Source organism: Zea mays, chromosome 1, assembly GCF_902167145.1.
Source record: "Zea mays cultivar B73 chromosome 1, Zm-B73-REFERENCE-NAM-5.0, whole genome shotgun sequence".
NCBI classification, from domain to species: Eukaryota; Viridiplantae; Streptophyta; class Magnoliopsida; order Poales; family Poaceae; genus Zea; species Zea mays.
In genome coordinates this window covers 145168288-145240376 of record NC_050096.1, presented here as the reverse complement: position 1 = coordinate 145240376, position 72089 = coordinate 145168288, and positions in this window count along the sequence as shown.

Sequence of the window (72089 nt, the reverse complement as noted above, 5' to 3'; positions counted from 1 at the left end):
CAAAATAACTACAAACTAGACACAAAACATGTCATAGACGGAGTGATAGTGGAGGATACACGCGAGGGTCAGGTCGAAGGGCGGGTGGGTGGGTTGAGGCCCCCTAATAAAAATATTTTTTTTACTATTTTAAAAATCTGTTTTATGTTTCCTGGAAACGATTTGCACTGGCGGTTTTATTACGCCGACCGCCAGTGAAAATCGATTTTCACTGGCGGTGTTCAGTTACCCGCCTGTAAAAATGATGATTTTTATTGCCCCTTAGCACTGGCGGTTACTATAAACGCCACTAAAAATAAATTTACGACCACCACTATAGAGCTTCTCTGTACTAGTGTATTGTATAAATTTATTAATTATCTAAACTGAATTTTAATTTGAAACAAAGCGAGTAGCTTATATGCTCCTTCACTTTTTAGCCTTTGATTCGACATCAGCGGTAGCTAGATATGGCACTACACCTTAACTGTATATATTCTTCGATACTTTTGCTTCTCTCGAACTATGCAGTGCATAGAGACTTGTGGTGGTAACCCTTTTCGGTATCCTATCACGTGACGGTAGCAAGGATGTTCGACTTGAAACCAAGGGCTCTACACGTCACAGATGGGCACTTGGTCAATTAGATGCTGGAACTGGAAGGAACATGGTACCTTGTTCTTCTTGGAAAACAAGTTGAACGGCGAACCCCGAAGCCTCAAGATGTATATTGAGTTTGTAGCTCATAAAGGTCAACGTCTTTAGGATTACGCTAGTAGAAAAGAACTTTAAACTTATAGTAGGATATAATTTTTACAGTCAGTTTTAGTTATCAAGCGCTAATGATATTAGAACATCTCCAAGAGACTCTTTATTTTTGACTCTCTATTTAATTTTTTATTTGTCTCTCCATGAATATTAAACTCTATATATAACATCTCATTCCAAAAGACTCTAAAATGCAATTTAGCTTGGCTAGCGAGAGTTGCTAGTCAAATTTAGCTAGTGAGTGAGTTAATTTAAAGAGCCAGATAGCTTAGCAAGTTAAATAGCTACTCTGTTAGAGAGCTATTATGTTATTAAGTAGCTAAAATTTAGCTAGACAAGCTATTTAGCTAGTCTCTTGGAGATGCTCTTAGTGTCTTATGTATATTACTAGCTAGTTGCACGTGCTTTGCTACGATTGTTATATACTTAAATATAACTATTGTTTATTTGAATTAAGGTACATATGGTCTGCTGGTTAACTCCAAATTTCTGAAGTAAGGTGGCGTGAGTTCGAATGGTTGCTCTGTACTATTTTGTGTGGTATGGTGGGTAGACCCAGAGTGTCAGCGCGAAAGTCAGATGCCCACATTAGGTTTTTAATAGATTAGTAAGTATATAGATATAGATAATCCGATCAGTTTCAACCAAGGAAATGATATAATTTTATTTGGCCTTTCTTTTACAGCAAAATTTTTATTTTTTATGTGATACAGAATTTAGGAGCTTTGATTTTTACACCCTCCCATCTTAAACAAGTGACATTTAAATTAGGGTTGTTTGAATCAGCAGTTTTAAACTTGAGTATAAATTAGCCTTTACATGTTGATTGAGAATGTTTAATTTCGAGCGATACAACAAGTAGATTTGTTTTTAAAAGCAATGAAATATATGTATTCTAAAAAATAGTTCAAAAGTGCTGACTTTAGACTGCCATAAAATGTTGGTTTATTTTTTTCTATAACCAGACGATGTTGGTTGTTAGATGAGGATCAAATCCTACATATTAGACCAAAAAGCCCCCGAGCAAACGGGAGATGGAACTACGCGTACAAGCTTAAAAAGAGGGCAAGAAGCCACCGGCCCGAGCCTTAATACGTAGATTGTGGTTTTTTTTTGTTGTTGTTGTTGAATGATGCAGGTTGGAACTAGACCAACGGTAGCTCACAAAGGTCAACATCCTTAGGATAGGATCGGTGACTTGTGCATATTGTGATCCAAGGAAAAAGGTACAATTTTATTTGGCCTTCTTTTACAAAGAAAAATTCTTTTTTATGTGATGCAAAATTTCAGCTATTTGATTTTTACACACACATCATAGATAATTGTGGTTTAGGGTTGTCCGAAGTCAGCGGTTCCAAACTTGAGTGTAAGTCAGTTTTTACGTATTGATAAGTAATGTCTCAAGCGATGCAACAAATTGAATTTTAATTTCGTACTATTAGAGAGGGATTTGTTTTTTTCGTTTCTCCATATATAATTTGAACTTCAAGTTTATTTTTTCTTAGGTGATAAAAACATCATAAATTATGATCAGTATAAATATGACATACGTTACCCAGCAGATAATGACGTCAGATATTAAGGGTATGAACTACTGCTGCCAATTTCAAATCATGAGTCACGTAATGCTCCTCATATGGCGTAACTGTCTTGAGGCATAAGCTATAACTCGGCCTTCTTGCATCAGGACACAACCAATGCCAATGCCTAAAGCATCACAATACACGTCAAACGACTTTTCAATGTCTGATTGAGTCAATACTGGTGCAGTGGTTAATAGCTCTTTCAACTGCTCAAAAGCCTCGTTACACTTGGAAGTCCAATTAAACTTAGCATCGTTCTTTAGCAGCTCCGTGATAGGCTTTACTATCTTGGAGAAATATGGAATAAACTTGCGGTAGTAACCAGCTAGTCCGAGAAAACTTCTAATTTGATGGACAATAGTAGGAGATTTCCATTCCAGAATATCCTTGACTTTGCTGGGGTCAACCATAATTCGTTTAGCTGATAAGACATGCCCTAAGAATTGGATTTCCTCCAACCAAAACGTGTATTTGCTAAACATAGCATAAAGTTGATGTTCCGTTAAGTGTGTTGACACAATCCGTAGATGCTCTGCATGCTCCTCTTTGTTCTTAGAGTAGATCAAGATATCATCAATAAAGACCACCAGGAACTTGTCGAGCTCTGACACAAACACCGAATTCATGAGATATGTGAAATGGGTTGGACCATTTGTTAATCCAAAGGACATAACGAGATACTAGAACAGTCTGTACCGAGTAGTACAAGTGGTCTTAGTGATGTCTTCCGGGTGAATTCTTATTTGATAATAGCTCGATCTAAGGTCAATTTTAGAAAATACCTAGGCTCCAGTAAGCTGATCAAACAGAATATCGATCCGGGGAAGGGGGTACTTGATCTTGATGGTGACTTTATTAAGGGGCCGATAGTTCACACACATTCGTAGAGTTTGGTCATTCTTTATGAAAATGGTTGGACAACCCCATGGTGAAGAACTTGGCTTGATAAACTGAAGCGTCCCGATCCTTTGGGACTCAAATGTGATACAATTACTAGTCCCAGGAGGCTAGTAACCATATTTCTTACTTCAAATAGTACAGAGTTCAAATAAAGGTTATTAAAAAACCGGGTACAAGCTCTGAGAGAGCCAGAATATAAAGCGCAGTAGAAGGTACACTAGCCCAAACCACAGGCAGAACTGGGTGCAGACACGACCCTCTCAATCAAGCATAGCAGAAAAGAAGTCTTCGGTTGCTGAAAAACATAAATAAATCTGGGTGAATACGCTAGGTATTCCGCAAGCCCATCCCGCTCCCGTAAAGAGAAAGAAACCTATAACATACATGCTTTATATGGTGGAGTTGAAGTCACTCTTCTTTTTCTCAGAGAAAGGCAGTTTATGTAGGGTTTTTCCCAAGGAAATAAAAATAACACAATACTCAACCACCACTGAGCTTCCCGCTCCCGTGGCCTCGTTTTATTTTTTTTAATACGTACTTACACACACATTTCCCTGTTCACGGAAGTTGTAAAAATTCTAATTGTCATATCACACCAGACTCGTCCATACCAGTGGACACGGACTATTCGAATAGGTTTCAACTCTGCGCAGAGGGGTACACTTTACCCACTAGTCCGGTTTCTGCGATCTCACCGTCGTGAGACCCGAATGCCGAATATCTTTCCTTCCTCACACGTCCTAACCTTAACGATTATACAGGAAGGAGTCAGGCCACCGCCATGTCCAAACCAGACAAAACATTCCCCCTCCTTATCCTCCCGTGCTCCCCAGCCTTCATAACCCTGGGGTTGGACCGTACGAGTTCGGATTGAGTGACTGCCCACACAGTCTCGAGTGGTTGTACTATTTATGAGTACAGGTAGTGAAAGATGACAAACCGGTCCTTATATGAGGGGACAATCCTTCTGCTCACGCCTAAACCATCTGAGCCAACACCTTAGGCCCTCCCCTAAACCAGGGAGTCCCTGATCATCCCACTCATAAGGTGACGAGGGTGAATACCCTTCATCGCACATTCTTTTTTTAAAAAAATCTAGATTGAAGAAACACACTACCTTTTCTCCCATCCCACATTTTGTATCCGAAAAATATATGTTAATGCGGGCTATCTCTCTACTCACAATGCATTTATTCCACCCTGAAATCCCGGCCTAGGTAGTGGTAGAAAGAATAGGTAATTTATGCATCAAGGGAAGGATGGACTTGCCTTCGTCGAAGCTTTCCTGGCACAAAAGGTCTACCTCCGGGAGATCGGGCTCCGGCCCTTTTTCCGGGGCTACGGGTTCCGGATCGACGGTCCCTGCTTCTTCTAGTAAAACAGGCAAATGAACAATACATCAATAGTGGTTTACTAAGTGGAGTGTGTCATTTTCTAATATTATCATTACATGTGACTTTAGAAAGTGTTTTGATAATTTTTGGTGCATAAAATATTGAGATGTAATAACTAAGGGAGAAAAAGGCTGAAAAAGGGAAAAGAAAAAGGATTTAGGTTCTGGTGGGTCGGGGGGGATCTGGCCCAGCCGGGCGCAGGGCGCGCGCGCGGGCACGATCGCGCCGGCCCGCTACGGCCCATGGCGGAAAACGGCGCGGGCGCACGAGGGGCGACGCCGTTTCCGCGGGGCCCACGCATCAGAGAGAGCGGGACGGGGAGACGGCGCCAACGGTTGACGGGGCGGGGCGAACCGGTCGTCCGTGGGGGAGAAAACCGGCTGCTGGTGGGCTCGACGGCGATTCGCCGTCGGTGACCCGGTTCTTGGGCAACGGGCAGGCGCCCTAGCATGAAGACGGGCGACGATTCGCCGCGGGGCCGTTGTAATTGTACCGAGTGGGGCGAGAGTCTTGCGAAACCGTGACAACCGCGTTTGTGTCACGACCGCCACCGTGTACCAGAGGGAACGAGGCCCGCGCCGTTTCGGTCAGAAGCTCGATAGTGGAGACGGCGGGGAGCGTCCGAGAGGAGCCAGAAGCGGAGCACCACTTGCGTGTGGAGAAGGCCCGCGGCTCTCTACGGAGTTACTCGACCGAGGTGCTTGGCCCTCGTATGGGCTTCCCTTTCCGTAGGGGCACCAAAGAGGATTAGTCGGGACCTTTGCATGGTTTCGGATACCTCGGTAAAAATACCAACGTCATCCACGAGAGTTTGCATCTCTACCTTGCTCTTTAGCTTCCGCATTTATCTTAAGCATTTAAGTCTCAATCTTGTGTTTATATTTATATTGTTGTAGATTGAAACTTAGGCATTGCTGTAGAGATAGCAACACTTAGACAAAAGCTAGTTTGCACATTCTAGTTTGATTAATTGCATAGGTTTTGCTCTAGGGATTTATTTGTGGCCTAGTTTATTGAAAGTTTTAGAAGTCCTAATTCACCCCCTCTTAGGCGTCACCTGTTTCTTTTAATTGGTATCAGAGCCCTGGTTTGGCTCATTAGAAATGCTTTAGCTTCACCACTAAAAGAGCCGACACTTTTTAGAGGAAGGGATGGATACCCATAGGCCACCACACTTTGATGGCACTAACTTCCCATATTATAGTGCTAGAGTGGCTTGTTACCTAGAAGCCGTTGATCTTGGTGTTTGGAGAGTCACTCGTAACGGGATGAAACCACCCAAAAATCCCGAGAAACCCACCACGAGTGAGGAAAAAGAAATTCATTTAAATGCTAGAGCCAAAAATTGCTTGTATGAATCTCTTAGCATGAATATTTTTAATCAAGTTTTTACATTGAAAACTGTTAATCAGATTTGGCTAAAATTACATGAGCTCCATGACGGTACATCTAATGTCCGTGAGCAAAAACATTGCCTAGTCTTAAATGAGTATATTCTTTTGCTATGAGAGATAATGAGCTTGTTAGAGATATGTATTCTCGTCTAAATCTAATCATCAATGAGCTCAATTCTATTGGCATTAATAAGTTAGGTGATGCAGACATTGTGAGGAAGATTATCTCCCTGCTACCATAACAAAGATATGGGGGCATCATCACTATTCTTCACAATATGGAGGACTTGAGTACAATGGCCTCGACCATTGTGATTGGGAAAATCGCGACCTTTGAGATGTTGCGAAAATGTGTCGGGGAGAGGAGCCAACTTCCTCAAGGCCACATGCTTTTGCATGTGATGAAAGGAAGGGTAAAAAGAAGGCTTCCACTCCAAGTTCCTAAAGTGAAGAAGAGGAAGAAGAAGAAAGTGATGATGAAGAAGATAATCAACCATCAACATCATCCTCCGAGGATGAAGAAACAATCTGACGCGTCGGAAAGATAATGGGGATGATCCACAAGATTAATCTAATGGGTGTGCCCCTGCAGGTAGAGGATCTTCTCTTTAACATTGACATGAAAAAGAAAAGAAAGAGAGAATGCTTCGCATGCGGGGAGAAGAGCCACTTCAGGGATAGCTGTCCAACTATTGTCGAACCCAAAAAGGAGAGGAGCAAAGTCAAGGCGTAACAAGTGTTAAAACTTGGGACGATTCTTCAAGCGAAGATGAACCTCCAAGGCCGCGTAGCCACCGATCCTTATCACGCTCATCACGGTCATCACGCAAGTGCCTTATGTCAAGTGGTAAAATGAGTATTCCATCCTCTTGTGATGAAAGTATTAGTGATGATGAAGGTGAGGGAAATCCCTCCATAAATGAGCTTGCGGAAGCCGTTAAATTTTTTTAGGATGTCTGCACTAAATAAAAAGCTCAACTCAAAACTTTGAAAAATAAGTTGATTAGCTCTCAAAATGATTATAAAGGTTTGCTAGAAAAATTTGAAGCATTTGCAAATTTGAATTGTGAGTTATCAACTAAAATTGAGCAATTAGAGTCTAGTGCTACATCCACATCTACCAATGATGGCCTCATTAAAAAGAATGAAAAACTTAAGGCTAAGTTAGCTAGCTCCCAAGAAACTATTGAAAATTTGCTTGGGAAAATGGAAATTCTTAGCATACACAATAATGAGCTAACTACTAAGCTAGAAAATATTAGTAACACCCCAAAAGTATCTTTGGTTGAAATACCTAAAATTATTAAGAAAGATGCTTCTACTTCCTACTTTGATTTAATTGATGATTCTAACCCCTGCAATCAAGTTCTTGTTAAGAATGTTATTATAGAAACTTGTTCGGACGAGATTGCAATAGAAAATGAGCAATTAAAGCAAGAAGTGACTTGCCTTGGAAAAGCCTTGTATGACAAGAAAGGCAAAGCCAAACAAATCCAACCTCCACAGGATAACACCACTGCGGGAGTGAACAAGCCCATGGAGGGCGAAACTGTGATTTGTAGGCTATGTCACAAAGAAGGCCATAAGTCTTTCCAATGCAAGGCGAAGACTGGGGATAAACAAAAGGAAAAGCTCAAGCAATAGCAAACAAGCAGAATCTGCAACACCTACATCAAAAAGGTGGATAAAAAGGCTGCTACACCATATTTGATCAAGAAAAAAAAGAATGGAAATGTGATAGCAATCAAGGCCAACAAGCAAGCCAATAATGGGAAAGGGGCCAAATGCATTTGGGTGCCAAAGGAAATAATTTCAACCATGAAAAGCACCAAGAAGGTTTGGATCCCGAAAGGGAAGTGAGGAGTCCGAAGAAAGACAGGGAATTTGGAGACTTGGCAAAGTTGGGGATACATCATATTGGATCAAGTTTATTGCTAAGTGGGTTAGTGAACATTTTGGACCCAAATTTCCCCACCCATGACTAAGGTAACTAGATTTATTGTATTCCTTATTTTTAGATATGTGTATCTATTTTCTTGTATCTAGTTTTACCTTTTGTTGGGGGTCTGCTTCGTCGCCGAAGGTCCCATAAGAAGAAAACACCTTCGGAAGATTGACACAGAAGCAAAGCCGAAAGCTATCAATCAGAGAACTTCGTAGCGTAGTTCCAAATGCACCGACTTAAAGATGAAATGACCAATCGGCCCATGATAACTTGTACTATAATTGTAATCATTTGTAAAGGACATGAATGTAATTTCTCACAGGCTGCGCCCTGTGCCTATAAATAGATGAACAGTACCCCTGTACAGTTCACGCTATTTTGTATTCGCTCGTGCGCCACGTTTGGATTTTTGCCTTCTGTCAAGCCGAAGGTACACATGTAATTGAATAATGTTTTTATCTATTCAAGATTATATAATGAAACTATGTGAATAATGTTATATGATTATTCATGTTATCTTTCATGTTCCATATGCTTCGTCTTTCATTAACATATACCATGATTATGAAGGTACGTCCTTCATGACCTTCGTCCAAAGATCGTTATATCCTATAGGAAATAATGCTTCGAAGGACGACGGGCATTAACATTTAATATTTTGTGTTACCTTGTTCTTAACTCATAGCATTTGAGAACAAGTCCCCAACATTGGCGCCCACCTCCGGTGAACTCACTTCCACTATTGAGTTGATGGCTTCGTTCAGCAATCAAGCTAAAGTTGCTTCGGCTACGAAGCTGGTGCTCCCGATAATAGGCGGTTCATGCTCTGAACCAGCTAACAAGAAGCAGAAGAAGGAAGCAGAGAGAAGGGTGCAGCATGTTGGGGTACAGGGACCCTTCATCAAGTCAAAATGGTCCCACATCCCAATCACCTTCTCCCAGGAGGACCTTCAGCTCAAGGATTACCCTCACAATGATGCTATGGTCATATCTTGTGTCATCAAGGGTTTTCTGGTCCACAATGTTCTGGTTGATACAGGTAGTGCAACAGATATCATATTTGCTAAGGCCTTCAGACAGATGCAAGAGCCAGAAGATAAGATTCATGATGCTACACACCCTCTTTATGGCTTCGGAGGAAGGCAAATTGCAGCACTCGGCAAAATCACGATGCCAGTGACCTTCGGCTTCGTCCACAATACAAGGAATGAACATGTTGTGTTTGACATTGTTGACATGGAATACCACTACAATGCAATCATTGGTCGTGGGACACTTAATGCTTTCAAAGCAATACTTCGTCCATCATATCTATGCATGAAGATACCTTCGGAACAAGGGCCCATTGCTGTTCATGGGAGTCAGGAAGCCGCTAGGAAAGCCGAAGGAAATTGGACAGATTCAAAGGCAATTCATAACATAGATGGAGTCGAAGCCTATGAACAGTACAAATATAAAAGAGAGAAGTCTGCTTCGGCAGATCAGCCGAAGCCTATGCTTCTATGTGAAGACATAGTAGAGCAAAAGGTACTGCTGGGGTCTCATCTATCTGAAGACCAAGAGAAAACTTTGATAAGATTTTTATTCAACAACAAAGATGTCTTTGCTTGGTCAGCCAATGATCTTTGTGGCGTCAACAGAGATGTCATTGAACATTCACTCAATGTGGACCCATCTTTCAGGCCAAGAAAGCAAAGGCTTCGGAAAATGTCTGATGATAAAGCCGAAGGTGCTCAGAATGAAGTGAAAAGGCTTCTCAGTGCTGGTGTTATCAGAGAGGTAAAATACCCAGAGTGGTTAGCCAATACTGTCATGGTAAAGAAAGCCAATGGTATATGGAGAATGTGCATTGACTTCACAGATCTTAGTAAGGCATGCCTAAAAGACGAATTTCCGCTACCAAGAATAGACTCTCTTGTAGATGCAACAACTTCTTCAGATCTCATGAGTCTATTGGATTGTTATTCAGGCTACCATCAAATCTGGATAAAGAAGGAAGATGAGCCGAAGACTAGCTTCATAACTCCTAGTGGCACCTATTGCTTTCTTCGGATGCCTAGGGGGCTCAAGAATGCTGGAGGAAGTTTTAGCATAATGACAGCCAAGGTCCTTCATTCTCAGATAGGCAGAAATGTGCTGACTTATGTTAATGATATCATAGTGAAAAGCACGAAGCAAGAAAATCACATTACTGATTTGCAAGAAACATTTGCCAATTTCAGGCAAGCTGGCCTGAAATTAAATCCAGAAAAATGTATTTTTAGAGTGAAGAAAGGAAAGTTCCTTGGCTGTCTAGTATCAACGAAAGAAATTGAAGCTAACCCAAGTAAAATCGAAGCTATCCTTCGAATGGAGCCACCAAGCACGAAGAAAGGGGCTCAACGGCTGGCAGGAAGGCTAGCATCATTAAACAGATTCATATCCAAATCAGCGGAAATTTTTTTGCCATTTTTTGAAATACTGAAGTCAGCTAAAGTCATTCAATGGGGCCCAGTGCAACAAATAGCTTTTGAAGAGTTAAAACAATATTTGATTGACTTAACAACATTAACTCCACCCGTGCTAGAGGCTCCGTTGCTCTTATATGTGGCAGCTTCGCATTCTGCAGTAAGCGCGACACTAGTACATGAGAAGCTAGATGGTCAGGCTAAAAAGCAAGCCCCAGTGTACTTTGTCTCTGAAGTTATAAGTCCATCAAAGAAAAATTACACAGAATTGGAGAAGGTATTATATGCTGTGTTAATGGCTTCCAGAAAGCTTCGACATTATTTTCAAGCATACCACATAATTGTTCCTTCGTCACAACCTCTAAAGGACATCATGAGGAACAGAGAGGCCACTGGAAGAATTGGAAAATGGGCTGCAGAGCTTAATGAATTCACCATTGATTATGTGCATAGATCTTCGATTTAGTCCCAGATGTTAGCAGACTTCATCGCTGATTGGACGCCAAGGGCCCAGGAAGAAGAGACAAATAAAAATGCCGAAGCTTGGACAGTGTTCTGCGATGGTTCTTGGGGAACCTTTGGCGCAGGAGCAGCTGCTATTCTAGTAGCACCTTCGAAAGTCAGAACATGTTATGCAGCCAAACTAAACTTCAGTTGTACAAATAATATTGCCGAATACGAAGCACTCTTGTTGGGGCTTCAGAAATTAAGGGCAATGGGAATAAGAAGGGCTATTCTGAAAACTGATTCTCAAGTCATTTCTGGCCATGTATATAAAAGTAGCAAGGCAAGAGATCCGAAACTTGAAAAATATCTGGATACAGTTCGAAGGTTGGAGGCTTCTTTCGAAGGTTTTTCTGTCAAGAACATTCCAAGAGGCGAAAATGAGCATGCAGATTTGCTAGCCAAATCAGTGGCTCAGGGGCTCCCTTTACCTTTGGAAGTATTTTTTGAAACAATAAAGGCACCTTCGGTTGAACTCATGGAGAGATCAGTGCTCGCCATTTCTCCAGTACATAGTGAAGATTGGAGGACTGAAATCATATCTTTTCTCTAGGGTAACTGTCTTTCGGATGACGAAGTTTATAATAAAAGAATGGAAGCAAGAACAAGACCATATATCATAATAGAAGGGGAACTGTACAAGCATGGAGTTTGCTCCCTCCTTCTCAAGTGTTTATCCAGAACCGAAGGTATAGAACTAATGAAGGAGATACATGCAGGATTGTGTGGATCTCATATTGGGTCCAGGCCTTTGCTGGGAAAGGTTTTCAGATAGGAATTTTATTGGCCGAAGGCAGCTTCGGATGCAACAGAAATGGTCCAAAAGTGCAAAAATTGTCAAAAATGTGCAAGGGACCAAAAACAACCTTCGTCATTAACTCAGTTAATACAACCAACCTGGCCATTGCAAAGATGGGGCCTGGATTTGTTAGGCCCACTTCCACCAGCACAAGGTAATTTGAAATATGTCGTGGTGGCGGTGGAATATTTTTCTAAGTGGATTGAAGCAAAGCCTTTGGCTACAATAACTTCGGTTACAGTCCAGAAATTCTTCTAGCAAAGTATTGTTTGTTGCTTCGGCATGCCGAAGGCTATAACTGTGGACAATGGAACACAGTTTGATGCCGAAGCTTTCAAAAATTTCTGCGACCAGATTGGTACGAAGATTCATTTTGCATCAGTCAGGCACCCGGAGTCAAACAGGCTAGTCGTAAGAGCAAATGGTATTATAATGACGGAAATAATGAAGTTAATCTTCAATCAACCCAGAGGAAAGTGGCCAGAAGAGTTGATCAAAGTGGTGTGGAGCCACAACACAACTACATCAAGGTCAACAGGTTTCACACCATTCAAGTTATTGTTTGGTGACGAAGCTATAACCCCAGAAGAAGCTAAGGCAGGGTCAATTAGAACAGTATCTTTGGCAGAGGACGAAGCTGATTATTCTGTGGAAAAAGACGCTATAGAAGGGACCAGACTTCAGGCTATGGAAAATATCAACAAATATCAAGCTAAAACAATAAAATGGTGTGATAGAAAAGTTTGGCTGAAAGACATTATGCCTGGACATTTGGTACTTCGGAGAGTAGCCAACCCTGACACAGTAGGCAAGCTTCAGCTGAAGTGGGAAGGACCCTTTCTGGTAGTATCTTCGTCAAGACCCGGTTCTTATAGATTGATATGGACGACAACGACATTCCTAGATCTTGGAATGCGAATGAGCTTCGACGGTATTATGTATAAATTGATGTAATATTTTTCATTTTTTATGGCACCATTTTCCTTTCCTAAGGGGGAGAAAGATTTTTAATGGGGCCATAGTTTGTAATTTTTCCTTTCCTATTTAGCTCTACGAGAGCAAAATCCCCCAAAATATGTAAATGTAAAATCTGGGTATGCACCATCGAGTGCAGAGAAAAGGAAAAAACAAGGAGAAGCTCAAAAGTTGTCCCTAAGGGGATGCAGAGCATGACGAAGCTACAAAGAAGTCGTTCCTAAGGGAGCGCAGCGTAAGTTTTTTGCTCAAAAGTCGTTCCTAAGGGAATGCAGAGCTAAATACCGCCGAAATATAAGGCGAAGCGCGAAAAGTCAACGCGAATACCGCCGGAATAGAAGGCGAAGAAGTTCAAAAGACATTCCTAAGGGGATGTAGAACTTACACCGAAAAATAAGCGGTGCAGCCAAAAAATAAACGGCAAAGAGACTTCAGTCATTCCTAAGGGAATGAAGGTCATGGATGAAGCTTCGTATGTGTGTGTTTGGGCATTCATTGGCACGATACATTACATCATACATTGCATTCATAAACATTCATTTAGACATACATAGGATTATCATCATCATCATACAGATACAGACAGTTGCTTCGGCTCTAAGGATACGGCTTCGGAAGCAGATTTATGCTTCGTTGCGAATGAAAAGAAGGGAAGGTGTTTTTCGCCTTCGGCTCAAAAAATACAAGTTTCGTCCACATCAAAGTAGTTTATACATTGACAGAAAGGTAAAAATATATTACAAGGTATGGACAAATTTACAGAGTAGTATCTGATTCTCAAATTACAATATTCTTTACAAAGGATAATACAAATGTTCTTCCAGAGTCTTTTCACAGCAAGGTTATCGGCTTTATCATCATCTGCTAAGCTTCGGATCGTCTGCTAAGCTTCGGCTTCATCATCCTATACATATCAAAGTGTAAATCCAAGTTTCAAGGAAAAGGTAAACACAAGGTATGAGTTTATTACCGGTTTAATGTGACTTCGAGCTTCGTCACCAGCCAAGTTTCGCCCGCCCTTTGCCCAGATTTGAGTAACGAATCTGTTTCCGATGCTTCGGGCTAGGCCGGGGATGTCATCCAAGTCTGCTGGTGATAGGCTGAAGTTTGGTCTGTTTACAATATTTCCATGTGTACAATCAGCCTTCATGAAAGCGACAGCTGTGCCTCGAGAAGCTAGCAGAGCACAAAAGTCACCATGCCCATCTATAACTTCATCGAGAGCATCAACTTCACCTTCAATATGGTCAAATGTGCCTGGTAGGTCTTCGACCGAAGGTTTAAATTTTTCAGAGCTGACTCCAACTGAGTTAAAGACCTGCTTTAGCCGTTGAATGCACCAGGTGCCGAAGCCTAAGCATTTTTCCTGAAGATCCTTGAGTGATTTCTGTAAATTTGAACTTTTTTCAGCTTCAGCTTCGAGTTTTGTTTTGAAATCTTTCTTCTCTTGCTCAAAGTTTTTTGACTGTAGGGAAAGTTCACTGTTCAATCTGGCGATCTCGGCTTGAGTTTCTACCAGTGAACCTTCCATCGTTTGAAGCACAAAATCTTTCTTTTCTAGGGCAGCTTTATGATCTTTAATCTTCTTTTCTAAGGCCTCAATTATAACTTCATTCTTCTTGTCCTCAAGGTCTTGTTGCATCCTCAAGGCTTTGCTTAGTAGTAGGCTCTGGAAAAATAACCTTCATCAGAAAACATCTTCATATAAAAAACAATAAAAAGTTAAGGGAAGAATTTTACCTTAAAGTTAGAATAAAACAGACTGCCGGTGATATGTTGTCGTCGGTATCTGCTAAGATCGGCTTCGAGCTTCGGAAAACCAACACTTTTCGATGAAGTGCTGACAACCTTCGCCCCAACTCAGTCCCGAAGGCATCCTAAACTCTCTTCGGCAACACCATCGAAGAGTAGTGCCCCTCGTTGGTACCCGCAAGATATGGCATACTCCCTCAGCTCTTCTTTTTCAGCCTTTGACAATTCCTGCCCAATTATGTTTTGAAAGTTGAAATTTTCTTCCTCCGAAGTATCTTCGACAGACCCCTTCTCCTTTTCAGGCATCTCCCCCCTTTCTTCAGGCACTGCGGCCGAGGTTTCCTCAGCAGCTGCAGCAGCTTCTTCCTCAGCCATATTCAAAATCATTTCATCAATATCAATAAGTGTGTTTTCCAAATCTGTGGCTTCGGCTGCTGCAGCTTCGGAAGTAGAAGCTTTGGCAGGGGCAGCTTCGGCTGCTGCTATTTTCGGCGCTGAGGCCGATGGCGGTGTTTCTTCAATGACTTCAATCACAGTAATAATCCTCCGCCTTTTTGGCCCAGCAGACTTCTTGGCTGCCCCAGACTCCTCCTTCTTCTATAAAAGCTTCGTCAGATGTGGCCCCAGTGGACTTAGCTTGATAGGCAAGGATTCAGTCATTACCTTTAAAATTTCTTCCACGACGGCAGCAGAAGGTGTTGAAGGAGTCTCTTCCTCTATTTCAGTTGTTTTTGGCTTCGGAGCCACAACTTTCCTCTTCTTCGGAGCAGCTACCTTCGGCTCAAGGCTTGATTTTCTCCTCTTCAGAATTTCTTCACCTTCTTTCACCATTCTAGCAGCTTGTCTGCTCAAAACACTGACAACTCTTTTTCTTTTTGGCCCTTCGACACCTTTGTTTAACCTTTCGTAGTCTAGGTATTCAAAATTCAAAGCGTCCATTACTCGGTTTAACCTTCATTTCGGCCGGGTGCCGAAGGCTGCTGTCATCAATTGATCTTCTTTTTTCGTATAATTGCCCAAGATCTCATTGCACATAACCTCAATTGTATCTAACCATTCTTGACAGGGTTCTTTGAAGTGTTTCTTGAACTTAAAATGGTAGGGCAGCCGAATGAGTTCATTCTTTTTCTTCTCTCCTTTAAGCTTCGGCATACCCCATTCCTTTAATGTTGGGATTACCCTATTGGCTAAGTACTCCTGAACCAAATCCCTAGTACCAATATGTTCAGACACAATTCTGATTTCGCCCACAGCATCTGGGCATGATGTCCCCGTTGTCATGTTGCACTGAGGCCTAGTCAACCCAAAGGTTAGCTCCAGCGGGCTCTGAACTAGCTTCTCCTTTTTCTCCTCAATCTTAATATAAAACCATTCAATTTTCCAACCGGTCGGCCATTTGGTGCGGTAGCTAACCACCGGTGTCTTCATGTCTTTGCGGTAAGCAAAATTATAGCAGCCAAAGTTCTCGTGCAGTCTATCTTCTCTAGCCTTCGTCTGATAGTGAAGCTCGTGTACCCGATAGAAGGCTTCGGCACGCGGCTCCACTCCTCGGCTTCGGAGAGCCCAGATAAAGACGCTGAGCCTAACGATAGCATTAGGAGTCAGCTGATGAAGATAAATTTCGAAATTTTCCAAAACATCTGCAATCATTCCATGTAGAGGAAACCTCAACCCTGCTTTGAAGAAGCTCTTAAAAACTACTACCTCATCATTTTCTGGCTTGGGGATGGTCTCCTCCCCGCCAAAGCGAATCAGCTTCTTCTCAGCTTCCCCGAAGTAGCCTAGTTTTGTCATCATCGGCATATCAGCTTCGGAGACAGTCGACTTCCCAAAATCCAAGTGGTTGGGTTTGGATGGTATAGTGGTATTATAATCAATCTCTTCTTCACCACCATCACCTTCTTCAATATCTGCCTGCTCGGCTTCAGTAGCAGGTGCACCTTCGTCAGCAGCACCCTCTGGCACAACCAATCCCGACTACCTCATAACTTCGGAGATTGGGGCAGTCTCAATAGCTTCGATCTCCTCTCCGTCGCGTGTAATCCTAGCTATCGAGCGTACCCTGGCCATTTGATGCTGAATTTCTTGTGTTTTGACGAAGATGATTACTTTTTATCTTTGCCAAAGCTCCCTCTTGTGACAAAGCTAAAGCAAAATGATGCTTTGATTGAGAATACGGTGAATAAGCTTCGGCTGTGCTCAATTTTTTCGGCAGCACAACAGTGCAATAGCAGTAAATGCTGTGGTAACTTCACACCTACCCGTCTGTTTATATAGTGCTGCAGGTGGGAAGGTGAATAGTCAAGCCGCTTGCACCCGCTGAACAGTCGCCCGCACCCACTGAACGGTGGACCGTAATGCCCAAGAAGGCGAATCACCAGATCGCGCGTACCCGTTGTATGGTGGGACCACCTTTCACTCGGAATATTTAAATCGTTTCTCAACAACGAGCTCAGGGAAGGTGTTTTTCGGACCTTCGGCATTCCGAAGCCTAAGAGAATTTTTCACGGGTCGAGCTCGTTACGAAAAATGATCTGGCACCGTGAAGGGGGTCTGCTTCGTCGCCGAAGGTCCCATAAGAAGAAAACACCTTCGGAAGATTGACACAGAAGCAAAGTCGAAAGCTATCAATCAGAGAACTTCGTAGCGTACTTCCAAATGCACCGACTTAAAGATGAAATGACCAATCGGCCCATGATAACTTGTACTATAATTGTAATCATTTGTAAAGGACATAAATGTAATTTCTCACAGGCTGTGCCCTGTGCCTATAAATAGATGAACAGTACCCCTATACTATTCACGCTATTTTGTATTCGCTCGTGCGACACGTTTGGATTTTTGCCTTCTTTCAAGCCGAAGGTACACATGTAATTGAATAATGTTTTTATCTATTCAAGATTATATAATGAAACTATGTGAATAATGTTATATGATTATTCATGTTATCTTTCATGTTCCATATGCTTCGTATTTCATTAACATATACCATGATTATGAAGGTACGTCCTTCATGACCTTCGTCCAAAGATCGCTATATCCTAAGGGAAAATAATGCTTCGAAGGACGAAGGACATTAACATTTAATATTTTATGTTGCCTTGTTCTTAACTCATAGCATTTGAGAACAAGTCCCCAACACCTTTCATGCCTAGTATTTCATTTGGTACTTACTTTAGATTAACAGTGCATGCATACTAGGTAAATCGCATGGTAGGATAACTCGTTCTCAATTCATATTCTTGAGCAAACCTACATGGTTTAAAATATTTAATTAAGCACGACACATAGCTTATTTAATATCCCTAAGTAAATGACTCTAATGCTTCAAAAGCTTATATCCTACAATTGGTATCATTTAACTTATATGTGCCAAAGCTCGGATTATGGATAATCTGCCCCTCTTGATATCAAATCGAAGTGCATGTCTCCTACAAGTTATCAAAACTTGTATGCACACTTTCAGGGGGAGATTACTATATAATCTAAGACTTTGAGACTAAACCTCTTTTCAAGTCTATTTCATGTAGTAGTCTCATTGTAAGGAAAATGAAGTCCCCGGAGAAAGACAACAAGCTTCCACTGCAAATCTACAAGAATTCTTTTGTCTCACAAGCCTACCATTGTCTTCAATTGGTCCGCAATTGACTTTCAATTGGTATCTTTGAGACTACATTTAGTATCATTTACATGTCTTCTCCAATATTTGATTAGACTATATTTCATATCTTATACTTCCCATTTTGCTATAAATGCATATATTGTTAACTCATATTTTATTACCTATGCACAAGGGAAGTTAGCCTATTCAAATCATGTCTTGCACCTCCATTTCTCACATGCTTTTTCCTAAGTAGAAGATCTCTGTTAGGGGGAGTATTTCTTTGTCTCTAAAGGGGGTGAAGTTTCTTCCAAAAAGGGAACACTCATTTAGGAGGAGTAAAAATTTTGCTGCTTCAATCGGTTTCATTGATAAATCTTTTATGAGGGCAAGTCTTATTTGCTTCCTATATTTTTTTAATGTCTTCCTTTTCGGTGGTTGATGCCAAAGGGAGAGCAGTTGTAGGGACCAAAGCAATGAAATGTTATCAAAAACCAAACACCACCAATTTAAAATTTTGATCCTTCATGTGGTTTTGGCTCTTTGGTCTAAAATAGGAAGTAAGTGAATTATGGAGTTAGGGGAGGCTTAAGTCCATAATTTCACTTTGTGGGGACAAACATGCATCCTAGCAAGTAGATTGCATATTTTCATTCAAATGTTTGTTATATTTTCTTGCTTTGGTTGTGGTGTCATCAATCACCAAAAAGGGGGAGATTGTAAGGAAAATGGACCCCGGGCCATTTGGCTCAATAGGTTTTGGTGTTTGATGATCAACATAACATGTTGACTAATGTGTTTGCTAGTGTTTATGTTTATAGTTCACAGGATGCGAAAAGCATTGGACTAAGACACTGAGGATGCAACACCTCAAATGAAGACATAAAAAGAGCTTAAAAGTCCAAGACTCAAGACCAAAGGAGCCCAAGAACAAAATACAGAAGACCTAGAAGATGGGCTGTCAGCTGGCACACCGGTGGCACACAATTGGCGCACAGTACAACCAACAGAGTTTCCATTTGCTCATGCCTGAGAGGAGGCAACGGACTGTCCGATGTGCACCGGACAATCACTGTTCATTGTCCGGTGCACGTAACGGCTAGCTGTCAGAACTAGTCGTTGGCTGCACACCGTTGGCACACAGTTGGCTCACCGGTGGCACATAGTTTGCTCACCGGTGGTACACAGTTGGCGCACAGGACAACCAACAAAGTTTCCATTCTGTGAGGAGGCACCGGACTGTCCAGTGTGCACCGGACAATCACTGTTCACTGTCCGGTGCACCTAACGGCACACCGTTGGCACACAGTTGGCTCACCGGTGGCGCACAGTTGGCTCACCATTGGCACACTGTTGGCGCACCGGACTGTCCGGTGTGTCTGAAGTAGCCGTTGGCTGCACACCGGTGGCACACAGTTGGCACACCGTTGGCTGACAGGACTGTCCGGTGTGCCACCCTTACAACAGTCTGCTTTTCAACGGCTAGTTGAGTTGGGGCCTATATATACTTCACCCAACCAGCCATTTGAAGGTGTGGGAGCCCAAGCAACATACCAAGGCATATTGTAGACATTTCCAAGTGCTCAAACACCCAAGTGCTTAATAGAATCACTCGGTGATTAGCGTAGGTGCTTTGCGAAGTGCGTAGGTTAGTTAGACCTCATTAGCGCTTGCTCTAGGTGAATCCTAGTTAGTTGAGTGAGTTTAGACAAACCACATAACCCCTCGGCTCTTGCGCGAGCCGTTGTAATTGTACCGAGTGGGGCGGGAGTCTTGTGAGACCGTGACAACCGCGTTTGTGTCACGGCCGCCATCGTGTACCGGAGGGAACGAGGCCCAAGGCGTTTCAGCCGGAAGCTCGATAGTGGAGACGGCGGGGAGCGTCCGAGAGGAGCCGGAAGCGGAGCACCACTTGCGTGTGGAGAAGGCCCGCGGCTCTCTACGGAGTTACTCGACCGAGGTGCTTAGCCCTCGTATGGGCTTCCCTTTGCGTAGGGGCACCAAAGAGGATTAGTCGGGACCTTTGCTTGGTTTCGGATACCTCCGTAAAAATACCGGCGTCATCCACGAGAGTTTGCATCTCTACCTTGCTCTTTAGCTTCTGCATTTATCTTAAGCATTTAAGTCTCAATCTTGTGTTTATAGTTATATTGTTGTAGATTGAAACTTTGCCATTGCGGTAGAGTTAGCAACACTTAGACAAAAGCTAGTTTGCACATTCTAGTTTGATTAATTGCATAGGTTTTGCTCTAGGGATTTATTTGTGGCCTAGTTTATTGAATGTTTTAGAAGTCCTAATTCACCCCCTCTTAGGCGTCACCTGTTTCTTTCATTCTTCATTAACTGTACCATTCGAATATTCATTCAAGTTGTATGACAGAGCGAGTTTGAGGGTATTTTACTCCCATTTCCATGTAGTAACATACAAACTCGACTTTAGCAAAGTTGTTCTCCTATATATCATCTACAACTTTGTCACAGTGACCCTGGCCTTAACCTCACAGGATTATCCACAATTTAGCTCCAAAGTTGGACCGACACCATTGTCAGTCTAGATTCAGTGTACCCCCTTGACTAACAACCCTACTTCAAGGGTGTTTTACTCCAAGTTCCATGTAGTTTTTGGGCTAGGTCTTTTAATCAAATTGATACTACTATAGTAGGTCTAAAACTTTGTCATGATTACTTATGGCAAAAACCCTCATGGATTTAAAACTATAAGTGTCCAAAGTTGGCTCAATATCACTATTTTGCAGGACTTCAACTCTTGAGCACATGGAACTTTTGCACTTTACTCCAATTCGCTCCACCAAACATGGAAATCTCCAAATGGTAAAAATGTTAGGCTCTCAAAACTCTACCACTTTGGTATATGCACTTTTTGCAAAAAGTGGTTATAATTTGAAATCCTATACAAGACACTATTGAGGGCTTTTGGACTCCAACCAGGGTTTTAGGTGTTCCAAGGTACTTTAAGTGCTTAACCTCTCATAATCCTCACCCCTTTAGGCATAATCCCTACTAAGTATGCTCTATGCTCAAACAAGTACCACATCACATGTTATTTTAGGATTTTATCCTGGTGGATGCATTCTAGGTGTATCACAAGCAATGTAATGTTAGTGCTTATGATGTGATGCCAAAGTTTTAGTTGTCGTAACACTAAAGGTGTCACACTTAGTACAAGATCTACCATGGTAATTAAGGTGGAGACACCATGTCGCCTTGACATGATAAAAGACCGCATCAGACAACAAGGTGCTTACCTTGGAAAAACCCTTAGAGAAGATGTGGCGATATGCCTAGAGGATGCAAAGTACCCACTATTTTGGTGAACGAATGGCTTCCTTTTATTCATGATCTTATTAGTTACAATATATAGCATCATGAGTTGATGTGATAAGCACATCCTAACTGAAATTTCCATCTAATCGATTACTTGTTTTTTCTACAAAGATTTATTCCTATATTACAAACTATGGTCGTGTACTCCTTTGTGGAATCCTTCAGCCAAAACATCAGTCTAAGCCCACATGGTGTTTGGCCAAAAAGGCATCCTAGACTCAGCTAAGATTAGAGGTTGTTTGGTTTTCTGCCCAAGGCGCCACAATGTGCCTAACATTTTCCTAAGTTTAGTTCTTCAATTTGTGCGGCTAAGGTTAGGCAGATTGTGGCTCCTTAGGTAATAAACCAAACAGGCCTGTGCCAACATAGCATGCCCCTAGATTTGGTAGAATCTTTTAGTGGATGACATTGTTGTTTCTAGCTTTTCAATGAAGACCATCAAAAAATTATGTACGACATACAAAAGTATTTACTCTTAAGGCTTAGGAGATCTTCACTATTTTTTGTATAGAAGTAACAAGAACTTCAAATGGAATTGTACTTATTCAGGCAAAGTATGCATCTGATCTTCTATGGAAAATTGCAAACTTGTTGTCATGCCACTTTCAGTAAGTGCGAAGTTATTACTTCGTAAAGGATCTTCTCTAGGGCCAAATGGTGCTATAAGCTATAGAAGTGTAGTAGGAGCTTTGCAACACACTTAACTTTGACTAGACCTAATATTGTGTTCTTAGTAAATAAGGTATGTCCGCTTCTGCATGATCCTACTACTATTCATTAGACAAAAGTCAAGTGGATATTGAGATTTATCATGGAGGCCACTAGTTTAAGACTAAAAAATAAGAAGTCAAATTACTCTTGTAAGTTCTTTCTCTGATGCAGATTGGTACTAGATATATATGATAGAAGATCTATAAGTAGTTCTGTAGTTTATTTCGGTAGTAAACTCATTATATGGAGCACACATAAGCACAACATTGTATCAAGGTCTTGTACTAAATCTTAGTCTAAAGCCATAGCAAATGCTACGATAGAAGTTTTGCTGGTGCAAATTCTTCTAAAAGAGCTTCCTATCCCTAGTCCCAAGGCAGAAAGATTGTGGGGTGATAATATTGGAGCAAAGCATTTGTCATCTAATCTTGTGTCCTATGCTAGGACAAAGCATATAGAAGTTGATTATGATTTTGTTCGATAAAATGTTCATAGAAGAATGCTTGAGATTGATTTTATTCCTCCAAAGGATCATGTGGCTAATGGATTTACTAAAGCTTTATCTACAATATTATTAGAAAACATTAAGCACAAGCTTAGTTGAGGGTGGCTATTAGGAGACATTGTATAGGATAAGAAGTTGTAATCAGAATCGGTCCTATATATGTACGTCACCGCGAGAGGTTCTTTCAGATCAACACAAAATACATGAACACCCAAGTTTAGTCTGTTGGTGATTCTTCCAAGTTTAGACCATGGCAAGGAATAAAAATTAGTCCAATGCCATAACCACATTCGTGATAAGCTTACTGACTATTATAGACAGCTATCCAAGAAACACTAGGCAACTGAAGAACATTAGTTGCTCTCTATTGTAGCTCCCCAGTGCAGTTCTGTAGTTGGTAGCCTTATGTGTTGAAATGATCACGATAGAATCAATTTGGTACTAGAATTGTGTAGAAGTTTGCATGAAGTAAACTAAAGCCAGTGTTTGTAGTGGCTATTAGGATCATCTGTTATGCTAACCACTTTGCTCTAGCATGTTGTTGGGGGCCTTCATCTTCCGAAGGTCCTCAAAAACACAGCTAACATGTTTTCCATGTATAATATATATACAGGGACCTTCGGTCTTGGGATAAAGTTGTACACGATATGAAAAGCGCGGTTCGGGAGAAGGATGAACCAGTTCCGAAGCTACCTGTGGAGAAGCTTCGGCTTAGCCGTGGAAAATGAAACCGACTTAAAGGGGAAAAGGCTGTCTAGTCCTCGAAAGATTATCCCTAAGTCAATAGTAAATGTCAAGGGCATGGATGTAATTTTACACAGGCTGCGTCCTGTGCCTATAAATAGATGAACAATAGCACCGTACTGTTCACGCTGACTTGTATTCACTCGCACATCACACCTGGATTTTCACCTTCATCAAGCCGAAGGTATAAATGTAATTCGATATTGTTCATGTTTATTCACGATGATATTATAAAAATATCCTAATGATGTCATATGATTATTCATGCTATTTTCCATGTTTCATATGCTTCTACTTTCATTATGATATACTGAGATGATGAAGGTATGTCCTTCATAACCTTCGTCTGAAGATCATTATATCCTAAGGGAGATAATGCTTCGAAGTATGAAGGTCTTTAACTATTAACATTTTGTGTTGCCTTGTTCTTAACTCATAGCATTTGAGAACAAGTCCCCAACATTGGCGCCCACCTCCGGTGAACTCATTCGATCACCTTCGGCAAGCTGTGACCTTTGTCACACCGCCGAAGAATGCTTCAGCGCTGGGGGCTGCATTGCAGCCACTGGATGTCAACCAAGAAACACCGCATGAAGCTAGAAGCCAAAAAAGGAAGCTACAAGTCCAACGTTTCAGGAGGAGGAGCTGGACCAAGAAATAAGGGACCTCAAAGCCATCCATCAACATGTCTAGAGGAAGAAGGAGAAGATGCTTCGCCTCTCCGATCTACAGAAGAAGACCGACGAGGCTGCTGAGGAAATGCGTCATCTCACTCAAGATGACCAGGACCGACGACCTCAACACAGAGAGTTTCGTCAGGACAATTCCTACGATGATGATGAGTGGTATGATGATTTTCATCATGGAAATTTTGTTTTTGATGATGCTTCTCCTCTGTCAGCAGAGTTGCAGGCTACCCCATGGCCCCCATCATACAAGCCACATCAGCTCCCCATGTATGATGGGCACTCAGATCCGAAGCAGTTTCTGATGAGCTACGAAGCAACCATATCTTCATATGTGGGCAATACCGCAGTCATGGCGAAATCCTTCGTCATGGTAGTCAAGAATGTTGCGCAAACCTGGTACTCCTCTCTCCACCTAGGAACAATCACTTCATGGCAGAAGCTGAAGGATATGCTGATCACGAGTTTCCAAGGGTTTCAGACGAAGCCGGTTACTGCTCAAGCTTTGTTCCAGTGCACACAAGACCATGAAGAATACCTCCAGGCGTATGTCCAAAGGTTCTTGTGTCTGAGAGCACAAGCGACCATAGTGCCCAATGAAATCATCATTGAGGCCATGATCAAAGGGCTTCGGCCAGGACCTACGGCTCAATACTTCGCCAGGAAACCCCCTCAGACACTGGAGAAGCTGCTTGAGAAGATGGATGAGTACATCCGGGCCGATAATGATTTCCGCCAGAGAAGGGAAGAAGCTTATATGTTTTCTGAGATGAATAGGGGCTTCGGAGGAATACTCCACCCTAGGCATGTCAGATCAATCCACAACTCCTATCAGAATGATGACAGAGGAGGCTAGTTTTAGAGGCCACAACATAGCTCACAGTCTTTAGGGCAACAACAAAGCTCTTTCAGGCCACCAGCTCTAAGGGGCAGAGGCGGCAAGGGCTTCGGGGGAAGATATGGGGATCAGCCCAAGAAACTCTATTGCCTATTCTGTGGTGAAGACAAGGGCCACACTACAAGAACATGCCAGGTCACCATTCAGAAGCAAAAAGAGATTGCCGAAGCAGAAGCGCGACAGAATCAGTCGAAGCAGGTTTTACATACTGCTTCGTGCTACTCTCCCTATATACCAGAATACGTGGGTAATCAACTTGCAGCTTCTGTTGCTTTGGCAAGTCATTCACAAGCTTCCTGGCCCCAGCTCCCACTACCACCACCATTGCCACCTACTCATATCCAAAGCCAGCAGCCAGAAGGGCACCAGCACGCCCAACAGCAGCGCGACTTTAGGGAGGAGTCCGAAGCTCGTACAGTCAACAACACTGTACCAGAGTCAAAGCATATATACTGAGGAATATCCTACTTTTGATGTACTTTTATCTTTTATGCCATTTTATTTTCTATGTGAGAAACAAGTAATGAAGAACTTAATTTCAATTTCTTGTAATAATTGTGCCTACACCACAGTGAAATATATCTCCTTCATGGATTTACGAAGCTCGAAAGGCGTCTCTAAGGAAACAAAGTAAATTTAGAAACTCAAAAGTCATTCCTAAGGGAATGTAGAGCCAAAGATTATAATCCGAAGCTTTGAAAGTCGTTCCTAAGAGAGCAGATTGTAAGTTTTCTGCTCAAAAATCATTCCTAAGGGAATGCAGAGCCAAAAATTAAAATCCAAAGCTGCAAAAGTCCTTCCTAAGGGAGCGCAGTGTAAGTTTTCTGCTCAAAAGTCGTTCCTAAGGGGATGCAGAGCCAAATACCACCGAAATATAAGGTGAAGAAGCTCAAAAGTCGTTCCTAAGGGGATGTAGAGCTTAAATGCCAACGAAATAGAAGGTGAAGAGGCTCAAAAGTCGTTACTAAGGGGATGCAGAGCTTAAAGACTCAAAAGACGTTCCTAAGGGGATACAGAGTCTTGTGTATTTCAGTGTGGGCGCGTGGGTGTGTGTCTTCGGCATCCTCACCATTTTGCATCATATCATCATATCATTTCGCATAACATTACATCATACGTCATATTGCATTGATGGTACAAAAATTGAATGCGAAGCAAATCTTCGGCAAATGCTTCGTCAAAATGAAAATGTGCTGAGGCACGAAGTAAGCTTTGGGAAATACAATTTTATCAGACTTGCTATAGAAGGGATCTCTTTCTTTACGAAGCATGAAAAAAAGGGAAGATGTTTTTTCGCCGAAGGCTCAAAAACGGCATGTGTAAATCTCACGCATCGTAAAGAAATATATTACAGTAATTTACATGTCTCATTAATTGTTTCATACACCAAATGTCACAAAGTATTTTTACAATAAAGTTACAAAGTATTATTACAACAAAGTATACTCTTCTCTAAGGATCTTTTCTGCGGCTTCGTTTAATAACTTGTCGACAACTTCGTCAATAATAGAATTTGCAAGGCTCATAATGTCTAGTGCTTCCTTCATCTCTGGATCAGCCAGGGGATTGTACGGCTCCGACAGCGATGATAGCTTAGCTGTAATAGATGAACTATTAGTTTGAAGCCATAAAGCAAGTACCGAAGTTAAAATTCAAAAAACAATACCTATGCACCTTTCGCGCTCAGCAGCCTCTTCAGTTCGCCTAGCTTCTTCTCGGGCGTCATGGGTGTCTTTTTCATTCTTTTTTATAATTTTATGGGCCAATTCTCGGCCATCGTTCACCCAGACATCAGAATAAAATTTTCCGCCCATGAAAGTCGCTTCGGTTGGAGGATCTTTTGTATCGTCTATGGAGAAGGCAGCTTCGACATTCGCTACAGCTTTCACGTGTTCGCATCCAGCCTTCTCCAGAATAGCTGCGACTGCCCGGGCGCCAGAGAAAGCACAAATATCTCCACAATCATTCAAAATCTCCTCAAAAGCTTCGGCTTCCCCGCTTATCCACTCAATGACGCCTTCGGGGTCGCCTCGAATGAAGTTCTCCTCAGAGGAGTAGGCTGCAACTTTTGCAAAGCTGTTTTTCAAATTTTTCACGCAGTCCAAGGATTTTTCGAAGCATCTTTCCTTGGATTCGTGAAGCTCCTCAATATTTTTCTCCAGCTTGGCCTTCCACCATTCACTTATTTCTTGGCTGGCCTTCGTGACTTCACAATTTTCTTTGGCTTCGGCCAGTTGTTTCCGAAGGTCTTCAACCTCGGCTTTTTGGGCTTCGGCCTGAGCATTGTACTTAGCTTTGTCTTCTTTCATTTTGCTCACCAATGAAATTAAAATTTTGTCTTTCTCTAGACCTTCGTTTCTCAGCTCAATTTCCTCTGAGCGAAGGTTGCTGAGAGCTATTGTACAACTTTCGTCTTCGGCGCCCTTTTGTGCCCTCAAGGCATTGCTAAGAATCAAGCCTTGCAAAGAAAAAGAAAGAATTAAGCATGGCAATAAAATACTTCATTTCCAACTTTAAAGTTAACAACTTGTGTACCTTTATATTGTTGTATGCAAGGCTATCAGCAAGATCATCCTTCGACATGGCCGAAAGTCCTTCCTCAAGCTTTGGAAATCCCATACTTGTGGCTATCTCCCGGCAAACGGATATTTCTTTGTTATCCGGGAGACAATATAGGAAATCATCTTCATTAGTGCCATTGAACACTAAGGCCCCCTTCGGATATTTTAGTTTCTGGGTGTAGTGTCTGGCTTCTAGGATTTCTTCTTCGGATGATTTTTTCCTAGAAGCATGTCGAATAATGTAATCAACATCTTCGGCCGGAGCTTTGGGGGCAGGAGATTTTGCTTTTTACATCATATCTTGCCCCGCTGTCATGCCAGTATATGAAATTTGTTGCTCAGCTTTATCTTCAGACGCGACAGCCTTCGTTTTAATGGGCACTGAAGGCCCAGCTTCGGCTTCGGCTTGGACCTTGGCAAATTCGACAACTTTCTTAATAGGAGCAGGGGTCAAGGATTTTGTAGTCTCCATGACAGCGTCTAGCACACTGGCCATCCTCCTTCTCTTGGGAGTTATGGCAGGAGCCTTTGTCATCTTCGGCAATTCTGCCTCTGCTGGTGGGCTCAAAATTTTTGGCATCATCGTTGTTTCTTCCAATTTTGGCTCTCTGGCCATATCATCCTTGGCTTCGACTAGCTCGACTGTAGGCACCTTCGGCACTACAATCGATTCTTCAGCGCTCTGCACGGTGGGAGTCGCTTGTTTTGCTTCGGCAGTTGAAGAGGTCCCTTCGCCAAATTCAGGCACTACGGTCGGTTCAATATATCACGGTCGGTAGGTCAAGACCTTCATTTTCTTGCCCTTCGACATAGCAGTGGTGACCGAAGCAGCAATTTTTCTCTTCTTTCCTTGCCTTCGTAGTGGGTAGTGATAATCAGGGTATACGAAGCCAATTGCATCAAACACCCTATTCAATCTTTTCTTGCCTAAACCCCCGAAAGCTGCGGACAAGGCATCATATTTGGCCTTGGAGTATGTCCCAAGCAGTTCGTCGCTGGTAGCTTCAATGCATTTCAACTAGTCATCATTAGGTACGTCAAACTTCTCTCTAAATCTGAAGGTATATTTCAATCGAACTAGGCCACCTTCACTGGATTCAGCAGTAGTCTCCTTCGGCATTTCCCAGATATCCACAAGTGGCCACACCCTATAGGCTATGTGCTCTTGGACTATATCTCTTGTGCCAATGAAGGCACAAACATTGCTAAATGCCTTCTTGCATGCTTCGACGTCACCTTCAATAGCCACCTTCAACCTTCGAAGGCCGAAGCGAGACCAGATGGGGCGCTGGATGATTTCCTTGATATTCTTTCTTTCAATCAGATCATTTTTAACATAAAACCACTTCTCCATCCAGGCCCCAGTCCATCTTTTCCGGTATTGTCGGCGTTTCTACACCGGGGGGTCCCTGGACCCACGAGTAAATTGTCGTTGCGTGTCCCAGCCCAGATGGGTCGGCGCGAGACGGGGCACAAGGGGGAACAATAAGGGGAACCACGGCCTCGTGTTGTCCTACGCCCACTGCGGATGCGCTTGTAGTAGGGGGTTACAAGCGTTCGCGAGGGAGAGAGAGAGCCTGTGCGCTAGCCCGTCCTCCCGCGCGGCCACCTTTCCGTACGAGGGCCCTGGACCTTCCTTTTATAGATGTAAGGAGAAGGCCCAGGTGTACAATAGGGGGTGTAGCAATGTGCTAACGTGTCTAGCAGAGGGAAGCCAGAGTCCTATGTACATGCCGACGTGGCTGTCGGAGAGGTTTTGGCGCCCTGTTCATGTGATGTCGTGGCCGTCGGAGGAGCGCTTGAGCCCTGTAGGAGCACAGCTATCGGAGCTGTCGGGTCCTTGCTGACGTCTCCTTGCTTCCGTAGGGGGCTGAGAACCGCCGTCGTCATGGAGCACGCGGGGTGTCATCATTACTTGTTTACCGGGGCGAGCCAGATGGGACGCCAGTCTTGTTCCCCGTAGCCTGAGCTAGCTAGGGGTAGGGTAATGATGTACCCCCCTGCGGCGTGGTCGGTCCGAGCCTGAGGTCAGGTGAGGCGGTGACTCCTCTGAGGTCGAGGCTAAGTCCGAGCCCTGGGGTCGGGCGAGGCGGAGACCGTCGTCCGGAGTCGAGGCTGAGTCCGAGCCCTAGGGTCGGGCGAGGCAGAGACCATCGTCCGAGGTCGAGGCTGAGTCCGAGCCCTGGGGTCAGGCGAGGCGGAGTTCGTCGTCCGAGGTCGAGGCTGAGTCCGAGCCCTAGGGTCGGGCGAGGCAGAGTCCGTCGTCCGAGGTCGAGGATGAGTCCGAGCCCTGGGGTCGGGCGAGGCGGAGACCGTCGTCCGAGGTCAAGGCTGAGTCCGAGCCCTGGGGTCGGGCGAGGCGGAGCTTCCTATGGCGCCCGAGGCTGGACTTGGCTGCTGTCAGCCTCACCCTGGTGGGTGGCACAGCAGTCGGAGCAGGGCAGGCGGCGCTGTTTTCCTGTCTGGTCAGTCAGTGTAGGGGCAAAGTGACTGCGGTCACTTCGGCCTTGTCGACTGAGGAGCGTGCGTCAGGATAAGGTGTCAGACGATCCTTGCATTGAATGCTCCTGCGATATGGTCGGTTTGCGAGGCGATCTGGCCAAGGTTGCTTCTCCGCGAAGCCTGCCCGAGCTGGGCCTCGGGCGAGTCGAAGGTGCGCCCGTTGCTTGAGGAAACCCTCGGGTGAGGCGTGAATCCACCTGGGTCTGCTGTTGCTGCCCGAGGCTGGGCTCGGGCGAGGCGAGTTCGTGTCCCTTGAGTGGGCGGAGCTTTGACCTGTATTGCGCCCATCAGGCCTTTGCAGCTTTGTGCTGATGGGGGTTACCAGCTGAGATTAGGAGTCTTGGGGGTACCTCTAATTATGGTCCCCGACAGTAGCCCCCGAGCCTCGAAGGGAGTGTCGGTACTCGCTTGGAGGCTTTTGTCGCACTTTTTTGCAAGGGGACCGGCCTTTCTCGGTTGCATTTAGATCCGGCGGGTGCGCGCGAGCGCACCCGCCGGGTGTAGCCCCCGAGGCCTCGGAGGAGTGGTTTGACTCTTTCGAGGTCTTAATGCCTTTCGTGATGCCTCGGCCAGTCTGGTTGTTCCCTCATGCGAATTGGTCATTGCCCGGGTGCATAGTCAGGTTCCGAGTTCTCGGGCTGGTATGTTGACGCTGTCAATGGTTTGGCCGGAGCCGGGTTTGCGAGAGCAGCCCCCGAGCCTCGGCACAGAGCGAGAGGACGGTCAAGGACTGACTCGGCTTTTTATCATACGCCCCTTTGTCGCCTTTCCGCAAGGAGGAGGGGGGAAGCGCCATGTTGCCCTCGGAGGGCGCCGAACATGGTGTCTCCAGTGAGTTGCTAACGGGTGATCCGAGTGGACGCCCGTGCCCCATTCGATAAGGGTGGGCTAGTGGCCCAGAGGCGCGCTCCAAAAGTACCTGCAGGTGATTTGCCGAACCCGGTCCCGTTTGATAGGGTCCAAGGGCTCGATGCCTCCCTCTGATGGGATTCCATTACAGAATCGCTCCTGCTGGTCTCGGAAATGTCCTAGGGTACCTCGGGAGCATAGCCCGAGCCTTGACCATGTATTAGACGTACCCAGAGTCATCCCTCGCTCTGCGTGTTCTGAGGCGGCTGTCGAACCCTTTAGGGGGTCAGCCTTCGAACCCCTGATCAGTAGTGGGCGCGGAGCCCGAGTGGCCTGAGGCGGCTGTCGAACCCTACCGAGGGGCCAGCCTTCGAACCTCTGACCAGTAGTGGGCGCGGAGCCCGAGTGCTCTGAGGCGGCTGTCGAACCCTTCCGAGGGGCTAGCTTTTGAACCTCTGATCAGTAGGAGGGCTCGGGGCCCACTTCCTTCGCGGAGAAGGATCCCTTTCGGAGTATCCCCTTTCCCGGTCCCTGTAGCAAGAGAGAGAAATGGGAAGAGGAAAAGGATATGAAATTGAACGACGTGGCGCACCTTTTTTGACGCGGTCATCATGGCGGAGGTGAAGCGTCGCCCGCTTCACCTGCCAAAGGTGTCGTCTGCCCTGCCGTAGAGTTAATGCGACGGGACGAGTGGTTCGTGGGGCAGTCGTTGTGCATGCGTGAGCCGTTCGAGGAACGGAACACGGGTGCGTCGTCTTCACGCCATGGGAGAGGGCTCTCTCGCTGTCCCAGGAGGGGACGTGAGCCTGCAGACGACTTGACTGCTGCTTCCGCCCTCCTACCGCCGCCATTACTACCAGCGCACTTTTGGCCTATCGACCGTCGCGCCTTTCTCCCGCGGCTGACTGACCCGTGACCAATGTGCTCGGTTGGCACTGTTGGGCCATGCATAGGGTCGCCTCGAGTCGCGGCACCGGTTCCGCAGTCGAGAAGGTGCGGTACTGGCGCAAGTGGCGGTGCAGTTTCTCGCACGTAGTAACCGGCGCGCCGGTTACATGATGTGTGGGCCTAGGCCTCCATGCTGGACGCGTCGAAGTCGAAAGGGTGCATCCCCTTGGTGCAGTTGCATGCCGCCTGCATGGCGGTCCGCCCTTTCGCCCGCTGGTTTAGGCGAAGATGGAGGAGCGCTTGTAACCGCTGGGCAGTTACGCGCTCCGCGCGCGGTGGTTTGGCTTCTTCTGTCATGGGCCAGCTCGCATGACGCGTGGGACCCAACCCCCGTGTCGTAGGGGGAGGACCTTGGAGCGTGTTGGTGAAGACTTAGTCCGTGACGCCTGAGGACGCAAGTGGGGAGAGTCGCCTTTAAAAAGGGGGCAACCCCCTTGGATGGCAGCCATGCCTTCGCACTCCCCTCATGCATCGCGTCCTTCCACCTTCCGAGCCCCCGGATGGGGAGCGCCCGCGTTGCTTTCGTCTTGCTGTCATTGGAGGAGCGCAACTTCGTGGAAGTTGGTACCTTTCAGCCATCGCTCGGCTTCAAGGATTTTCATCAGGCAGCCCGGCTGCATCCCCTCGCCGATGGTCACCCAAGACGGTGACCACCAGTTTGATGGTGGGGAGAAGCAAGCCGGGCTGCGGGCTCTGCCCCGCCCTCAGCTTCAAGGATCTTCATCATCCTTGCTGGGGCGGAGGGCGAGCTGAGCCGGAGCTCTACCTCCCGTATGGGCCGGCGGGCCACCTCCTCCTTCAGCATTCAGGGAGAGGGCGCTCGCCGGCTTAGCGGAAGGGGCAGACTTCGACAACGCGGAGCCGATCGGCCGCAAGCGTCGTCAGCTCCAGCATGCCTGGTTCGCTGGCTCTGGCGTAGCTTCCGGTGCCACCTCCCACCGCTGGGTGGAGTGCGGCTATCTGCCCGCCGTACGGGCGGCTGTTGCGCCGCGCGCACCGGGGGACCGCCCAAGACGTCGCGCGCTACTAGGGCGGCGTTCGTGTTCTTGGGCTGTCCTGCCCTTGCTCCGGTACGACGCCTCCGCGCAGAGGTCGGTGCTCGCCTGTCCGGGAGGACCCGAGTGGGGATTTGCCGGTGGGCAGATGGCTGCCGTCGTCGGTGCTGAGGTGGTGGCGGCTGAAGAAGTCCTCGTCACCGACGAGATCGCTGCCGCCATCTGCACTCCGGGCCTCCGGCTCTTTGGCTTTGATAGCTTGTCCTTGCCCCTCGAGTGGGGACGTGGGCGAGGGCCTTGTCGCAGCAGCGTCTGCCCTGAGGTCATCGCTGCTGCTGTTTGGCCGCCCGGAGCGGAGGTCGTTGTCGCTGCTGCCGGAGCGGGCGGCGCCGAGCCACCTAGGATTTTATCGTCCCGCAGGCCCTCCAATGTGGGGGATTGTTCGTACCTGCGGGAGTGGAACCGGAGTTCCGTTTGTAATGGCACCTTGAGTGCCGGTGTCTGTTCATTGTGGCTGTCGAGGCCTGAACATCGAGGTATTTAGGTGTAATACCATGTTTCTTCCTCATTTCGAGCACCAGGACTCGCCTGTCGGCTAGCTGGACCGCTTAACCAAGTGCGAGTTGCCCCGTGCGGAAGGTGATGAGTGAGGTATCCGTATCCCGGAGGCGTAGGAGTCCCTCGGCTCGGTCGGCCTTGCCACCTAAGGCCTCTCTTGTTTAGTTAAAGGAAAACCTCGGCTGCTCTGCGATGAGCCGGAGCCGGAGGCAGCGGTGTCAGCATGGACAGAGGCAGAGTCGGCTTGAAAAGAAAACTTCGTCGGCCCAGGAGCAGGTAACTTCCCAGGCCGAGGAGGTGTAGCAGCGGTGGCTGGAATCTGGTCGGGTCGTCCACTGGCGGGACCAACGCCGGAGTCGGGTTGCCAAGGCCATGAGCCGGGCTGATGTCCTCGGGGGACAGCTGGCTGAGGCTACGGAGCGGCTGGTCGAGCGGTCTGCTCGGGCCGGGTTCCTGGAGGAGGCCCTGGCGGCGATGGCTCAGGCGCTGTGCTGACATCTTCCTTCGAGGTGGAGATCCTTCGCCCGTGTCGCCGTCCGAGGCCGGGTCGGATTCCGCCGAAGGTGGAGTCGACGCCGAGGGTGCTGCTGCCCCCCTATTGATGTCTGAACCTGCAGGATCAGTTTGTCTGTAGTATGCGTATGTTTTTTTGCGGCCGCCGAGGCCCAAACATACCGTCGTCGTGTTGTAAAGCTGCGTTTCTTTTCCCCTTGTTTCGAGTATCAGGACTTGTTCGTCGGTAGCAGAATCGTTTATCCGAGCGAGAGTTACTTTTTACGGAAGGTGATGAGTGAGGTATCCGTATCCTGGAGGCGTAGGAGTCCCTCGGCTCGGTCGGCCTTGCCGCTTACGTGTACTCTTACTCGTCTATAGGATTCTGTTATCGATATAGTCGAGAAGGCACAAAAAACGTTTCGGCAGAAAAGTTTTCGAGCGTTAAGACTTGTTCGGCCAGCGGAATCGCTTATCCGAGCGTGAGTTACTTATCGCAGAAGGTGATGAGTGAGGTATCCGTATCCCGGAGGCGTATGAGTCCCTCGGCTCGGTCGGCCTTGCCGCTTACGTGTACTCCGTCGTTTTTAGGATCCCACTATCGAAGTAGTCGAAAAGCACGAAAGATGTTCTGGCAGAAAGACTTTTTCCGAGGAAAATTTTGACACAGAGGGGGTTCCCCCCTTCTAGCCCCCGAGGGAGGGTCGGGCTTTGCCGAGGCAAGGCTGACCCTTCCTTGATGGTTAGGCTTTATTTGTGTATGTAAACGAGGTATATGAACGACTTGAAAACATCTTAAGGGTAGAAGCGACGTAGCTGTCGGATGTTCCAAGCGTTGCTGTAGACCTCGCCTTGACTGTTGGCCAGCTTGTATGTTCCGGGCTTCAAAATCTTGGCGATGATGAACGGCCCTTCCCAGGGAGGCGTGAGCTTGTGGCGCCCTTGGGCGTCTTGTCGTAGCCGAAGCACCAAGTCCCCCACCTGGAGGTCTCGAGACCGAACCCCTCGGGCGTGGTAGCGTCGCAGAGACTGCTGATACCATGCCGAGTGTAGTAAGGCTACGTCCCGAGCCTCTTCCAGCTGGTCTAGTGAGTCTTCTCGGCTGCACTGGTTGCTTCGGTCGTCGTACGTCCTTGTCCTCGGGGAACCGTATTCTAAGTCTGTGGGCAAGATAGCCTCGGCCCCATAGACTAGAAAAAAATGGCATGAAGCCCGTGGCTCGGCTTGGCGTCATCCTCAGACTCCAGACCACCGAGGGGAGTTCCTTCATCCATCGCCTGCCGAACTTGTTGAGGTCGTTGTAGATCCTCGGCTTGAGCCCCTGTAGAATCATGCCGTTGGCACGCTCTACCTGCCCATTCGTCATGGGGTGAGCTACGGCGGCCCAGTCCACCCGGATGTGGTGGTCCTCACAGAAGTCTAGGAACTTTCTGCCTAGAGATGGCAACGGGTAAACTATCCGCGGATAGTGTCTCTGGACATCCATATCCGCGACTTATATCCTGCATCCAAATCCGTACCCGTTACCCGCTATGGATAACAAACACTATCCGCATCCGTTACCCGCGGATAACGGATGTCCGCGGATATATCCGTTTGTCCAGCAAATTTAAATATGATAAAAAAACATACAACCATACAGAATTTGTCCAGCAAATGAAAATTGATACATGTATTAAGGCATACAACGAGCAATATAAAATTGTCTAGCAAAATCAAATCTAAATTGTTCAAATTGATAAAATTACAAACACACAAGCCACAAGAATTAATAGCAAAGACCAGCTGGTTATTCAGAATCAGCAGCCAACACACAAGATTCTTCTTTCATGTCTTCTTCACTATCTTCAAGGCAAGACCAAAAACTATTGAATCTTCCATCACCAACATCTAAAATAAAGTTGCATGCACATTAGTATCTATATACTTCAAATATAACATATTGAAAAATGAAGAAAAGTTCACCTTTAAGAGTGTGACGAAGCCAACTTTGACTGCACATCAAAGCTTCCACCATTTTCCGAGTGAACCGACTGCGATGGTCACTTAAAAGCCTGCCACTTGTGCTAAAAGCTGATTCAGATGCGACTGTAGTGATTGGAATAGCTAAAATGTCTCTAGCAACCAGCCTCAAAGTGGGATAACGACTTCCCTCCAACTTCCACCAACCAAGGATGTCAAAGTTGTCATTGTCATAATTAGGAAGAGTTTCTTCCTCCAAATATCGATCCAGCTCATTCTTACTTCTAACAAAAGTAGTGGTCTTCTTATTTGCAGCAAGTGACTTGAAAATTGATAATACAGCAGTTGCACTAACAGTAGTGGATCCAACACTAGAAGATGAAGTTACAAAATCTGGTTCTTTCACTTGGTAATGCTTCATTAATTCAGTTAGCAATTCATGAGCATCTGTGACATGTTGTTCAGCTACTTCTTCACCAAACAATGCAATATAGCAAGCATGCAACATTGTCATTTTAAGGCGTGGATCCAAAATCACGGCAACAGCCATAAGCCCATGGATGTCAGTCCAATACTTATCAAACTTTGTTATCATAGCAGCAGACATTTTCCTAATAATTTCATTCTCATCATGACCCCAACTATTCATTTTAAGTTTAACTTCACACACTTTAGGAAAGAAAAGATTAGCGATAACATATTTGGTCCCAGAAAACAGCATGGTTAAGTCATAAAATATTCCCAGCTTCTCACAAACAATAGCTGCAAAAGTCCAATCATCATGCATTGGGCACATATAAGTTCTATCAAGATCACCCAAACGTTCAAAAACCTTCCTATAGCTGATAGCAACACTAAGCATGATAAAAGTTGAGTTCCATCGAGTTTTGCAATCTAGATTCATCGCCTTATCCAATTTAACATTTTCATCCATAGCTATTTTCTCAAACTTTTCATACCTCTTTGGAGTAGCAATCCAATAAGCAACACTCTCTCGAATGGCTATGATAGATTCTGCAATAATTTGTGTACCATCTTTCACGATTAGGTTGAGAATGTGAGCACAACACCTCATATGCAACACCTTTCCTCTTAGTAACATATGACTTGCACCAAGTCTTGTCTCCATTAGACCAACCATACTATCATTGGTGCTGCAGTTGTCAAGGGTCACCGTGGACACCCTACGATCAATATCCCAACTTTGCAAGCATTTGTACAATGTATCACATATAACTTCTGTTGTATGAGGACATGGCACATAGATAAACCTGCACAACAAATGAAAAACCACTAGGTTACACAAGATATAGCCTCAATATGCAGCAATCCAATGAAAAACAACTAGTAAACAACAAATGACCTCAATATGCAGCTATTAAGTGTCCAAGAATCATCAATGGAATGTCCAGTAACTGCCATATAGCCCCTTTTTTGATTATCAGCAGTCCAAAGATCAGTTGTAATGGCAACACGACAATCTGTCTTCTGCATAAATATCCTTGCTTTCCTTTTCTCCCCTCATAAAAACTCATGATATCCCTTCTAATAGTATTCCTGGTTCCCATCTTAAACAAAGGCTGTAATGCACTAACAAACTTACGAAAGCCATGATGATCAACAATAGCCAATGGATATTCATGCAGTATAATCATGGAATAAAGTGCTCTTCTAGCTACATCTTGATCGAATACATAATTTTCTACAGCCACTTGCCCTTTCTCTGTTGTTGCAAACCTCAGATTACTCTGTACTTTTACTCCTTTCTTCTTTTGATTATAAATACAAGACTTTAGATGTTGGTGCAAATGTGATGTACCATTTTTTGTGATGCCCGAAAGTTTCTTCTTGCAATGTTTGCATTTAGCCTTCCCTACTCCATCAACTTCAACCTGATCAAAATCCTTCCACACATCAGATCTGAGCTTCCTCTTTGATCCTGATGAAGCAGGTATGTCCTCTTGCTCTGATGAGGACTCCACCACCATGGTAGGAGGACCAGTTGCAGAGGCTTGTTGAGTGCCACCACTAGGTGTTTCCATGGCAGCTGTAAGGCATTGAATTAATATAAGTAACAATCAACAAATCATTGTATATAAAATAATCTGTACTTGCATTTAGGTGAGAAAAACAATCAACAAGTCTCTAAAATAATCTGTACCTTACAGAGACAGCAGCGCAGGAGCAGGGACTCAGGGGAGGTGGTGGGCGGCTGGGCGCGCAGGGACTGAGGGGGAGTCAGGAGTGGCCGCGTCGTCGTCGGCTCGTCGCAGTCGCAGCTCGCAGGGACACCCAGTGGGCACAGGGCGCCGGCGGTAGGCTGCAGACGCGAATACGCGATGTGCGTAGCCGGCTAGCTGCGATGTCCTCCGTAGGCCGTAGCCGCGCGATGTGCGTACCGCGTAGCAGCTTGGCTGCTTGGATCTCCGGAGTGCCGCAGGGAGTCAGCTTGGATCTCTGGACTGTGGCGGGGCGGGACTGCGGGAGTCTGGGGATGGGAGAGGACAAAGGAGAGATGGAGCATGGAGTTGGGCGGCGGCTGGAGTCGCTGGACTCTGGAGAGTGGCCGGGTGGTAGAGTTGAGCGAGGGTTTCCTTTCGCTAGCAGCCTGGAGGGTTTCGCGGTCAAGTGGCCGAGTGGTAGAGTTTGGGCTGTGGCCTCGTGGTCGTGGTCTCGTGGGCTGTGGCTCGTGGGCCTGTGGGTTTAACGGATATTCAGATAATTGGGTATGGATATTAATTTTTCATACCCGTTTAAAAAATATCCACGGATATCAAGTGTTATCCGTATTCGTATCCATGGGTACAGACTCGTACCCAAAACCGTGCCCAATGGGTTTTTTATCCGTGGGTACGCGGATAAATCACATCAATTGTCATCCCTATTTATGCCAGTGAACTGGGTGCCGTTGTCGGTGATGATGGAGTTCGGGACCCCGAAGCGATGGATGATGTTGGTGAAGAACGCCACCGCCTGTTCGGACCTGATGCTGTTTAGGGGTCGAACCTCAATCCACTTGGAGAATTCGTCGATAGCGACCAACGGGTGCGTGTAGCCCCCGGTGCCTTCTGCAAGGGACCGACGAGGTCCAGACCCCACACAGCAAATGACCAGGTGATGGGTATTGTTTGCAAAGCCTGAGCGGGCAGGTGCATCTGCCTTGCGTAGAATTGACACCCTTGGCAGGTGTGTACAATCCTAGTGGCGTCGGCCACCGCGGTTGGCTAGTAGAAACCGTGTCGGAAGGCGTTTCCAACGAGGGCCCGAGTTGCCGCGTGGTGACCGCAAGCCCTCGAGTGTATTTCTTGTAATAGCTCCTGACCTTCGGTGATGGATATGCATCGCTGGAGGATGCCTGAGGGGCTGCGGTGGTAGAGCTCCTTTCCATCAGCCAGCAAGACAAACGACTTGGCACGCCGTGCCAGTCGCCGAGCTTCGGCTCTGTCGAGGGGTAGCTCTCCTCGGTGGAGATATTGCAGGTATGGGGTCTGCCAGTTTCGATTAGGCGTGACCCCATTCCGCTCTTCCTCGACGCGCAGTGCCTCACCCTCGGGGGCCGAGGGTGCCTCGGGCTGGGCCGAGGCCTCCTCGAGCTCGGGCGTGTCGTCGGTCTTGACGGAGGGTTGATGTAGGTCTCGGGAGAAGACGTCCGGAGGAACCGTTGTCCGCCCCGAGGCTATCTTAGTCAGCTCGTCCGCAGTCTTGTTGTATCGTCGAGCGATGTGGTTGAGCTCGAGCCCGTAGAACTTGTCCTCCAGGCGCCGAACTTCGTTGCAGTAGGCTTCCATCCTCGGGTCGCGGCAATGGGAGTTCTTCATGACTTGGTCGATGACAAGCTGCGAGTCGCCCCGAGCGTCGAGGCGCCGGACCCCTAGCTCAATGGCGATGCACAACCCGTTAACCAGAGCCTCGTACTCGGCCACGTTGTTGGATGCTGGGAAATGGAGGCGCAACACGTAGCGGAGGTGCTTCTCGAGGGGCGAGATGAAGAGCAGGCCCGCGCCCGCTCCTGTCTTCATCAGTGACCCGTCGAAAAACATGGTCCAGAGTTCCGGTTGGATCGGAGCTGCTGGAAGCTGGGTGTCGACCCATTCAGCCACAAAGTCAGCCAAGACTTGGGACTTGATGGCCTTCCGAGGAGCGAACGAGATTGTCTCGCCCATGATCTCCACTGCCCACTTTGCAATCCTACCCGAGGCCTCTCGGCACTAGATGATCTCCCCCAAGGGGAAGGATGACACCACAGTCACCGGATGAGACTCGAAGTAGTGTCGCAACTTTCGCCGCGTCAGAATTATCGCGTACAGTAGCTTCTGAATTTGCGGGTAGCGGATTTTGGTCTCGGACAGTACCTCACTAATGAAGTAGACCGGCCTCTGGACGGGCAATGCATGCCCCTCTTCTCGTCTCTCGACTACGATCGCGGCGCTGACCACCTGAATGGTTGCGGCTACGTAGATCAAGAGGGCTTCTCCAGCAGCGGGGGCACCAAGATGGGCACGCTTGAAAGGAGCACCTTTAAGTTCCCGAGGGCTTCCTCGGCCTCGGGGGTCCAAGTGAAGCACTCAGTCTTCCTTAAGAGGCGGTACAGAGGTAGGCCTCTTTCGCCGAGGCACGAGATGAAGCGGCTCAGAGCCGCAAGGCATCCCATGACCCTCTGTACTCCTTTCAAATCCTTGATGGGGCCCATGTTGGTGATGGCCACGATTTTCTCCGGGTTGGCCTCGATGCCCCGCTCGGAGACGATGATCCCCAGGAGCATGCCTTAGGGGACTCCGAAGACACACTTCTCGGGATTGAGTTTTACGCCTTTCGCCTTGAGACACTTGAATGTCGTTTCAAGGTCAGAGACGAGGTCGGAGGCTTTCTTCGTCTTGACTACAATGTCATCGACGTAAGCCTCGACCGTTGGACCAATGTGCTCTCCGAACACGTGGTTCATGCACCTTTGGTATGTCGCACCCACGTTCCTCAAACCGAATGGCATAGTAATGTAGCAGTACATGCCAAAAGGTGTGATGAAAGAAGTCGCGAGCTGGTCGGACTCTTTCATCCTGATTTGGTGATACCCTGAGTAGGCATCGAGGAACGACAGGGTTTCGCACCCAGCAGTGGAATCCACGATTTGATCGATGCGAGGCAGAGGGTAGGGAACCTTCGGACATGCTTTGTTTAGACCAGTGTAGTCTACACACATCCGCCATTTCCCACCTTTATTTTTCACAAGCACAGGGCTGGCTAACCATTCAGTATGGAATACCTCTTTGATGAACCCTGCAGCCATCAGTTTGTGGATCTCCTCGCCTATGGCTCTGCGCTTTTCTTCGTCGAATCGGCGCAGAGGCTGCTTCACGGGTCGGGCTCTAGCTCCGGCATCCAGCGAGTGCTCAGCGACATTACTCGGTATGTCAGGCATGTCCGAGGGACTCCACGCAAAAACCTCGGCGTTCGCGCGGCTAAAGTTGACGAGCACTGCTTCCTATTTGGGGTCGAGCTCGGAGCCGATCTAGACTTGCTTGGAGGTGTCATTGCTGGGGTCGAGAGGGACGGACTTAACCGTCTCAGCTGGCTCGAAGTTGCCGGCGTGGCGCTTCGCATCTAGCACCTCCTTGGAGAGGCTCTCCGGGTCGGCGATGAGGGCCTCGGATTCGGTGAGGGCCTCGGTGTACTCCACGCACTCCACGTCGCATTCGTACGCGTGTCGGTACGTGGAGCCGACGGTGATGACCCCGTTGGGGCCCGACATCTTGAGCTTGAGGTAGGTGTAGTTGGGGACGACCATGAACTTGGCGTAGCATGGTCTCCCCAGCACTGCATGGTAGGTTCCTCGGAACCCGACCACCTCGAACGTGAGGGTTTCCTTTCGAAAGTTGGAGGGAGTCCCGAAGCAGACGGGCAGATCAAGTTGCCCAAGGGGTTGGACGCGTTTCCCGGGGATGATCTCGTGAAAGGGTGCTGCGCCGGCCCGGATCGTGGACAGATCGATCTGCAGGAGCCCGAGGGTCTCGGCGTAGATGATGTTGAGGCTGCTGCCTCCGTCCATGAGGACCTTGGTAAGCCTGACGTTGCCGATGACGGGATCGACAACGAGCAGGTACTTTCCTGGGCTCGGCACGCAGTCGGGGTGGTCGCCTTGGTCGAAGGTTATGGGCTTGTCGGACCAGTCTAGGTAGACTGGTGCTGCCACCTTCACCGAGCAGACCTCCCGGCACTCTTGCTTGCGGTGCCGAGCCGAGGCGTTCACCACTTGCCCACCGTAGATCATGAAGCAGTCGTGGACTTCGGGGAACTCCTCTGCCTTGTGACCCTCCTTCTTGTCGTGGGCTCTGCCACCTTCCGCCGGTGGCCCAGCCTTGTGGAAGTAGCACCGAAGCATAACGCATTCCCCAAGGGTGTGCTTGACAGGACCCTGATGATAGGGGCACGACTCCTTGAGCATCTTGTCGAAGAGGTTGGCGCCTCCGGGAGGCTTCCGAGGGTTCTTGTGCTCGGCGGCGGTGACAAGGTCTGCGTCGGCGGCGTCGCGTTTCGCTTGCGACTTCTTCTTGTCCTTCTTCTTGGTGCCGCGCTAAGCGGACGCCTCGGGGACGTCTTCCGGCTGGCGCCCCTGAGGCTGCTTGTCCTTCCGGAAGATGGCCTCGACCGCCTCCTGACCAGAGGCGAACTTGGTGGCGATGTCCATCAGCTCGCTCGCCCTGGTGGGAGTCTTGCAACCCAGCTTGCTCACTAGGTTGCGGCAAGTGGTGCCGGCGAGGAACACGTCGATGACATCCGAGTCGGTGATGTTGGGTAGCTCGGTTCGCTGCTTCGAAAATCGCCGGATGTAGTCCCGCAGGGATTCTCCCGGCTGCTGGCGGCAGCTTCGGAGATCCCAGGAGTTCCCAGGGCGCACGTATGTGCCCTGGAAGTTGCCGGCGAAGGCTTTGACCAGGTCGTCCCAGTTGGAGATCTGCACAGGAGGCAGATGCTCTAGCCAGGCTCGGGCGGCGTCAGAGAGGAACAGGGGGAGGTTGTGGATGATTAGGTTGTCATCGTCCGTTCCACCCAGCTGGTAGGACAGCCGGTAGTCCGCGAGCCATAGTTCCGACCTTGTCTCCCCCGAGTACTTGGTGACGGTAGTCGGGGTTCGGAACCGGGTCGGGAACGGCGCCCGTCGTATGGCCCGACTGAAAGCTTGCGGACTGGGTGGTTTGGGCGAGGGGCTCCGATCCTCCTCACTGTCATAGCGTCCCCCACGCCTGGGGTGGTAGCCTTGGCGCACCTTATCGTCGAGGTGGGCTCGACGGTGGCAGCGGTGGTGCTCGTTGCCGAGGCGTCCCGGGGCCGCAGGCGCTGTGTCCCGCGTGCGCCCGGTGTGGACCGAGGCTTCTCGCATGAATCGGGAAGTCACGGCGCGATGCTCTAGGGGGTACCCTTGCCTTCGGGAGGCAGAGCTTTCGGCCCATCGGACCGCGGCATCCTCCAGGAGGTTCTTGAACTCTCCCTGGATACGCCGCCCCTCGGTGGTGGATGGTTCCGGCATCGCTCGGAGTAATATTGCTGCTGCAGCCAGGTTCTGGCCGACCCCACTAGGAGCCGGGGGCAGCCTTGCCCTGGCATCGTCGCCGATGCGGTGCTGGACGTCCTGGGCCAGATGACGAGCTTCTCCGGCCGGTGCTCGGCCTGCCCACTCCTGCCCGATATTCTGCCGGAGCTGCACAAGTTGTCTTGCTTCCTCGTCGAGCCTGGCCTGCATCTCGCGGATTTGCTCGAGTTGTGCGTCCTGACCCCCCACAGGGACTGGGACCACAGCTAGCTCCCGAAGGATGTCAATGCGAGGCGCAGGCCTAGGGGGATCGCCGTCCTCCGGCATACCAAGGTGGTTGCCTTCGTCGAGACCCCCTAGATCGACGTGGAAACATTCGCGACTTGGGCCATAGTCCTCGTCGTCAAGGCTGTGGCCTTCATCGGAGCAATCGGAGAGGCAGTAGTCACATGCGGTCATGAAGTCCCGCATGGCGCTGGGGTTACCGAGCCCGGAGAAATCCCAACCAGAGTCGGGCTCGTCATCTTCCTCGGAACCCGGGGGGCCATAGGTCGAGACGGTCGTTAGTCGGTCCCAGGTTGACTGCATATGGTACCCCGGAAGGTTAGGATATGCCTTTATGAAAGCGTCCACCGAAGCGGGATCGCTTGGTGGGTCGAAGCTGAATCTAAAAGGCACAGGATGGGAAACGGACGGTACCTTTTGATCGACAGATGGTGACGAAGTCGCGTCAGGGATGAACTGCACTGTTATCTCAAGTACGAGGCTAACGCCCAACAAGTCCTTCGCGAGCGTGCTGGCGTCGTCCGTCTGCTTGGGGTTGGCGTGTTGCGGGGAAACGACGCTCGTCTTCGTCTCAAACGCGAGGTCAACGCCCGACGTGTCCCCCGCTGGGGCGCCGGCGCCGTCGACTCGCTCGACAGCCGACGAGGTGCCACCTCCTGCTTGGCCATGGTTGCCCCGCCTCCTCCTCCGTCGGCGGGGAAGGTGACGGGACAGACCCGGATGCTGTTCTTCCGTCACGCGGGGAAGACGTCGTCGATTCCGCCGCCGGCGGGCGGGCTGACGGCCGCCATTGTCGTTGTCGCTCGGCGGAGGAAGGAGTATCATGTCGTAGCTACCGTCGAGGGACATGAACTCAAGACTCCCAAAACGGAGCATCGTCCCGGGTTGGAGAGGTTGCTGGAGACTACCCATCTGGAGCTTGACAGGAAGCTGTTCGTCAACACGCAGCAGGCCCCTACCTGGCGCGCCAACTGTCGGTGTTTCGACCCTGGGGGGTCCCTGGACCGACGAGTAAATTGTCGCTGCGTGTCCTAGCCCAGATGGGTCGGCGCGAGACGGAGCACAAGGTGGAACAATAAGGGGAACCACAGCCTCGTGTTGTCCTGCGCCAAGGGCGGATGCGCTTGCAGTAGGGGGTTACAAGCGTTCGCGAGGGAGAGAGAGAGCCTGTGCGCCAGCCCGTCCTCCCGCGTGGCCACCTTTCCGTACGAGGGCCCTGGACCTTCCTTTTATAGATGTAAGGAGAAGGCCCAGGTGTACAATGGGGGGTGTAGCAATGTGCTAACGTGTCTAGCAGAGGGAAGCCAGAGTCCTATGTACATGCCGATGTGGTTGTCAGAGAGGTTTTGGCGCCCTGTTCATGTGATGTTGTGGCCGTCGGAGGAGCGCTTGAGCCCTGTAGGAGCACAGCTGTCGGAGCTGTCGGGTCCTTGCTGACGTCTCCTTGCTTCCGTTGGGGGCTGAGAACCGCCGTCGTCATGGAGCACGCAGGGTGTCATCATTACTTGTTTACCGGGGCGAGCCAGATGGGACGCCAGTCTTGTTCCCCGTAGCCTGAGCTAGCTAGGGGTAGGGTAATGATGTACCCCCCTGCGGCGTGGTCGGTCCGAGCCCGAGGTCGGGCGAGGCGGTGACTCCTCCGAGGTCGAGGCTGAGTCCGAGCCCTGGGGTCAGGCGAGGTGGAGACCGTCGTCCGGAGTCGAGGCTGAGTCTGAGCCCTGGGGTCGGGCGAGGCGGAGATTGTCGTCCGAGGTCGAGGTTGAGTCCGAGCCCTGGGGTCGGGCGAGGCGGAGTCCGTCGTCCGAGGTTGAGGCTGAGTCCGAGCCCTGGGGTCGGGCGAGGCGGAGTCCGTCGTCCGAGGTCGAGGCTGAGTCCGAGCCCTGGGGTCGGGCGAGGCGGAGACCGTCGTCCGAGGTCGAGGCTGAGTCCGAGCCCTGGGGTCGGGCAAGGCGGAGCTTCCTATGGCGCCCGAGGCTGGACTTGGCTGCTGTCAGCCTCACCCTGGCGGGTGTCACAGCAGTCGGAGCAGGGCAGGCGGCGCTGTTTTCCTGTCAGGTCAGTCAGTGGAGGGGCAAAGTGACTGCGGTCACTTCGGCCTTGTCGACTGAGGAGCGTGCGTCAGGATAAGGTGTCAGACGATCCTTGCATTGAATGCTCCTACGATATGGTCGGATGGCGAGGCGATCTGGCCAAGGTTGCTTCTCCACGAAGCCTGCTCGAGCTGGGCCTCGGGCGAGTCGAAGGTGCACCCGTTGCTTGAGGAGACCCTCGGGTGAGGCGTGAATCCACCTGGGTTTGCTGTTCCTGCCCGAGGCTGGGCTCGGGCGAGGCGAGATCGTGTCCCTTGAGTGGGCGGAGCTTTGACCTGTATTGCGCCCATCAGGCCTTTGCAGCTTTGTGCTGATGGGGTTACCAGCTCAGATTAGGAGTCTTGGGGGTACCCCTAATTATGGTCCCCGACAGGTATGTTGGCACCGGGTAGCTTGCATTAGAGCGGGCAATGAACCCGTAACAACCGAAGTTGTTGTGGTATTGTTCTTTGTCGGTAGCCTTCGTCTTGAATAATAGCTCGTGCATATTGCAGAAGCACTTTGCGCTCGGCTCCAGCCCCTGGCTCCTTACAGCCCAGACAAACATCCCCATCCTAATTATAGCTTCGGGGGTAATCTGATGAAGAAAGATCTGGAATATCTTTAATACTTCAACCACAAATTTGCTCAGTGGGAACCGAAGGCCTGCCTTCAAGAAGCTTCGGTAAATAACAACTTCATTTTCCTCAGGAGCAGGGGCAGTGCTGTTTCCTCCAACCCTCACAATAGACATGTCGCGAAAATATCTTCCTCTCATGGTGTCAATATGACTTTGTTTGATGGTCGATTTTTCGAAGATAGTATGGCTTAGCCGCCAAGGCCGGTCCTCAGAATCTTCATCTCCACTCTCCATATCATAACTATCACTGTCATCAGAATCTTCAGACAAACCCTCCATTATCTCCTTAGTAATTTTCTCTGTATTCGTCTTTGCCATAGACTCATAAAACCCAGCAATAAAAGGGTCCGCAACTTTCTTTTCTTCATACAACTTCTTCTCCTTAGTCAGTTTCTTCTCCTTAGTCAGCTTCTTCTCCTCAGACATAGAGCAAGCACGTCTTTAAACCGAAGCTCGAAAATCAGGCGAGAGCTGATGAGCAAGAGCTAAAAATTTGAGAAAACAACGCAAACAGCAGAAATGGCGTATCAAAATGCTGCCGCTGTGGGTTCCTATTTATACGCCTAGCGCCTTGCAACTTGGCGGCCCTGTTTGTCATTGACTTTCGCTATTCTAGCGAAGGGAAGGTGTTTTTTCGAACCTTCGGCTTAAGGCCTTCGTTCACGTCGCAGTCTAAATTTGTTGTCACAACAAATTAATACTGCGAGGGGCTACTGTTGGGGGCCTTCACCTTCTGAAGGTCCTCGAAAACACGGCTAACATGTTTTCCAAGTATAATATATATACAGGGATCTTCGGCCTTGGGATGAAGCTATACACGATATGAAAAGCGCGGTTCGGGAGAAGGATTAACCTATGGAGAAGCTTCGGCTTAGCGGTGGAAAATGAAACCGATTGTGGGGTGAACCACTTCCGGTGCAAATTCTTCTAAAAGAGCTTCATATCCCTAGTCCCAAGGCAGAAAGATTGTGGGGTGATAATATTGGAGCAAAACATTTGTCATCTAATCTTGTGTTCTATGCTAGGACAAAGCATATAGAAGTTGATTATGATTTTGTTCGATAAAATGTTCATAGAAGAATGCTTCGAGATTGATTTTGTTCCTCCAAAGGATCATGTGGCTAATGGATTTACTAAAGCTTTATCTACAATATTATTAGAAAACGTTAAGCACAAGCTTAGTTGAGGGTGGCTATTAGGAGACATTGTATAGGATAAGAAGTTGTAATTAGAATCGGTCCTATATATGTACGTCACCGTGAGAGGTTGTTCGAGATCAACACAAAATACATGAAGACCCGAGTTTAGTCTGTTGGTGATTCTTCCAAGTGCCTCTATACTTTTTCACATATAATCGACCATGGCAAGGAATAAAAATTAGTCCAATGCCATAACCACATTCGTGATAAGCTTACTGACTATTATAGACATCTATCCAAGAAACACTAGGCAACTGAAGAAGGTTAGTTGCTCTCTATTGTAGCTCCCCAGTGCAGTTCTGTAGTTGGTAGCCTTATGTGTTGAAATGATCACGATAGAATCAATTTGGTACTAGAATTGTGTAGAAGTTTGCATGAAGTAAACTAAAGCTAGTGTTTGTAGTGGCTATTAGGATCATCTGTTATGCTAACCACTTTGCTCTAGCAAGTTGTTGGGGGCCTTCATCTTCCGAAGGTCCTCAAAAACACGGCTAACATGTTTTCCAAGTATAATATATATACAGGAACCTTCGGCCTTGGAATGAAGCTGTACACGATATGAAAAGCGCGGTTCGAGAGAAGGATGAACCAGTTTCGAAGCAACCTGTGGAGAAGCTTCGGCTTAGCGGTGGAAAATGAAACCGACTTAAAGGGGAAAAAGCTGTCTAGTCCTCGATAGATTATCCCTAAGTCAATAGTAAATGTCAAGGGCATGGATGTAATTTTACACAGGCTGCGTCCTGTGCCTATAAATAGATGAGCAGTAGCACCGTACTGTTCACGCTGACTTGTATTCACTCGCACGTCACACCTGGATTTTCACCTTCTGTCAAGCCAAAGGTATAAATGTAATTCGATATTGTTCATGTTTATTCACGATGATATTATAAAAACATCCTAATGATGTCATATGATTATTTATGCTATTTTTCATGTTTCATATGCTTCTACTTTCATTATGATATACTGAGATGATGAAGGTATGTACTTCATACCCTTCGTCTGAAGATTATTATATCCTAAGAGAGATAATGCTTCGAAAGACGAATGTCTTTAATTATTAATATTTTGTGTTGCTTTGTTCTTAACTCATAGTATTTGATAATAAGTCCCCGACACTAGTGACTGTGAATTATAGAAGAATTTTTATAGGTTATTTATTCCCTTAAGGCATATAGATCTTTGCAGCGGCACTGATTATCAGATCTCACATAATGTCCATGTGCCTATCTCCGACGGTAGCGCATCACAGATTGCCTCCTCGTCTGTCCTTCCATACCATTTCTATGGCCAACGCTAGTAGTATTATTTATTTATACATGGCTGTTATGGGTTATTTGGAATATGTTATTTTATTTCGCTACTTGTGGTGATATATATACTAGTGAAACTCTTGATTATTAGCAGTAAATTCCTCTTTATTTAGCGATAGAGAGGGGGGTAATTACTACGTGCCACTTGATATATACATCCAAATAGATTTTAATTCGATTTTGGCAGTTATATATATCCTTAATTTTCTACGGTAACATGCACCGGTTTTTTTTGTAGGGGGTGCCATCCAGTGTACCGTGGATACTCCACGTGTGAGGGTGAGGCTAGCTCTCTTTAGTCTGCACAGAGAAAATATGAAAGGAATTGCTACACGCCACATATTCCTAATAATTTCGATTCTGAAAGCGATGATTTTCGACGATGCCTTCTTGAAAAACATGGCAAAATCCAGCCAAGCCTCAAGCTATGAGTTCCACTAGAGCAGCCATAGATATTCTTTGGATCACCACATTAAAGTTTAGCCTATCGATTGTAGACTAAAATCTAGAAACATTGTTTTGCCACTAAAACATAAAATTTTTGATGGCCTAAGTAGTCAGACATAAGCTCTATACCGTCAAACATAAATTATTTTCAACAGCTTATGTCCGACACGATGTGTCCGTTGATCCTAAAAGGTCGGAAATGATCTTATGTCAGCCGTTGAATATAGCCAATGTCCGACTAACTCACAGACATCATCGACAGTATGCTTGGTTAACGGCTGTGACGGCGTACAATGGGTCCCACACATGTTATGTCCGATGGTCTACATGCAAGTCAGATATAATAAGCTTATCTTCGATGGCTTGCATGTAGACCATCATATATTAATTTGTCTTATGTCCGACGGCTTGTCTGTAGCCGTCGGATATAATGAATTTCACATAGGTCAATATTCTCCCGGTTTTTGTTCATTCGCACAATATACATTATCACATCCTAAAATATCTAGATTTCACAACCAATACATATTCACAAATACATACATCCACAAATACATACATCCACAACCACAAACAAATACGGATATTTTTTAACATGCATAACACACATTTTATCGACAATACACATTCACAACCACACACACATATCACACATCCTCATTCACATATCACAAAGGTACACACATAGAACTTAGTTGATCCACATTCATATAGTTCCAAATTCATTAAAATGTCATAATAAAACTACTAAGTTCCAAAATTGCATAGGAATCGAATCCTAACTAACTATGCCTACCATTCGTCACCTTGTTGGTTAGAGTTGTGGCCACTTCCTCCGGCTAGACCTTGGGTGTTGAAAAGGTTGTTCACCTATGAAGTCACAGCGTCGTCTTGGCCAGATGCATCTCCAGGTGCTACAACCGAACAAGGAGGTGTCTGGAAGGCATGTAATAAATATTTGGACATTAACCAATATATTCTTTATTTTGTAACACACATTTATGTACATACTCTTACTTGGGACGCAGGAGACCTACGAGGGCGAAGGTGACTAGGTGAGCACGAGTGGCGTGACGGCGTGGGCGTCATGTGCGGCCTAGGGCGTTGCGAGGCAGCGACACGCGAGCAAACCTATGGAGCGTGGGCGTGGCGATAGCCAAGGAGGGCACGCGAGGTCCGTCGATGTCGTCGTGCGGGCGCGGATGAGGGCAGGCGCAGCGTGCACGCGCGGCCACTGGCAAGGTGGTGCTGCGTCAGGCGAGGGCGGCCGAGCGGTGGCGCCGCAGGCAGTGGTGGGTGCGTGGGAGCGGAAGCGGCGAGTGGGCACAGAAGCTGAGGCGGTGACGGAGGCTGAATTGCGCGTGCTCGTGAGAGAGAGAGGGAGAAGAGAAGGAGAGCCAGAATTGAAACGGCGGCCGGTACGGCGTTACCTAAAAATTGTCTATATCTGACGGCTTTTCTGGCAGCTGGCAAAGATAAATCCAATGTCTGACGACTGCATCAGACATTAAACAACATCTGAGGATCTGATTAGGCTGTCGGACATTAATTAAACTTCGACGCCTGATCTTCAAACCGTCAGAAATAATTATGCCATCGGAAATGTCTTCTTTTCCTTTTGTGAATGGGTTCTTTTCATCAATCAGCATCTATTAGTTTTTGTTAAATCATGGTTATATCATATTTACACCTTTTAATATTTTTCAAAACATTTTCGTCCAACCAAACACGCCTACAGTTACGAAAGGTCCCTATCATTAAGATATAGGATAGGAGAATGTCCACCGGGGTCTGGGAAGATGCGTGCGTCCACGTTGGGAACCAAATTTAGGGCCACGAGTTCCAGTCTTGGAGAAAATTGTTTGCACCGATCACTATGGATGACGTGTTTGTTACCTAGCTAGCTAGGCTAAAGTGATTGCGTCGTCTGTATGTGTCCATGACACAAAGAGACAATGCTACATAGGACAAGCAGTTTTATTTGGTGCTCTTGGGGTGGACAAAAATCATCTGCACCGGACGCGTGTTTCTTACTAACTAGCCTACAGTGATTGCACTGTCTGTACATGTCCATGACACGCAGAGACAAGGTTAGATACGACAGCCAGTTTTGTTTGGTGCTCTTGCGGTGGACAAAAACTATTTGCGCCGGTCACTGATGGTGTGTCTTTTACCTGGCTAGCCTAGAGCGATTGCATTGTCTGTACATGTCCATGACACACAGGGCCAAGGTTACGATAGGACAACCAGTTTTTGTTTCGTGCTCTTCGGTGTAACTAGCCAACAAGGTCAGATAAGAAGTGAAAGCTAAGTTTGTTTCTCTAGATGCAGCCTCTGAGGCGCTGCTTTACGAAGCGTGCGAGTCTTGCACGACATGTTTCCACGTAAACAAACACGCTTGAGCTAGTGTGTTATTTAAATGCGCTATTGTTGGATTTAAATAGGCTGGCCTATTCAATTCAATCACTTATTAAAGGTATTAAGAGAGATTAATCTCGTATTGCTAGTAGAAGAAAACTTTGATCAACTTAAAATGTCAATTTAGTATACATCTTCTGTGAAGTTAGAAAAAAGACGCTTGCCTCGTCGACCATAGGCATGTCGTGCCCTCTCTCTTCTCCATCAGTATTCTTCTACCTCATTGTCATGGCTCTACATGCGCAAATGTGTCAGATGTGGCAAGACCAGACCTCCAAAGTGATTGTTTTCTAAACTCTCACCGGCTCGGGTGAGGTACCAACAACGACTGACCGGATACATCACTGCATCAATTGAAATTCAACATCAATCGGCACAATGACTGTCATTGGGCATGTCTTTTTTGCTCTGGCTTTACATAATGTTCTTCAATATTTAGTTCATGTCCATTATGCTAGATCTACACATGCACTTTCCTATTGTTACCAACTTTGTTCTTTCAACTTTTCAGATTAAAATACAACTAAAAACCAAACATTGAAATGATCCAAAAACATGATGGGACTTTTTCGCCTGTTGGCTTAGCGAGTATATTAAAACCAAATGTTTTTGAAGGTACACACTATAAAAGGTGGCGTCAAAGATGCATATTATGGTTGACAGTCATTGAGTGTTATTTGTTGTCGAACCTAGATCACCACAACCACACGATGTCGAAGAGGAGCATCTGTTCCAGAACGTTGATACTACGTTCAAGGGGGCAACAATTGGCATACGAGGGGACTTCATATTAGATGCATATGTGATGATGCCCACTGAAAAAGAAACGAGGAATGCATTGGAGACCAAATATGGAGTGTCTGACGCTACTAGCGAACTATTTATCATGGAGCAGTTCCATGATTACATAATAACTGATGGTCGTTCAATAGTAGAAAAAGCTCATGCAACACATGTACTGCTGAAATAACTCAAGGGTTTTGGTTATGCATTGCCTGAGAAGTTTGTGCTGCGTTGCATAATTGCAAGGTTTCCACAAACTTGGATTTTGATACCTCCCTACAACATAATAAACAAGAGTTTGGTATCGTCAATCTCATTAGCTCTTTAGATGTTGAACAAAAGGCAAGAGCAAAAGATGTCTATGGCAAGAAAGTTGTTAAAGAAACTTCTGGTGCCCATGTGGTGCGCAAAAATCCCCAAAACTCCCACAAAAAGAAGTTTAAGTAAAAGCTCGAACAAAAAGAATACCATTCCTTTTTGAAACAAGAATAACAAGGAAAAAGGCAAATGTTTCACTTGTGGCAAGACCAGACATTATGCAAGGGATTGCCTAAATGCCAAGTGCAAGGCAAATAAAAAAAATGCAAATGTGATTGAGGCTTATGAACGAACTTTGGTGTATAGCAACTTACTACCTAATGTTCTTTCCATTATCATTCACCTGATTGATGGATTGATATAGGAGCCAATATTCCTATGCGTACTAAAACTTTTGGTTTTCTTCTTATCATCAGGTTAGGAGAAGTTCATTCTTGTTGATGAGGAACGGTGCGCATGCGACTGTTTGTGGCATTGGTAAGGTCAATCAGGATCTTACTTTGGGAAAGGTTGTGCAACTAAAGAACATGCAACGTGTCCCCTCAATTATTAATAATTTAATTAGTGGTCCATTTCTATCACACCTGGTTTTAGAAGGTAAACCGAATGCGAACCATGTACGTGCCAGGATCAGCAATTCACGTACACAGCAGTTACATAACTGGACATCATCACACAGTGCTCAAATAATAACATAAAAGGGGTAACAATAGTCGATTACATCATATGTCTGAGACATCCACATAGTCTTTACAATAATCAAAGTGCGTAAAAGAAACGTAGATACACGCGGCCTTCACAGGCAGGCGACTGGGGGTTGCCGCTAACTGTAAAGCCCAAAATTGGTAGAAAAAAATAATAAAATAAATAAGTAAATGACAATAGTATATTTGGAGTTGTTAAAGTTAGAAGTTGGACTCAAAACTAGAAAGTGAAAATTAATTAATAAACATAAAGAATTTCAAATATGGATATGGGTGAACGATTTTCTTCTTCTCTCTTTCATGAAGTAAGCATTAGTATTATTGAAATAACAAAATAATGAATAAAATATTATTGCATCATGATCAATTTTGAGTGTGCATTAAATTTGAATTCTGAAACTTTATCTTGCATTTGAATTTGAAATGTGTAAACCAAAAAGGGAATAGTAAATAAGAAAAGAAAATATAAAAGAAAAAGGAAAAACCTGCGCATGGGCTGAAACTAACTGGTCGGCCCAACAGCGGACTCTCCTGCGCGGGCCACTCGGCTCACCAGCGCGCCTGCCCAACCCTAGCCGCCAGACTCTGCGCGCCACACCTGCTCCCTCCTTGTGACACCTGCTGGTGGGCCCTCGTAGTCAGCTTCATCACCTCCGCCACGACCCAACAGAAAACGCCGAGATCTTCTCCCCCAAAAACTCCTGTGCGGATCAAAACAAACCCGCCAAATTCGTCGTGCTTCTCTGGCCGGGATCCGCGGCACTGCATCCCTGCTCGCCCATAAACCCGCGGCCCGTGGTCACAGCAACATCTCCGTGCTCGCGCGGATTCTGCGGATGGTCAGACCTCCACCCACATGCGTCCGAGATCCTCGCTCGTCTCCACGACTTCGGTTCTGCCTGCAGGATGGGACCGCATCGTCAGCCTCGTACCAAGCTCGCCCATCGGTTGCTGCCGTGCGGGATTCACGACCGTAGGACCGCAACCACCGCCGCCCGCTAAATCCGGCCGGGCGGGGGATCCTCAGCTTTGGCATATAAGACCAAACCGATGGCGAGTCCTATCCCCATCCTCATCCACCTATTCTGCGTGCCACCATAGCACCAAGAACACAGCCGCCATGTGCGCCTTGCCTAGGACCGAGAAAAAAAAAAGAATGGCACCGCTGTTGGCCAAATCAGGAATCGGGGGAAAATTAGGCCATCGCCCCGACCTCGGTGACGCGTGGAGGTTCGCCGATGGGTACCAGTGGCGGATCGCGTGTCTGGCCTCCGGTGATGGATGGACGACCGAATCATGGTGGATTTGTCGCCGGTGCTTGATTGGGTTGGCGTCGCCGCCTCATGTCATGGACTGTCCTTGCTGCTACTTCATTCACGGTATGGACTTCTCACCCGCCTTGTCGTCACCTCTGTATCACGTAGCACCGGTTGCCATAGGATTTGGCGCACTGTGCCGCAACGCCACCTCTCTCCGGCGAGAACGGCGCCGCGCGAGCTCTGCTCAGTCGCACGCTTTCAACGGAAAGGGGAGGAGCCCATACGTCGTAGATCGACTGTTGGACGGTGGAGATTAGATGAGTTCCGTAGTCGTCCGATCGTATACGTACGTGTAGGATTGGGTCGCGCAGTAATGGGCTCGTGGCCGTAGATCGGGGATCCGAGGGCCAGAGTGTCTTGGTGGATCCATCTAATCTGCACCGTTGATGAATCATTCGACGGCTCTAGTACCCCGATACCTCTTCGCCGCGTGCATTTGCTAAAGAAACCCTAGCGAATTTCAATATAAACCCGCCATCCTCGGAGACTGTTTACTGGGTCTTAGGAATTTTACCCTGAAACCCCTGATCTCTCTGGAAATTGAGGCCCAGTCCAATACAGAGTTAAATTGATAAAATGAATTGGAAATTGGATTTTTAATATGAAAATAAACCCTAGAATTTGTATAATTCATAGAAGATGCATATGAACTCCAAATTGATTTGTTCCAGTGGCATTAATTTTGTTTAGATATTGTTTATTACCTAGTACCTTTGTCTAACCATGAAACTTGATTTAAAATTATTCACATGAATAACTCTATTCTAGGTATTAAATAACTTCAGAAATTCCTAACTTAACTACCGTAGCTCCGAATTTAGTGCTTCTTGTTCCTACGACCTCGTAGATTCATGTAGATCATTATTATACAGTTTATTCTTATGTTTGGTGTGATGTTAATTTTATCCATACCATGTTTGTTTGTATTGCTACGACTAGCGTGAGGTCACGAGTCATCTGAAGATCATCCTGGTACCTGGAATCTCAAGTCCCAGACAAGTTGTGCCCTTGATCACTTCTTTTTACCCAGCCATGTTCTGATTAATCATAATGATCTGCATAGGTTAATTTTGATGAGACCCAATAGGTTACCCTAGTTTGTCTATCTTTATACCTTATTTACCACTGAACTTTTGGGTAGTACTTGCTAGTGCTTTATGTGGTTTTGGGTATGAAGATACATTATTCATGATCACACTTTTATTATCTGTTTATTATTACTGTTCATGATAAGATCATTATGGTAATTGGAACATGGAGAACCACCCGGGAAAACAGTGCTACCACAAGGGTTTAATGGGACGCCCTTGGCCGATTAATTAGGAAAGCTAGTGGAAGACTACCTTACCCGAAAGGGGCAAGGGCAGTAGGGGAGTGGTCAGTGTAGGGAGGCCCTCGGGAGGATTTTGCTGCGATGGCGGTCCTGCAAGGGATTCCTGCATTGGAGCTTCCTATAAACTGTAGCGGGTTTTCTGAAGCTAGTGGAACTTTGTAAAGGCCTCGTAGTGTTACCCTGCCTCGCCTCCTCGATAGAGGTGTATGGGAAGTCGCGATCCCTTGGCAGATGGGTAACATGACTTGTGGGTAAAGATGCGCAACCTCTGCAGAGTGTAAAACTGGTATACTAGCCGTGCTCACGGTCATGAGCAGCTCGGACACTCACATGATTAATCTATGGAACTTAAATTCAATTTGTCATATGCATTGCATCGCAGGTGATGTTGTTACTTCTGTTCTACTATTTAATTGGGTTGGTATTTACTTATACTTAGTAATGGCTAATAAAATTTTGACCAACTTTAAAAGCAATGCTCAGCTTCAGCCATCCTCTTTGGTAAGCCTTACACTTCACATGAGCTCCCACCTTTGGCGAGTTCATACACATTATTCCCCACAACTTGTTGAGCGATGAACGTATGTGAGCTCACTCTTGCTGTCTCACACCCCCACAGGTCAAGAACAGGTACCGCAGGATGAGGCGCTTGGAGGATGCTGCGATGTGTTCGTGAGAGGTCTAGGCCGTCGTCTCCCAGTCAACTTTGGGTTGCTGGACCGTTGTCTCCTTATAATGTAATTATTTATAGAACTCCTGTTATATATAAAGATGTGACATTCGATCCTGTGCCACTATACATCATATGTGTGAGACTTGGTCCCAGCACACCTGGTGTTTATGTTCGCGCCCGGATTTTGGACCCCTAAAATCCGGGTGTGACAGAAGTGGTATCAGAGGAATGTTGACTGTAGGACGAAACCTAGATAGAACTGGACAACCATTGTCTACTTACCTTTGCTACTCTGAATCTTTTCTAGACTTTTCTTAATCTATTCTTATCTATTTCCGCTATACTCTGATTATTCCTACCTTTTCCTTCTAAAGACAAATGTGGATTTCACACTTTGAAATCCTGTACCTAAAGTGACCTTTAGAAATAGGATACATAATCTTAGGAACAAAAGCAAAACTATTTTTGTAGATATTGGTATGCTTGAATGTTTGTTCTTATGATACATGTTTGATTTGGATTTTTGATTGAGTGTGATGAGTTGTGGAGTAATGTCCACAATTACATCTGCATATACATATAGGCATAAATAAAATTCATAAGATAACTAAACAACCTAGTTTATCCTCCATTAAAGTCTATCTATTTTATATAGATCCCTCATATCTTAAAAAAACCCTCTCTTATCTTAATTGGTCCATCTTATCTTAAAAGATACTCTCTTATCTTAATAGACTCATCTTATCTTGAAAAGATTTTATCTCATCCTAATAGATCTAACTAACCTCAAAAGATTCTATCTTATCTTTATGAATCCATCTTATCCTAATAAGCATACTTATCTGCCCTAGTTTAACAACCATGATCTAATGCAAATTAATTAGATCTTATCTAGTCAAGCTAGTCATACCAATCTAATCTAGATCCCATCTAACCTAATATGATATAATCTAAAGTGAGTTACTTAATGGACCAGTTAATACTTGTGAAATAGATTAGACCCTCTCCACATGTTTTAACTTAGTTCACCCTACACTAAATAAGGAATGAGAGACCAACCCAACCAATATAGTCTTGATGGATTGCATGATCTGCCTATCCCCACCTAACATCAAACAAACTTTTGACCTACATCATGTAGTCTATCTCATCTATACCTATCTTAACCATATTCCCCAACTCTGATGATATACACTAACCTTGAATCAATGAGACCAAGACCGGAGAAGGACAAGATCAACCTCGTCAAGGAAGGAGGGAAGTCAAACTCAATCTTCAGATGCATTACCACCCAACACGGAGTTCTTCCTCGCCATAAAACTTTCTTACCCCTGGCTATTCTTTCCCTAACCTATCCATCTCTTATATCCCACATAATAAGTAGCCGAATACCTATGCTCTCCTAATCACCCACCATTGACTATAAAAAAGACTCTGGATTTTGAACCAATTACAGACTAAAAGCTAAAATTACAAACCAATTCTTCTGTATCCCTTTTCTTACAAATCTCGAGGACGAGATTTCTGTTAAGGGGGTAGGATTTGTAAAGCCCAAAATTGGTAGAAAAAAAATAATAAAATAAATAAGTAAATGACAATAGTATATTTGGAGTTGTTAAAGTTAGAAGTTGGACTCAAAACTAGAAAGTGAAAATTAATTAATAAACATAAAGAATTTCAAATATGGATATGGGTGAACGATTTTCTTCTTCTCTCTTTCATGAAGTAAGCATTAGTATTATTGAAATAACAAAATAATGAATAAAATATTATTGCATCATGATCAATTTTGAGTGTGCATTAAATTTGAATTCTGAAACTTTATCTTGCATTTGAATTTGAAATGTGTAAACCAAAAAGGGAATAGTAAATAAGAAAAGAAAATATAAAAGAAAAAGGAAAAACCTGCGCATGGGCTGAAACTAACTGGTCGGCCCAACAGCGGACTCTCCTGCGCGGGCCACTCGGCTCACCAGCGCGCCTGCCCAACCCTAGCCGCCAGACTCTGCGCGCCACACCTGCTCCCTCCTTGTGACACCTGCTGGTGGGCCCTCGTAGTCAGCTTCATCACCTCCGCCACGACCCAACAGAAAACGCCGAGATCTTCTCCCCCAACAACTCCTGTGCGGATCAAAACAAACCCGCCAAATTCGTCGTGCTTCTCTGGCCGGGATCCGCGGCACTGCATCCCTGCTCGCCCATAAACCCGCGGCCCGTGGTCACAACAACATCTCCGTGCTCGCGCGGATTCTGCGGATGGTCAGACCTCCACCCACATGCGTCCGAGATCCTCGCTCGTCTCCACGACTTCGGTTCTGCCTGCAGGATGGGACCGCATCGTCAGCCTCGTACCAAGCTCGCCCATCGGTTGCTGCCGTGCGGGATTCACGGCCGTAGGACCGCAACCACCGCCGCCCGCTAAATCCGGCCGGGCGGGGGATCCTCGGCTTTGGCATATAAGACCAAACCGATGGCGAGTCCTATCCCCATCCTCATCCACCTATTCTGCGCGCCACCATAGCACCAAGAACACAGCCGCCATGTGCGCCTTGCCTAGGACCGAGAAAAAAAAAAGAATGGCACCGCTGTTGGCCAAATCAGGAATCGGGGGAAAATTAGGCCATCGCCCCGACCTCGGTGACGCGTGGAGGTTCGCCGATGGGTACCAGTGGCGGATCGCGTGTCTGGCCTCCGGTGATGGATGGACGACCGAATCATGGTGGATTTGTCGCCGGTGCTTGATTGGGTTGGCGTCGCCGCCTCATGTCATGGACTGTCCTTGCTGCTACTTCATTAATGGTATGGACTTCTCACCCGCCTTGTCGTCACCTCTGTATCACGTAGCACCGGTTGCCATAGGATTTGGCGCACTGTGCCGCAACGCCACCTCTCTCCGGCGAGAACGGCGCCGCGCGAGCTCTGCTCAGTCGCACGCTTTCAACGGAAAGGGGAGGAGCCCATACGTCGTAGATCGACTGTTGGACGGTGGAGATTAGATGAGTTCCGTAGTCGTCCGATCGTATACGTACGTGTAGGATTGGGTCGCGCAGTAATGGGCTCGTGGCCGTAGATCGGGGATCCGAGGGCCAGAGTGTCTTGGTGGATCCATCTAATCTGCACCGTTGATGAATCATCCGACGGCTCTAGTACCCCGATACCTCTTCGCCGCGTGCATTTGCTAAAGAAACCCTAGCGAATTTCAATATAAACCCGCCATCCTCGGAGACTGTTTACTGGGTCTTAGGAATTTTACCCTGAAACCCCTGATCTCTCTGGAAATTGAGGCCCAGTCCAATACAGAGTTAAATTGATAAAATGAATTGGAAATTGGATTTTTAATATGAAAATAAACCCTAGAATTTGTATAATTCATAGAAGATGCATATGAACTCCAAATTGATTTGTTCCAGTGGCATTAATTTTGTTTAGATATTGTTTATTACCTAGTACCTTTGTCTAACCATGAAACTTGATTTAAAATTATTCACATGAATAACTCTATTCTAGGTATTAAATAACTTCAGAAATTCCTAACTTAACTACCGTAGCTCCGAATTTAGTGCTTCTTGTTCCTACGACCTCGTAGATTCATGTAGATCATTATTATACAGTTTATTCTTATGTTTGGTGTGATGTTAATTTTATCCATACCATGTTTGTTTGTATTGCTACGACTAGCGTGAGGTCACGAGTCATCTGAAGATCATCCTGGTACCTGGAATCTCAAGTCCCAGGCAAGTTGTGCCCTTGATCACTTCTTTTTACCCAGCCATGTTCTGATTAATCATAATGATCTGCATAGGTTAATTTTGATGAGACCCAATAGGTTACCCTAGTTTGTCTATCTTTATACCTTATTTACCACTGAACTTTTGGGTAGTACTTGCTAGTGCTTTATGTGGTTTTGGGTATGAAGATACATTATTCATGATCACACTTTTATTATCTGTTTATTATTACTGTTCATGATAAGATCATTATGGTAATTGGAACATGGAGAACCACCCGGGAAAACAGTGCTACCACAAGGGTTTAATGGGACGCCCTTGGCCGATTAATTAGGAAAGCTAGTGGAAGACTACCTTACCCGAAAGGGGCAAGGGCAGTAGGGGAGTGGTCAGTGTAGGGAGGCCCTCGGGAGGATTTTGCTGCGATGGCGGTCCTGCAAGGGATTCCTGCATTGGAGCTTCCTATAAACTGTAGCGGGTTTTCTGAAGCTAGTGGAACTTTGTAAAGGCCTCGTAGTGTTACCCTGCCTCGCCTCCTCGGTAGAGGTGTATGGGAAGTCGCGATCCCTTGGCAGATGGGTAACATGACTTGTGGGTAAAGATGCGCAACCTCTGCAGAGTGTAAAACTGGTATACTAGCCGTGCTCACGGTCATGAGCAGCTCGGACACTCACATGATTAATCTATGGAACTTAAATTCAATTTGTCATATGCATTGCATCGCAGGTGATGTTGTTACTTCTGTTCTACTATTTAATTGGGTTGGTATTTACTTATACTTAGTAATGGCTAATAAAATTTTGACCAACTTTAAAAGCAATGCTCAGCTTCAGCCATCCTCTTTGGTAAGCCTTACACTTCACATGAGCTCCCACCTTTGGCGAGTTCATACACATTATTCCCCACAACTTGTTGAGCGATGAACGTATGTGAGCTCACTCTTGCTGTCTCACACCCCCACAGGTCAAGAACAGGTACCGCAGGATGAGGCGCTTGGAGGATGCTGCGATGTGTTCGTGAGAGGTCTAGGCCGTCGTCTCCCAGTCAACTTTGGGTTGCTGGACCGTTGTCTCCTTATAATGTAATTATTTATAGAACTCCTGTTATATATAAAGATGTGACATTCGATCCTGTGCCACTATACATCATATGTGTGAGACTTGGTCCCAGCACACCTGGTGTTTATGTTCGCGCCCGGATTTTGGACCCCTAAAATCCGGGTGTGACACTAACCCACGCCTAGAACTCGTCGTAATTTTGGAACTCTTGGAAGTCTCCTTCCACGGCTTCATCATCTCTTGAGCAGTGGTTGCAATGCGGACAACCTGGGGGGTTTGGTGTGTAGAGCAAGGGTGAGTACACATCAACATACTCAGCAAGTGTCCTGTTTGGCTGTAGTGGACTAGCTTTATGTGGGGGTAAGTCAAGCAGTTGCTTTTAGTTGGTCAGATTATTATTACTAGTAGAGAAAGCCAAGTTTTAGAGTTAACCCACGTTATTAACCCAGACGTACTCCTTTCCAAATAGAAAGAGTACCACTTACCATTACCAGAGTCACAACCAAATCCATCATCCTCATCACCACCTGTAAACCGAACATCTCTGATCAAGTATCACTAATCAATGGAGCTCCCTTGGCCGCTCATAACCGCGATCACAGCTGATATATCAGTTTCATAACACTCTGCAGAGGTTGCGCACTTTACCCACAAGCCGTGATTCCCTCTTGCCTCGGGCCGATCAAACCCTTAAACACTACCAAGGTGAATAGGCAGGGTCTCACTATGTAGCCTTTACAAAGATTCCCCGGGGCTGTAGCCGCCCGTTAGGTTTCCTAAATGCACCGCACTCCTCCCCAAGGGGCGAACCAAACTTGACAGAGCGAGCCGCATACACCGAGCCCCATTAACGGCACGACGGCTAAGTGAACTACACCCCGGTTCCTCTAATTATTCAGCTAAGGGCATCCCATTCCACCCTCATGGTTGCACTGTTTTCCTGGGCAGTCATCCAACGAACAGGTCCTTACGGAGAGGCACTCGAGAAACCGCTCGAGCCCTCTTGAATACCACAAGTATAACATCATAAGAAATGAGGGAAACATCATATCATTGATAATCCTCATCATGTTCATTGATTAGAGTTGAGCAATAGCATAAAGCTAAACAATAATAATCCAACCCAAATAGGTAAGCAAGGACATGGATAATAAAAGCTAGTCAATCCTTAGGTATAACTGTGAAATGCGGGAGGTGAATTAAAGAATGTATAGGACAATGATAGGCCAAGGGACACTTGCCTTCACCAAACAGATGCTCAGGGTCTTCAAACTCGTAGAACTTGAAGAACTTGATCACTTGGTCGCCGAAGCTTGACTGTCGATTCCTCGAAGCTCGGAAACGAATCACGATCTAATCGTAATGCGAAGCGAAGGCGAATCGGCACAAGCAAACAAACATATATATATATATATATATATATATATATATATATATATATATATATATATATATATATATATATATATATATATATACATAAGAACATTACACCATGCCAAATAGAACATAATAAAAACATGCAATACGAAATAGAGCTCGCTACTACGGTCACGCAAGGAAAAGAAACACGATAGTCTGAGCTACGGTCGAGAGGGTATCACATTTACGCTAAACAAGTATTGACTATAACATTTAATTCGACATGATTATATTAATCTACCATTATTAAATGTAGATTAAAACTACTACTTTGTTCCGACTGAAATACTATTTTAATAGTTAATGATTACCCAAACAACTAATTAACTGACCTGAGCCAAAATAGGCGAACCGCCTAATCTCGCGCGCGGACAACGCGCGAGCGTCGAGCGACAACGCGTGCGGACAGCACGCGCGACACTCGCGATCGACACACGCGAAATAGCACGTGCAACCTGCGCGAGCAACACGCGGTGAGATGCGCGACACACGCGAAAGGCGCGTGACAAACACATAATTAACATTATCAATTTGATTCGATTGAGTTGTTAATTGAATGACCGACAAATAAATAGGAAATCACTTATTTAATATTAACGAAGTGACACAACGATTTTATTATAGTGCGTGAATAGCGACTCACGCTACAACGCGACGATATGCTAGAATCGCTAATCGATACTGCATTCCTATTAAATTAGAAAGTCATTTTATTAACCATTAGACAAATGAACAATACACTAGTTAGCCAAAACCTGCGATGCGACAAATTACTATTATTGACGTGCATTCGACACGATTACGAAGTTATCACAATTAAAACAGGATCAGACGTATCTGCTATGCATACACATTGAATACGTACTCGTTCACGATTCAATACGATGGTATCCCGTGTGGCCACAATCTATCTCACCACGAACCAGTCCTGCGCGACGCGCAAGGGCGCGAGTGGTTGTGCCGGGGCTGCTCGAGCCGCACTGGTCGCGCGAGGGCGCCGTGAGCCATGCCGGGGCCGCGCTGGCTGGCCGCGCCGGGCCACCGCGCAGGCAGGCCGCGCCGAGCCGCCGCAGGTCACGGGGCCGCGCGCCCGTGCCGTCGCGCCGCCGCGGAGAACCGCGCGCCTGCACGCCGCCGCGCCCTGGGGAAAAGGAACCGCGCCGGGGCCGACGTGGTGATGCAGGCAGTGTGTGTCGAGGGGAGAGAGGATGGAGGAGGGGAGAGATGGGAGAGATTGCGTCGTCGACGAGATTAGAGGTAGGGCGGTTTGGGAGAAGAGGAACAGGGGCTAGGCGCCCCTGACAGGCGGGTCCGGCAGCTAGGGGCGGCTGGGCATGGGCGCATGGCGGCTAGCTAGGGTTTGGGGGGCGCTAGCGCCGGGTGGGCTGGGTGGGCCGCACGCAGCAAGCTGGGCCGCGGGGTGGGCTGGCCGTGGGAGGGCAAGAAGGGGAGGGCGCGCTGGGTGGGCCGCGGCCGCGGGATGGGCTGCCAGGCAGAGTTGGGCTGAGAGGAGGAGGAGGGGATGTTGGGCTGTTTTTATTTTCCCTTTTCTATTTGTTTTCCATTTGCCTTACTCATTTTCTTTTCTTTCTGTTTAGACTCAAACTCGAGCATGACACACAAGTTAAATAAATGTACAACAAATAAGTTCATCAATCGAAATATGTGCTCCATCATGTGATGCAACATTCAAGAATCCTCTATTATTTTATTTTACTAAGATTACACCTACATATAAAATAAAATAATTCTCCACTTTTAAGAAAAAGAAAAGCGAAGAACTGAGAGAGTAACACCTGAAATTGGTGGATATTAGAAAAGAAATTTTATACCCCCCAAATTCAGGGTGTTACAAATCTAACCCCCTTAACAGAATCTCATCCTCGAGATTCAAGAAGAGGCTAGCAAGAAAATGAGATTGGTTCATTGGTTTTTCATAGCCTCTTCTGACCTAACTTTGACGCTACCAGTTTGACTTGTGGATTGGTTGATTTGACCTTCAGATGTTTGAGACCAATTGATGCAATTCTTGAGGATCTCTTGGACATGTGGGTTTGGACCCACACACACTTTCGTTGTGCCACTCTGATCTTGTTGGTTGATGTTGATCGCATTGTCTTCATTGGGGTTAGCCGGGGTTAGCGGCTAACCCCCTTAACATGAGCGTTGATACACACTTAGTGAATATGTCATCAACTCTAATCTTGACTGATTAAGAGAGGTTATAGGATGCCAACCAGACAGGTGCAAAAGGGAAGAGTATAGATAGAAAAGGTAAGATAAAAAAGGTAATCATAGATGGCTTAAAGAGAGGGAAGAGAGAGCACCCAACTACCTAACTCTATGGCACTCAGCTAGTAAACAGATTACATTGCGGACCAAGGGCCGCAACACATCAACACTCATTCCAAAGAAGCAAATCAGTTATAGCAGAAGGACAAACATCATGAGCACACAACAACAAACATCTCGTTGCTATACGTTCCTTTTAATTAAATGGTGGTCTTTCTTGAAAAGGGAATAACTACTCTCTAAGGTTGTCAAAGGAGAAGTAGAACAAGACATGCAGGATAGGGGCATGGGCACAATAAAGGATGAAGCTAAAGCAATCATTGTAAGCGACCAGGAAAAGGATACGACCAAGGGCATAATGGATAGAACACCACTCTCGAGTTGAGATAGAAAAGAGGAGATCCCAAAAAGCAGACCTAAGATAAGCATCAAGGCAAGATTTACTGATTACCAAGGTAAGGGTGTTATCAAACAAAAGCTAAGACTTGCAACAGAGAAAAAGGGAACGACCAAGAGCGGGATGAGTAAGACAACACTCTTGAACTAAAATAGGAGAGGAGGCTTTAAAATGCAGGTACGGGATAAGCATCAAGGTAAACATCGAGGGATCACAAGGGTTGAGGTGATTACAGACAAACACACAACAAAGGGTGTATTTTAGACAAAACTTGCGAGGCATCAAAGAAGGGGAAGCAATCAATGGTGAAGTAGGTGAGGCATTATCCTCAAACAACGATGAAAAAGAGGAGGCTTTAAAGGGTAGGTTCAAAGTAAGCATGTGGGCAAGGGCATAGGTATCATGAGGGTTTAAAGGTGATAACGAACAAGGATGTAGGAGAGGAGGTAAATGTGCATAAGAACCAATAATATAAATACCACAAAGGATGGAGTTAATACAAGACCTACAAATGGAAAAATGAGAGGGTACGTCCAAGGGCCAGATAGGTAAATTGCCACTCTCAAATTGAGGTGGAAGAGAGGAGATTTTTAAAGAGTAGGCATAAAGATAAGTATCAAGGCAAGATCGATGGATAACAAGGTAATGGTGATAGCAAATAAAAACACATCAAAGGATGGAATTAAGACAAAACTTGTAAGATGATAGAGAGGGAAAAGAAATCAAGGGAGAGATAGGTAACTCGCAGCTCTCAAACTGGGTTGAAAGAAAGGGGAGGCCTTTAAAAGATGCATTCAAGGTAAGCATTTAGGTAGAAGACATCAATATCGCAAGGTTCAAAGGCGATAACAGACAAGGGTATGAGAGGAAAGATGAAGGCATTGAAGAGACAGTGGTATAAGCACAATAAAGAATAGAGGTATGTCAAGGCTTACATGTGGTAAAGAAGAGGATATTGCCAAGGATAAGATAAGTAAAACACCGTTCTCAATTTGGGATAGGAGATTGAAGATTTTAGATAACAGAAATAATGTCATCACCAAGGTATGGTTGAGAGATCGGAAAGGTCAAGGCAACGCTAAACAGAGGCACAACAAAGGATGGAGTTGAAGACTCACAAGCGATGAGGAGGAGGATATGACCAAGGGAAACGTAGGTAAAGTACAACGCTCAGATTGAGATGGAAAAGATGAGATTTTAAAGGGCCAGTATAAGATAAACATCAAGATAAGATATAGAGGTGATAAGGGTAAATGTGATAATGATGAAAAGCATAATCCATGGATAGAGTCAAGGCAAGACTCACCAAAGGGCAAGGTGGAGAAAACAATCAAGGATAAGATAAGTGAGGTTCCGACAGAAGAGTTGAAGTAAAAATTCATTACCAAAGGAAGTTACAAGGAAACAACGAGATTAACAAGGATATGCAAAGTAGAATGACCGCTCATGGATTATTAAGAAACAAGGGTGGTCAAGGATATGTTAAATGTCTTGAACAGTCATTGGGATATAAAGGTAGCATATATAAAAATAAGAGTATGCAAGATTCCAATGAAACAAGCGTACCCAGACATGGGAATAGAAAAAGGTAGAGGATAATGACTTAACAGCGGAACAGGGAGGGATCTCGGAAGGCCAGAAGTTCATGGACATATAAACTAGAGTGTTTAAGTAGGCAGGAGAAATTCAGATATAAGGGTTTGAAACAAAAGTACTGAAGAATCTAGGAGTACAAGCATGTCAATACTAAGAGGACAAAGATAGTCAGAGGGTACCAATTTAGTGATGGAAGAGGGAAAAACCCCAATAGACAAAAAGTTATGGTCAGGGGGCATCTTCAAAGATGTCGCAAGCATAAGAGTGAGAACAGAACTAATATGACCAGCAAATAAACCATAAATAAATGAAGGATTAGAATAAAACACAATTTTCAGCAAGGTATAATATATAGTAAAACATAGGTTCGGTCGATATGACCAAGTTTTGAAGGGATAGCAAAGTCAAGGCAGGCACAGAGGTCTATAATCCTTAGAACGACCATTCTACTCTAGGTTAGCGGTCCTACAGTCAGCGTGGCTTTGATACCACTTATGTCACACCCGGTTTTAGAAGGTAAACCGAATGCGAACCATGTACGTGCCAGGATCAGCAATTCACGTACACAACAATTACATAACTGGACATCATCACACAGTGCTCAAATAATAACATAGAAGGGGTAACAATAGTCGATTACATCATATGTCTGAGACATCCACATAGTCTTTACAATAATCAAAGTGCGAAAACGAAACGTAGATACACGCGGCCTTCACAGGCAACCGACTGGGGGTTGCCGCTAACCCACGCCTAGAACTCGTCGTAATCTTGGAACTCCTGGAAGTCTCCTTCCACGACTTCATCATGTCCTAAGCAGTAGTTGTAATGCGGACAACCTGGGGGGGGGGGGGGTTTGGTGTGTAGAGCAAGGATGAGTACACATCAACATACTCAACAAGTGTCCTGTTTGGCTGTAGTGGACTAGCTTTATGTGGGGGTAAGTCAAGCAGTTGCTTTTAGTTGGTCAGATTATTATTACTAGTAGAGAAAGCCAAGTTTTAAAGTTAACCCACGTTATTAACCAAGACGTACTCCTTTCCAAACGGAAAGAGTACCACTTACCATTACCAGAGTCACAACCAAATCCATCATCCTCATCACCACCTGTAAACCGAACATCTCTGATCAAGTATCACTAATCAATAGAGCTCCCTTGGCCGCTCATAACCGCGAGCACGGCTGATATATCAGTTTCATAACACTCTGTAGAGGTTGCACACTTTGCCCACAAGCCGTGATTCCCTCTTGCCTCGGGCCGATCAAACCCTTAAACACTACCAAGGTGAATAGGCAGGGTCTCACTATGTAGCCTTTACAAAGATTCCCCGGGGCTGTAGCCGCCCGTTAGGTTTCCTAAATGCACCACACTCCTCCCCAAGGGGCGAACCAAACTTGGCAGAGCGAGCCGCATACACCGAGCCCCATTAACGGCACGACGGCTAAGCGAACTACACCCCGGTTCCTCTAATTATTCAGTTAAGGGCATCCCATTCCACCCTCATGGTTGCACTGTTTTCCCAGGCTGTCATGCAACGAACAGGTCCTTACGGAGAGGCACTCGAGAAACCGCTCCACAAGTATAACATCATAAGAAAGGAGGGAAACATCGTATCATTGATAATCCTCATCATGTTCATTGATTAGAGTTGAGGAATAGCATAAAGCTAAACAATAATAATCCAACCCAAATAGGTAAGCATGGACATGGATAACAAAACCTAGTCAATCCTTAGGTATAACTGTGAAATGCGGGAGGTGAATTAAAGAATGTATAGGACAATGATAGGTCAAGGGACACTTGCCTTCACCAAACAGATGCTCAGGGTCTTCAAACTCGTAGAACTTGAAGAACTTGATCACTTGGTCGCCGAAGCTTGGCTGTCGATTCCTCGAAGCTCGAAAACGAATCACGATCTAATCGCAACGCGAAGCGAAGGCGAATCGGCGAAAGAGAACATAATAGAGCTCGCTACTACGGTCACGCAAGGAAAAGAAACACGATAGTCTGAGCTACGGTCGAGAGGGTATCACATTTACGCTAAACAAGTATTGACTATAACATTTAGTTCGACATGATTATATTAATCTACCTTTATTAAATGTAGATTAAAACTACTACTTTGTTATGACTGAAATACTATTTTAATAGTTAATGATTACCCAAACAGCTAATTAACTGACCTGAGCCAAAATAGGCGAACTGCCTAATCTCACGCGTGGACAACGCGCGATACGCGCGAACGTCGAGCAACAACGCGTGCGGACAGCACACGCGACACTCGCGATCGACACACGCGAAATAGCACGTGCAACCTACGCGAGCAACACGCGGTGAGACGCGCGACACACGCGAAAGGCGCGTGACAAACACATAATTAACATTATAAATTTGATTCGATTGAGTTGTTAATTGAATGACCGACAAATAAATAGGAAATCACTTATTTAACATTAACAAAGTGACACAACGATTTTATTAAAGTGCGTGAATAGCGACTCACGCTACAACGCGACAATATGCTAGAATAGCTAATCGATACTGCATTCCTATTAAATTAGAAAGTCATTTTATTAACCATTAGACAAACGAACAATACACTAGTTAGCCAAAACCTGCGATACGACAAATTACTATTATTGACGTGCATTCGACACGATTACGAAGTTATCACAATTAAAACAGGATCAGACGTATCTGCTATGCATACACATTGAATACGTACCCGTTCACAATTCAATACGATGGTATCCCGTGTGGCCACAATCCATCTCACCACGAACCAGTCCTGCGCGACGCGCAAGGGCGCGAGTGGCTGTGCCGGGGCTGCTCGAGCCGCGCTGGTCGCGCGAGGGCGCCGTGAGCCATGCCGGGGCCACGCTGGCCGCGCCGGGCAGGCCGCACCGAGCCGCCGCGCTGGGCCGCCGCACAGGCAGGCCGCGCCGAGCCGCCGCGCTGGCTGGTCGCGCCGGGCCGCCGCGCGTCCGCGCCACAGGTCATGGGGCCGCGCGCCCATGCCGTCGCGCCGCCGCGGAGAACCGCGCGCCCGCACGCCGCCGCGCCCTGGGGAAAAGGAACCGCGTCGGGGCCGACGTGGTGATGCAGGCAGTGCGCGTCGAGGGGTGAGAGGATAGAGGAGGGGAGAGAAGGGAGAGATTGCATCGACGACGAGATTAGCGCTAGGGCAGTTTGGGAGAAGAGGAATAGGGGCTAGGCGCCCCTAACAGGCGGGTCTGGCGGCTAGGGGCGGCTAGCTAGGTTTTGGGGGGCGCTAGCGCCGGGTGGGCTGGGTGGGCCGCACGCAGCATGCTGGGCCACGAGGTGGGCTGGCCGTGGGATGGAAAGAAGGGGAGGGCACGCTGGGTGGGCCGCGGCCGCGGGATGGGCTGCCAGGCCGAGTTGGACTGAGAGGAGGAGGAGGGGCTATTGGGCTGTTTTTGTTATCCCTTTTCTATTTGTTTTCCATTTGCCTTACTCATTTTATTTTCTTTCTGTTTAGACTCAAACTCGAGCATGAGACATAAGTTAAATAAATGTACAACAAATAAGTTCATCAATCGAAATATGTGCTCCATCATGTGATGCAACATTCAAGAATCCTCTATTATTTTATTTTACTAAGATTACACCTACATATAAAATAAAATAATTCCCCACTTTTAAGAAAAAGAAAAAGAGAAAGAAAAGCGAAGAACTGAGAGAGTAACACCTGAATTTGGTGGATATTAAAAAAGAAATTTTATACCCCCCAAATTCAGGGTGTTACAATTTCTATGTCGTGATGATTATAAACTTGTGTTTTACTCTAACAAATGTATAATATCTAAGTATAGAACAATTATTGATAAAGGCTATAAGAGTGGAAACTTGTTCCACTTGTCTTTATCTGATGCTTGTTTTAAATCTATAAACCATGTGAGCTATAACAGTGAACAAATATTTGGCATTCACGTTTATCGAGAGCACCTAGAAGGGGGTGAATAGGTGATCCTATAAAATTCAACAACTAATAGCCACAAAACTTGGTTAAGTGTTAGTATGGCTAAGTAGCGAGCTCTTGCGAACACAAGTATCACAGAAAAACAATCACAAAGGACACACGAGTTTATCCCGTGGTTCGGCAAGTATAACACTTGCCTACCTCCACGTTGTGGCGTCCCAATGGACGAGGGTTGCACTCAACCCCTTTCAAGTGATCCACTGATCAACTTGAATACCACGACTTTTCTTTGCTTATATCTTTTTGCCATTTGCGAGGAATCTCCACAATTTGGAGCCTCTCGCCCTTACAACAAAGATCACAATGAAAACACAAGAGTAAGATTGGGAGCAACACACACAAATCCACAGCACAATGCACGCACACAAGCCAAGACTTGAGCTCAAATGAAGCACAGAGAGTTCACAGCTAGAACAGAGCTCAAATCACTAACACGATCAATCAAATGCATGGAGACGGAGTGTGGAGACTTAGAATTGCTTAGTGAATGCTTGGTTCACTTCTCCATGCGCCTAGGGGTCCCTTTTATAGCCCCAAGGCAGCTAGGAGCCGTTGGAAGCCAACAAGGAAGGCAATTCTTGCCTTCTGTCGGGTGGCGCACCGGACAGTCCGGTGTGCCACCGGACAGCCACTGTTCATGTCCGGTGCGTGATTTCCTTCCATTCCTGGTGCAGCCGAGCGTTGCAACTTCGGGCTGGTTGGCGCACCGGACACTGTCCGGTGCACACCGGATAGTTCGGTGACCCCAGCCGACCGTTGGCTTGGGCCACAC